Source organism: Hesperophylax consimilis, chromosome 12 (assembly GCF_061612785.1).
Source record: "Hesperophylax consimilis isolate HC1 chromosome 12, BYU_Hcon_1.0, whole genome shotgun sequence".
NCBI lineage: Eukaryota > Metazoa > Arthropoda > Insecta > Trichoptera > Limnephilidae > Hesperophylax > Hesperophylax consimilis.
This window is the reverse complement of record NC_142847.1, coordinates 12274986-12331859: the sequence shown is the minus strand read 5'-3', so window position 1 is coordinate 12331859 and position 56874 is coordinate 12274986. Positions and strand designations below refer to the sequence as shown.

At 35.3% G+C, this 56874-nt stretch overlaps 1 protein-coding gene across 1 annotated transcript; it reads left to right on the top strand.

Annotated features, from left to right (window-relative positions):
• Positions 1 to 7588: 7588 nt before the first annotated feature.
• Positions 7589 to 55725, top strand: LOC149419161 (ionotropic receptor 84a-like). Its single transcript, XM_089637940.1, has 8 exons — positions 7589 to 7668; positions 12270 to 12445; positions 12930 to 13250; positions 14064 to 14251; positions 22298 to 22405; positions 23404 to 23570; positions 24067 to 24264; positions 55554 to 55725. Exons 1-8 carry the CDS (start codon positions 7589 to 7591, stop codon positions 55723 to 55725), a joined length of 1410 nt encoding a protein of 469 aa, XP_089494066.1.
• Positions 55726 to 56874: the final 1149 nt, after the last annotated feature.

The window sequence follows — 56874 nt, the reverse complement described above, 5'->3', positions numbered from 1 at the left end:
TATCTATAACGAGGTTAAATTTAATTGTTGCTTCTTCTAAATCTGGAGCCAAGCAAATGTGACCCAGTTGAAACAAAGTTTGTTAGATTTCGAGTCCGTCTCCAGAAGCTGATGGTGACTGGTGGCTGGTGGTGGGAATTGAATGTTGTATATTGATTTAACTAACAATTGCCTAATTATTTTGATTGTACACTTCCCCATTATGTTTTAGAAGACGCTGTATTCCTGTCTCGTGGTCTTTTCGATGGCAGAGGGGTGCCAGTTCGTCTGACCCCAGTAGCCTCCCGTCCGCCCTCTCCCTCCCCTACGGAGGCCCATCACACAGTGTTCCTACTTGACCTGCGCTGCGAGGGAGCAAGGGACCTCCTCACAATGGCAAGTTAACTAATCTAATTTTATCCAACCAGGAACTACTGTATCCAGTTGCCTAATAAAAAGCACCCCACTGACGAGAACCGTGAACTGGAATAATTGTTATGCCAAAAATTTGTTAATGCTATTTTCTAATTGAAATTATTAAACGTTTATACATAACGTTCCGAAAACCCTTCTAGAAGGAAGGAGAGAGGCTTCTCTGATTACCTCTAACTCCAGAAGATTTAGAGAAACTTGGCAAATGGCCGACGTGGGAAATGCACATCTCGTACACGACCCCACTAAGAGACAGCCTCTCATAGGACAGACAGACATCAATAGGATAAGATGCTCTAATAGCCACCGTGCCCACATGATAGACAGGTTTAAAGAGTCGGCGATGTGTGAATGCGGTGCGGTACAGATTACCAAACATGTGGTCAACGAATTACCGCTCCATCCACTCCTTGGCGGGATTGATGAGGTCCACAGGGCGAGACTAGACTGAGGCCCTAAGCCCTCTGAACCCCCCCACTATACGAAAGAAGAAGAAAAACATTAATTATGTCACATAAAAAAATTCTAAGACTATTATGGGCCGATAAACTTACCTCTAAAATTGACACTGCACTACATAATATAAAGAAGATTTTGGGAATACGAATAATCTATGGATTATTACTTCCTAGATTTGGACGCCTGAAAAGTTATCCATATCAACCTTCACTTTTACTCCTGATGTTTTTGGTTTAAAAAAAATTGATTGTGGTCTGCTTTTAACTAACAATGTAATATAAAATATGTAAGTACTTAATATGTTTACCTGTAATCCAAGTTAATTTTTTTTATAACTTAATGAGTAAAAAAACGTAATATTTAATCCTTGACGATAGTATTTATTAGAAAATTTGAAACATAAAAATTAGAATAACTTTCGATCGCATCTAGGAAACTTTTTCTTCTTATTTTTTTGTTTCAAATATTCGTTTTGAGAGTCGCCAATATTGTCTTCGATGATTAAATGTTACAGTTCGAGGTTTTACTCACTGTATTTTCCAAAAAAAAAAAATTCATCCCAGACTATTAAAATGGATAATTGTCATCTATTCATGATCCATTCAATTTAAATTATACTCTCGTGTAGATCATATTGCCGACAGCTTTCAGCAACCTATTTACCTTCTAATTGCCTAATAAGATATTAGTTTCTTCCTGTATCGTTTTTTTATACATCAAATCCACAAAGGAGGCTCTGAGAAAAATAATTAACCTCAGGGAAAATATCATCTTTGGGGATGCTGTGTTGAGGAGAAGAAGGAGTGAGGGGAAATACAGAGGCCGGCAAATCGTTAAAAAGCCGAGATGCTGAACTCAACGACCTGTTCTCATGAGACAAATGTCAACAAATGCTTAGCATGTGGCAAGATAAATGATGCTAGTTCCTCGGAGCATCTTCCATTGTAATACCGACAGAATAGGGACAGCATACCCATCTGACGCCTGTGCTCTAAAGATCAGTTTGTTTACATAGGGAAATCCAACAAACAGACCGCCCGTTTCTGCACAGAGTCAAGGGTTTTTTCAAGTATTATGGGGCTCTAGACCAGAGATACTAGATACCAGAGTACGCCCAGCTTCTGAGAGGCTATCTCGACTCTGGCTTCGATGGAACCTTCGTCCAGGGGCAGGTCATTTAGAGTTATACCAAGCATATCAATGGAAGGCTTGTTGGAAAGATTGCTTCTGTTGAAGGATACTAGATTGTCATTTCGATTGTCATTAGACGTAATTAGAAATGATTGGGTTTTTGAAAAAATAAATTCGATTGGGTATTTTTAATTTAATTGTTTTATTATTGTACGACAGATTACTCATCCAATAATAGTAAATCTTCTCATTCTGATACTCTTGACATCTGGGAATTAAAATTATATCAAATTACACAAAAAAGTCTAAAGGTTATTTAACCTTTCCCTTACTGTGCTAAAATCCACGCGTTCCGGTGCTGTGTAGTCAATACACATCTCAAAATAAGCGATTTAATATCGGAAAAATATGAATATTCATAGCAAATCGCTTATGTTTATTATACTTTATATCAAAAGTGATAATAATTGTAATTGAATTGCTGAAAACATGAAAAAACCTGCTAAAAAAACGAGCGAAGGGTCCACATCTAACGACGGTCCGCTTCCGACTGGCTGGCGGCTGGCACACACAGAGCTGTTCGGTCGTAGGTATCGATGGTCTAAATCAAAATACAACTGCGGACGTGTGGATTTCTCATGTTCCCGCGTAGCGAACTAAAGCGGGACATCAATAGCGTGTCATTTGTAGCAGTATCACACGTTTGATTGTATTGGTGTATTTGTTTCCGATTTTTAACAAAAATCTCTGATTTTTAATTGAATTTGAAAACCATTTAAAATATTATTTTTTAATTCAGTGCATAAATGTAAAACCGAGGAATACCTAAAATCTGAACCCAGAATTTATTATATTTATAGAGTTATTAAAGTTATTAGAAGCAATGTGTAGTAAATACACACCACAGATAAGGAAAGGTTCGAGGAATTAAACACATCCACTGTTTTGGCACGATTCCTCGTCGTATGCTATTATTATTTCCTCAAGAGGAAACCTTAAAAAGGAAACCTTCTCGATGTAACCGTCCATTATTTGTTTCAAAGCACTCGAAGCTGTTGGAGTTTGTGCATCCTTTGAGGGCTTGACTTACATCATACATAATACGCAACATTACGCGTAAATTATTTTTACGAAAATATAATTTAAGTTGAAAAAAAGTGTTATTTCAATAATACGTATAAATAATGAGTCTGAGTAGTCAAACTTTACCATCTTTTCTGCTTACACAAGGTTAGTTTAAGCTGACACCCATTAGTCGAGCAGTAAAGAAGCCCGCTTGATATGCTCAACGTACACGTTGGCCCAACGCATTGGGCCAAAGTGTTTTGGCCAATTAACGAATAAAAACGATCATGTCGTTTAGGCAGTAATTCGAAAATAGCACATTTTAAATCGGTTTACAAAATTTATTCGTCAACATAAACATAAAATATATCTTCATTATCGTATTTTTAAAATAATTTTTTCGGGGGTTAAAAAAAATTAAAGTACCCTATTCTGCGATGGCCATTTGATCTATTTTTTGTGTGAATTCCGCACAAGAGTATTAACTGCTCCCAACCGTCTAGAGCCAGTGAGATTACGGCATTGGGGTATGTTGTGAGGCTGATGGTAGTGGAGAGGGGAAGGAGATGGGAAGAGGAAGGCGACAGAGGCATACAACCGTATGGAGAGAATAATCCACACCACTGTCCGCATTCCGCGTTTTGTGAACTGAAGACGGGGGTCAATGTGTGAACACTGTTGGCGGATTGGCACCAAGATCCATTGATGTATGCACGAAAACCGACAATAATCAGGTTGACCGGCCAATGTTGGCGGCCAACGCGTGTTACGGCCAAGTGCTCCTATAATTGGCCCCATGCATTGGGCCAACATGTACAAGGCGCATTATAGAAATATTTTACTGTTAAATTTAAACAAGTTGAATCGGAACATATTATTTGTATGATTTCTGAATAGTCCAGTCAGTGGGGAGTTTTACCTTGCAAAAGGTTAGGTAGTAGCGATTTTGATATATGTTGTTATGATTGGGACTCTAAAGAAAAAAAAAAGTTTTCGACCTTGGGAGGGTCGAGCTCGATCCGCCATCTTGGATTGAAGGTGCCAAAATTTGTTTTTTTTTAAAATAATTGTGAAGTGGTCGTTTTTACAACCAAATTGTTCAACGCAAACTTAAAGACAACTAAATTACCTACATTTTTTGTAGAAATTTTTTTTTTGTAAGTCTAATAGGTAACGAGTTACAGTGGCGGAAATGTGAATATTTTTCAAAAAAGTGATGAAATTCCCAACTTTGTAATTTTTGCGGGTTATTCATTACATAATTATAATAATTTTGTTAACTCATTTCCACACCACCATGAGGTAGAGAACATTGCGCATTTTTTTTATTGTGGTATCCCCAGTAGGTCAACTCCACAGATATACTAGCGTTATGCTACAGTAAATTATGTTACATTACTGTGAATTATGTTACTATAAATTATGTTACTTAATAACAGTCTTCGTCATCAATGTCATCATCTAGCTCATTGCCTGTGATATTTGGGCTTCCATTGACAAAATCTCTTCTTCTTCGTCCTCAACATCGATGTGAACCTCTGGCGAATTTCGGCATGTTTGACCATTACAGCACCCACATACAATAGAACACTTCAATCCAGCTTTCCTGCAGCCACATGCAACGCCGCATCCTTTTTTACAATTGCATGAAATAAATTTTAATAAAGTCTCGGGTGCTGGTTTCTTTGTCATTCTTACTGGAACAAGCCCGTTGATGTCACGTTTCCAGGCCCAGTTTTCTAGATTTTTTTGGATTCCATACCATTTTTGGACTTGATGGTACGTTCTAAATGCATGGTACCGTGTAGCGTCGTTCGTTAGTGGCAAAGAGGCAAGATTGAATTTGCTTTTTGTTGTCGACTTTGCGAAACGTTTGTAGAGGACTTCTTCCAAGGTTTCCTTATCCATGTCACCCCCGTATAAAGCAACAAGAAAGCGTGTTCCTGCAACTGCTATGTCTTCTGGTGTTGCATCATGTTGTTGGAAGATTCTTATCATGGCATTGAGTCTTGTGTCGTTTTGCACAAGCGAACAAAATTTATTTTTTCCTTGGTTGAAGAAGGACGATGTTGTATCGCAGCCGCTAAAGGCATGAAGAAACAGAATATTCTCAGCCGCCTCTTTGTATTTCACACTATTCGCGGAATACAATCTTTCAAAAGTTTTGCCTCTACCGGGTTTGCGAAGATATATACTATTTTTTTGTGGTGCTAATGCTGTCATGCTGTCAGCAGAACTAGGAGATCAACGTCTTCGCCAATAATGAAAACAGCCTCATATGATGATCACAAGGAAATCGCAGTATTGACAATCAACTCATCAGCATCTTCTTCAGCCTGCTTAACTGTAAAATCATCCTGTATAAATTGCTTTGTAAGCATCGAAATCAGACGGACTTTGTTATTTTCATTGGCTAAAAATCGTTCTTGTGAAACTTGAACTGGCATTGTTTCATCGAAAAGAACATCTGCAGACATGTGCTTCTTCGATCAGCGAAGTCTTTCTGCGGTTTTCGTATTTTTTTCACCATCATCAAGCGGATATCCATCGAAAACAATGACTGCATATGATCCATAGCGATTTCTTACATAGTGAACGTACTTCTCGCAAATTGACCCAAAATAATCATTCCGATTCCATACAACTTTATGTAAAAGATATCCTCCATCTACAACATTAATTTTGCTACCTTCAAGTTGCACGCCTTCTGGAAGTTGTTCGAAAACACCATAAAATGATGATTTCGTACCTTTGCGCACGAGCACACTGAGTGACCGAGCATCCAGGCAACGTCCTGTAACCACCCCGACTCAATCAGTGTTGCCAAGTCAGCTGTAGACTAGGATCCCACTATAACAAATCAACGTCATCGAGCACACGGATGATGCTATATAAGTAAATTGTAACGTAGAAATACGTTAAAATGATATTGTGTAATATGTTCGTACAAAATTTATCAAGAAAACTGGAGTTTTACAATTTTTTGTCAAAATTTTCTTCTTTCAACCGCTGTAACTCGTTACCTATTAGACTTACAAAAAAAAACTTTCTACAAAAAATGTAGGTAATTTAGTTGTCTTTAAGTTTGCCCTCAACAATTTGGTTGTAAAAACGACCACTTCACAATTATTTTGAAAAAAACAAATTTTGGCACCTTCAATCCAAGATGGCGGATCGAGCTCGACCCTCCCAAGGTCGAAAACTTTTTTTTTTCTTTAGAGTCCCAATCTTAACAACATATGTGAAAATCGCTACTACCTAACCTTTTGCAAGGTGGAGCCCTTTTTTATCCCCCACTGACTGGACTAGAAGTGGTTGCCGTGTTTCAGGCTGAAGAAAAACTGTTGCTAAAGGCCCCTTACACCTGGCTGCTGCTGGAGAACACCCCCAACACTAGTGGCGGCAGTGCACGCCACCAGTTCCCAAACTGGAAGAATCGAACAGCCACCTCGGAGATTTCCACTGAAAACAATTTTTCAGTTCCCGTTGAGCTCGAGGAACTCAGTATTTTGCCCGACAGCAACGTGCTGGTGGTTTCTTACCTAGATACTATGGGGGCTAGCAGTGTCTACTCAGGTTGGTGTAACCAAATACCCTAGAATAGTTATGAATACATCCTACTTCTGATGCGAGGATCTGCTTCGTCTATTTCACTGTTAACAACAATATTCACCATCTCTCCGATAAGTCAGATACCTTAACCTCCCTGACCGCTCCAGTGTACAGGGCTTGCGAAGGAGGCGCTTGGCTGCGGGGGGCGGAGATTCGGGGGCCAGCGGCGCCACGCAGAATGGACGTGCGGGGGGCGTCCATCCGTGTCTGCTTCGTCGTCACTGATAACGATACTATTCACCATCTCACCGACTACAAGTCAGATAGCTTAACCTCCCTAATCCCTCCAGTGTACAGGGCTTGCGAAGGGGGTGCGTGGCTGTGGGGGGCGGAGATTCGGGGGCCAGCGGCGCCGCGCAGGATGGACGTGCGGGGGGCGCCCATCCGTGTCTGCTTCGTCGTCACTGATAACGACACTATTCACCATCTCTCCGACTACAAGTCAGATAGCTTAACCTCCCTAATCCCTCCAGTGTACAGGGCTTGCGAAGGGGGTGCGTGGCTGTGGGGGGCGGAGATTCGGGGGCCAGCGGCGCCGCGCAGGATGGACGTGCGGGGGGCGCCCATCCGTGTCTGCTTCGTCGTCACTGATAACGACACTATTCACCATCTCTCTGACTACAAGTCAGATAGCTTAACCTCCCTAATCCCTCCAGTGTACAGGGCTTGCGAAGGGGGTGCGTGGCTGTGGGGGGCGGATATTCGGGGACCAGCGGCGCCGCGCAGGATGGACGTGCGGGGGGCGCCCATCCGTGTCTGCTTCGTCGTCACTGATAACGACACTATTCACCATCTCTCCGACTACAAGTCAGATAGCTTAACCTCCCTAATCCCTCCAGTGTACAGGGCTTGCGAAGGGGGTGCGTGGCTGTGGGGGGCGGAGATTCGGGGGCCAGCGACGCCGCGCAGGATGGACGTGCGGGGGGCGCCCATCCGTGTCTGCTTCGTCGTCACTGATAACGACACTATTCAACATCTCTCCGACTACAAGTCAGATAGCTTAACCTCCCTAATCCCTCCAGTGTACAGAGCTTGCGAAGGGGGTGCGTGGCTGTGGGGGGCGGAGATTCGGGGGCCAGCGGCGCCGCGCAGGAAGGACGTGCGGGGGGCGCCCATCCGTGTCTGCTTCGTCGTCACTGATAACGACACTATTCACCATCTCTCTGACTACAAGTCAGATAGCTTAACCTCCCTAATCCCTCCAGTGTACAGGGCTTGCGAAGGGGGTGCGTGGCTGTGGGGGGCGGAGATTCGGGGGCCAGCGGCGCCGCGCAGGATGGACGTGCGGGGGGCGCCCATCCGTGTCTGCTTCGTCGTCACTGATAACGACACTATTCACCATCTCTCCGACTACAAGTCAGATAGCTTAACCTCCTTAATCCCTCCAGTGTACAGGGCTTGCGAAGGGGGTGCGTGGCTGTGGGGGGCGGAGATTCGGGGGCCAGCGGCGCCGCGCAGGATGGACGTGCGGGGGGCGCCCATCCGTGTCTGCTTCGTCGTCACTGATAACGACACTATTCACCATCTCTCCGACTACAAGTCAGATAGCTTAACCTTCTTAATCCCTCCAGTGTACAGGGCTTGCGAAGGGGGTGCGTGGCTGTGGGGGGCGGAGATTCGGGGGCCAGCGGCGCCGCGCAGGATGGACGTGCGGGGGGCGCCCATCCGTGTCTGCTTCGTCGTCACTGATAACGACACTATTCAATATCTCTCTGACTACAAGTCAGATAGCTTAACCTCCCTAATCCCTCCAGTGTACAGGGCTTGCGAAGGGGGTGCGTGGCTGTGGGGGGCGGAGATTCGGGGGCCAGCGGCGCCGCGCAGGATGGACGTGCGGGGGGCGCCCATCCGTGTCTGCTTCGTCGTCACTGATAACGACACTATTCACCATCTCTCCGACTACAAGTCAGATAGCTTAACCTTCTTAATCCCTCCAGTGTACAGGGCTTGCGAAGGGGGTGCGTGGCTGTGGGGGGCGGAGATTCGGGGGCCAGCGGCGCCGCGCAGGATGGACGTGCGGGGGGCGCCCATCCGTGTCTGCTTCGTCGTCACTGATAACGACACTATTCAATATCTCTCTGACTACAAGTCAGATAGCTTAACCTCCCTAATCCCTCCAGTGTACAGGGCTTGCGAAGGGGGTGCGTGGCTGTGGGGGGCGGAGATTCGGGGGCCAGCGGCGCCGCGCAGGATGGACGTGCGGGGGGCGCCCATCCGTGTCTGCTTCGTCGTCACTGATAACGACACTATTCACCATCTCACCGACTACAAGTTAGAATGTTTCAAATATTTAAATACTCCATTTTTATGTCGGATTTATAAACATTGAAAACTCTGTAATAATTTTTAGCGTTATTTAATATTTTTTATTGACCCCAACAATATTCAATCCTATGGATAAATAGCGACAAAGTGCTGAATCGACGTGTTTCCCATATATGTTTTCACTCTCTGTTGGGATGTGTCACATTTTGGAATAAATAAATGATAATTTTTATTATTAAACTAGATTTAACATAGGGGAGACCCAGGAAAGCAAATGTACCAGGTAAAGCGTTTAAAGGATTTTATTTATTTATTTTTTTTTTATTTAGGAGAAAAAACAGATACAGATATCAATTGACAAAAATATACAAAACATCAACTAGAGAATTCACCTGTATCCAAACTATTTCTCACGAATTTACTTAAACAGCAGTTTTTTTATTTTATTTTTTATTTTTATTTTATTTGGAAAACCAACAGTTATAATAATTACAAAGTATGGTGTATTAATGTGTTAATTATTTAACCAATAATAGGTTTTCACTTAATTATTTTAATTATTTAGTGAATATATAATGTTTATGTAATAAAAAAAAGTTACATTAGCCTATAGGGATGGGATGGGGAAGGGAGGGGTATGGGATGGATCTAGTCTGTATAATGTGTAGCATGTACGTAATAAAAAATAAAAATGATAATATAATTATTTATTGATTTTAGGTTTGAAATTGTGGGGTGCTGAGTTAAATAAGTCTAATTCACTGTATGAAGTATTAAAATTGTATGAAGCACGGTGAATAAAAGCATTTTGTTTTGAGTTCGTGTTACATTGAGGGATGTTGAATGTGTGATTTTGTCTGGTTTGTCTGATGGGTACTCTTAATTGAATTCTTTCAAGTAATTCCGGGCAATCTATCACAGAGGTGGCAATTTTTTGTAAAAATAGTACGTCTGCGGAGTTTCTACGACTTTCCAGTGACGAAATCCTGAAAAACGCTGCTGACTCCTCGTGACTCAGATGAGGACGATAGGCCCGAAAATCAAGGTATCGTAGAAAACGATATTGCACTTTCTCAATCCTTTCTATGTGTGACTTATACATGGGATTCCAGACTTGAGAGGCGTACTCCAGAGAACTGCGTACATACGCAAAGTACAGCATTTTCATGGTATTTACTTTTTTTAAATTTTTGCAGGTTCTGAGTACAAAGCCAAGTACCTTGGAAGCTTTTGCAACCGTGGATTCGATATGGCGCTCAAAAAGTAATTTCGGATCTAACACTACTCCCAAATCCTTAGCCTCTGTCATTTTGCTCAGTATTGTGCCGTTAAGGGAGTAATTAAAAGAAATGGGATTTTTATTTCGGGTGAAGCTGATGGTGCCACATTTTTTTACATTTATTTGCAGGTTGTGTTCTGCACAGTAAATATTTAGGCGATTTAGATCTTCTTGCACGCGGTTACACTCATTGATACACGTGACAGGGGAGAATATTTTCATGTCATCTGCGTATAATAAAGTTCTGGAGTGGTGAAAACATTTCCCAATGTCATTAATATATATATTAAAGAGTAATGGTCCCAATAATGACCCCTGGGGTACTCCCGACGGCACGGTTTCCCAGTTCGATTTATAGCCACCGATGACTACTGCTTGGCTACAAAAACATTTACAAATATTTTGACTTATAAATAGGGGAAAAATATATACATAAGAATATTATTTTACAAATAGAGATATGAAAGAAATGCGCAATATCCTTATAAGAATTTACAAATTATTTTTGAAAAAATTTAGAGGGTAAAACGTATATATATATATATATATATATATAAATAGATAAACAATGTTAAATGAATGAATTGAATATTTCCGAAAATTACCACTAGAATGTGCTAATAGTCTCACAATCGGTGTACCGCATCGCCACCAACGCCATGATAGTGAATATTTTGTTGTTTGGCAAGAACGCACGCTCCTTTTGATAAAAAAATCGTTTTTTAGAATTTTCATACGATAAACGAAGGTAAGGTATTTGTGACTATTATTATTTGGTTATATTTCATGTGAGATTAGTTTATTTCATCCAATGTTTATTTGTTTCCTATCTAAAAACTAACTTTAGTTAAGAAATACAGAAACCACATTGTATTTTTTAACAAAACGTTATTTGATAGGTACTGCCTTGGGCAAAGCGGATGGACCATTCGCTTTGACGGGTGAATGAACTTTTTGATTGATTATGTGTAATTGCGTATTACATATCCCATAAAAAACATACAAAAAGACAAAAATGAAGCCAACATTCGAAAAAAAAAATCATAAAGAGAAAAAAAAACTTGGCCCATCTACCAGCGGAATAAAAGTTTGAAAAAATTTAATTTGCCTTAATTGTGACTAAAATTATGTTGAACCATTAAAAGTTGGGCTCACGAATCATGCACCTCATATAGTGGATATGGTACTTCTTCTGTTACGATTGTGATTCCTAATTCTCTTTGCCCGGAGCCCAAGTTCACTATGCCCGGGTACCCGGGCAAAGTGAACAAAACGAAGTTTTTTTTTAAATTTACATTATATTTACAATTCTAATAAATATTACCTTTTCATTTATTTTACTTTTGTAGACAAACATTTTTTTTAACATAACACTTGATAAAGTTTTTATGTTATACAAACATTGTGTGTTTTATTTAGTATCTCCCTTAACACATTCGCTTTGCCTGGGTCTCCTACCCCAATTGAAAACGCTATAGTCTCACTGGCTCTGGATAGAGTTGGGACTATTGTACGGTATTAACATAATACATAAATTTGGTTAAATTCTGTAATCGACATCATATTATAGGTATCTTTTTAAGTATATCTATTTAAATTTCACTTTTGTTTTCGGCAATGAATGAATGCAAATCTTAGAAGCGGAAATGTATCCACTCCCCGACTTCCGATCGAGCTGTAACTCGATATTTAGATCTTTGGTCGATGACAATGCATTGCATCATTTGGTGGCAATAACGTTCACACACGCGGACATACATGCATTTCCCTGAAATCGTCAAATCGAAATAAATATCAGTCCTACCCGATCGCCTTTTGTCCAAGTTGATAAAGTTGTCGATTCCAGTTCCTGGATAGGAAGATTGAATCCTGAGTAAAACGAAAAAAAAATTAAAAGATATTTTAAAAATATTGACTTATATTTTTTAAAACTTTATTTTTTCGTTTAAATTTTTAAAAAAATTAACGAAGTTAACTTTTTATGTAAATATCGCACAATATTCATATTATGGAAAGATCTAAAATTTTAATATGTCATTATTTTCAGGGACAAGCACATTGACACCATCACGAAAGTGAATTTCGTACTGACAAACCACGTGATTGACATCATCAATGGCAATCGAGACATCAGCTTCGAGAACTCTTGGGGCTACCGAGACGATACCGGCTCCTGGAGCGGTATGCTCGGTCAGCTCACCACCAACAGGGCGGACATCGGAGGTGAGCCGTCTATCCAAATCCATATACTCAGTATTCTTTCAGTAATCACTATCAGTGGCGTCTAGCGCTAAGGAGCGCAGGAGCTACGTAATCCCCAAATTTTAGTCTATCGAGAATTAATAATTATCAACCAGGATTGGTACCACCAAAAACCAAAAATCAAAGCAAATGCATAACAGTAATAAAAGTAATAGTATAAAAATATTAAGTTCAATTCAACCGGCTCGATTTTTCGTTCTTTGTAATACGCTTCATCAGTCACGTGGAGCGAGCGGATTCCACATCGCTCACGGAGAAATTTTGCCTGGGAACATCAATCATCTATACGCGCAGATTGTTAATGTTGCCCATTGTATTGAAATTTCTCCGAAACATGAGCGGCGCTCATTAATGCGTTGGAACTCTTCGGCCACGATACATTTATTTGTTGCGCCGAGATGGCATCACTTTAGTTCACAGTATAGAGGCACCACCCATTTTTCAGGATCTCCCCTGTTCGTGACCGCGGACCGCGTGGCAGTGATAGATTACATCGCAATGCCCACGCCCACCCGCTCCAAGTTCGTGTTCCGCCAGCCGAAGCTGTCCTACATGAGCAATGTGTTCTTGCTGCCTTTCCGCGGGCCCGTGTGGGCGTGCAGTTTGGCGCTGTTGTTGACGCTGGCGGCCATGCTGCACGGTGCCACGCGCTGGGAGCGCCGCCACGCGCCCGCCGAGCCCGACTTGCTCACCGCCTCGTGGAGCGACGTGGCTGTCATGACCATCGGGGCGCTCTGCCAGCAGGGCAGCAGCGTGCAGCTCAAGGGTGATTCCTTGTCATATCATAATTGAGTTAAATAGAACACTTGACTGCATTTATAAAAATCGCGTGGACAGATGTCTCTGCTTTAAATAATAAAATAAACAAATCAATTTTTTCTAGCTCATGACGTCATTATATATAAAAAATATCGGATTATGATTTTCTTTGTATTTTTTTATAAAATTCCACACATCGGTTTTTTTAATATAGCGTCACTGACTTCCATTGAAATTTGACGTTTTTAATTTTGACAGATCGGCATAGATCGACCGACCGACATAATGATGAAGGTGAACATACAAAATGAAACTACATAATACTATAGAGTATGATTATAATTTACATCTCAAAAATTGGATAGTATCAAACATCAAACAAATTGTAAAATATTTGAAGTAAAACAGTTATGTCTATAATGACATTGAACATTATAATGATCAATTAAATAGATCAAGGGATAAAATATTTTACGAGATGTAATATATTTTAGGTACGACGCGATATTCCCCTCTGTGTGGAATTTATATTTTTTTAAACAATTTTTTGGCAATTTAATTAATTTTTTTCGCATTCTTCAATTAACATTTCTGTTTGTAAAAAAATGGACGGATTCGCGGATTGAAATCTTCCAAAAATCGCAGTGGTTTTTTAAAATACTATAATTATTTTTTTTGGTTATGCAGAATGTTTTAGAATTTTTGCCTAAACCGAAAAAAATTTAATAATCTAACGCAAGTGGCCTTTTATTTTTTGTAGTACTCGTACTATGTAGAGCTATATTGATACTAGTATAGAGCTACCGTGGTTCTTCCGCAGGAGTAGTTGGCCGCCTGGTAATCCTGCTGATGTTCCTTTCGCTGATGTTTTTGTACACCAGCTACTCGGCCAACATTGTCGCTCTCCTGCAGTCCTCTTCCTCGAGGATTCACTCACTCCCGGACCTCCTCAACTCCCGCCTTAAGTTTGCCGTTCACGATACAGTCTTCAACAGGTACTACTTCTCGGTAAGACTCAATAACTTACTAACTCCTGGTTGTTGAGATTATGGTATTTTAACCATTTTTTTCTTATTAAAAATTAAGAAAAAAAAAAAACGAAATGATGGTATTTTTATTTTATTCTTACCCTGACGAATAAATTTTCTATGACGTTTTAAAATGTGGCATTTTTGATTTGTTGCCAAATGTGAATAATTATTCAACCAATAGGGTTTCCACTGACGATCTTAATTTAGTGAAAATAAAAGAGAAAAGAGTTATAATTAGCCTACGTGATGGGATCAGGGCCGGTCCTGTGCAGTCGTAATTAGAGCAGTCCGCTCCGGCGCCGATTTGCAAAGAAGCCAAGGAGTTAAGGTGCACCAGCACCAATATATCAAAACTAACAACTAACACACGCCCTTCAGATTTTTACAGCGCCGGCCCTGTGTGAGATGGCGGTTGGGAAGAGAAAGAGATGGATCTAGACTATTTGTAGGCGTTTTCTATCTCATAACGACGTTGTAGCCAGTTGGATTTGTTTAGATTGATTTTTAAAACAATAATTATTAATTAAGCTTTGGGGATCTGGTAAGGAGGCGAATGAACTAGAAGGTCTTATGTATCCTTTGACATTGACAACAGATTCATTGACAACAATAACAATCACGACGTAATCTGTCAAAACTCCTGTTTAAAATATCTAAAAAAACAACAAAAAACGCAAATTAACAAGTGAAAAGTGATACTATTGGATAAATCGTCCACGATTTATTCTGTGAAAGTGTTATTTCAGTTTGAAATTGATGTTTTTAGACTCAGTTGTTTAGTTTAATAATTTAAAATCTTTGTTTTTATTCCCAACACTAAAGTTTTACTAATAAACTGTCGTAACCTCGATTAGTCAAAGAAATTAGTGGATGTGAAGAATACAGTGAAAGTGAATATCATATAAAACAAACAAAAAACAATAGTTAATTGTTTATGAAAAACAGTTGAACAGTGAAAACTAAAAATCTAAAATAACATTGTCATCTTCCAAAGGCGATTTACAATATATAAAGAACTATACTGTCGCTAACTCTTAACTCGGGAGTAGTCCTGTGGATAAATCGGTCACACCAGTTGAAATTAATATCGACTGGGAAATTAATATCGACTTGAAATTAATATCGACTAATCGACTGGGAGGGCGGACGTTCGCAACCCAACCAAACCAACAGGATTTTTATTTTTATTTTATTTATAATCAAAAGCACTACTACAAAGTCTTGGCCACAGATGTCACTACAAGTTAATAAATAATCAACAAAAGCATAAATTATTCAAATAAAAATTATAAATAACCTATTCCAATAAATAACTCACTTAAAATTTAAATCAACTTCACATTACCTAATATAACAATGACAACTAGAGGTAAAAGTGCGCTTGAACTCGATGAAATAAAAATTGAAAAAATAACCCAACACATCGATAAAAAAATGGATAACATTAAAAAAGAAATCTTAACACAAATCGAATTATTCAAAGGAGAAACGCAAAAAAGTATTGATTTCATCAGCAAACAATACGATGACCTAATAAAAAAAATCGATCTAACCATAATCCAAAACCAAAAAATTGAAACTGAATTCGAAACATTCAAAAAAGAACAACAAGACCTCAAAAAAACAGTGGAGTACCTGGAGAATAAAATTGATAATCTGGAATACGAGTCTCAGTCGAACAACCTAGAATTGCGCAACTTCCCGGAAAATCCACATGAAAATCTAGTTACTATATTTCACAACCTATCCACAAACGTCATAAAATCGGTAGTACAGCCCGAAGACGCGACCTCTGTGGTGCGGGTGGGAGGCAGAAACCGCTCCGATGATTCTCGTTCAAAACCAAGAGATATAATAATCACCCTCAGCTCTAAACTAATGCGAGATTTATTCCTGGCTAAACTAAAAGAACACATTAAAACCAAAGGCCGAATTACTGCTTCATCCATAGGACTACCACATACTCAAATGGGTCACAGTACACCCATCTATATATCCGACCACCTAACTTCAAGAAAAAAATTCCTCCTGGCTCAAACAAAACAACAGGCAAAAATAAAAAACTATAAATTCACATGGACAAAAAATGGTCAGGTGTATGTTCGTAAGTCTGAGGACTCTAAAATCCTTAGAATCTCGTATGAATCGGACATTAAAAAATGTGACTGGAAGTCAACAAAAAAAATCCATTAACTAATCTGCTTATCTGTAATAATTCAATAATTTTTATTTATTTTATTTTCTCAGTCAACTTTGCTCACATCACAAATCTATCTATAATTATTAATAATCTTACTAAACTTATCAACTTGCTTCAAATATTTATCGTAACTTGCTCCATAATTCCCCTTTATCTGATCATTTTAAATCACTCAAATATTCTTTTCTATATAATATATTCTATGTTCTATTCTATATTCTATTCCACAATTATTCCAATTCATCCATTTATTTCCACTGTGCTAATTTATCGAATTATTATACCAAACTTAATTTATTTAAATATTTTTAATTTCTCAATTACTTTATGTCGTATGATACATGTGATACTTTCAATTGTTTTAAATTATAAAATAATTTCAACTAAATTAACTCCTTATATTTCCATGATAATCCTAATCCTATCATATCATCAAATAAAATTATCTTACTTAAATCAATTACCTCACTTAACTTCTCTTAATAATGCTATTCAAAAATTGGATACAACTATTCTAATTAATTTCATAATTTCAAACCACTTGATTCCGTCTATCCTAGTGATTGTTTTTATTCTTGCACTTTTTTCACTTTTCTTAATAATTTTAATTTTGCTAATTCTCTTAAATGTGGTATATTTATTAATTTTTTTACATCCCTTGGTAATTATTAAACTATTAATTTTAAAAACTCTACTTCTCCAAATAACTAAAGTCTTCTATAATTCTCTTAACTGTCGCATGAACTATAATTATAACAATTGTTTCAAACATTTCCTATGCATTATTATTTTAAATCGTGATATCTGTTTTAACTATTTTGATTATTGTGTCACTTATTTTTCTTATTTTTCTATGAATTTAAATTGTTTCATTTTTAATTTTATACACATCTGTTTTAATTATTTTGTTTATCTCAATGTCTCTTATTTTTCGTTGAATTTAAATTGTTCCATTTCTATTTTTATAAATATCTGTTTTAATTTTTTCGATTATCTCAATGTCTCTTATTTGTCGATGAACTTAAATTATTCCATCTTAATTTGTATATACATCTCTTTTAACTATTCTGATTATCTCAATGTCTCATATTTTTTGATGAATTTAAATTTTCCCATTTTTATTTTTACAAATATCTGTTTTAACAATTTAGATTATCTATTTGTCTCTTATTTTACAATGAATTTAAATTGTTCCATTTTTATCTTTATAAATATCTGTTTTAACTATTTTCATTATCTCATTGTCTTTTATTTTACGATGAATTTTAATTGTTCCATTTTTATTTTTATATACATCTGTTTTAACCATTTTGATTATCTCAATGCCTCATATTTTTTTTTGATGAATTTAAATTGTGCCATTTTTATTTTTATAAATACCTGTTTTAACTTTTTTGATTATCTCAGTGTCTCTTACTTTTCGATGAACTTAAATTATTCCATTTTTATTTTTATATATATCTGTTTTAACACTCTTCCTATTGCTCTAATTCCGTTAATTCATATAATTCTACTAAGCACTAGAGAAACTAAACATCTGCAAAAACACATCTTAATTATCAATTTCTATGGTTTTCCTTTTCCTTTATCTTTATACATCCACTTAACTCACAATGTTACTGATGAATTCGAGCCCCCACCATACACAGACGCTTATAATGGACCCAAATAACCCTATCGATAACCTACTAAACATCACGGTTCAAACGACAAATGATATAAATGAATATAAAAAAACTATCTCCACACCTAAAGCACTAAAAATATTTGCCATGAATATCCGCAGCCTCAATAAAAACTTTGACAATTTACTTGTACTCCTAACTGAATTAGGGAATGAATTTGATATAATTGTGCTGTCAGAGTGCTGGATAAATGCAAATTATATCCCGAAAATAATCAACAACTACTCCGTGTTCAACACAACTCGGCACATGTCCCAATCCGATGGGGTCATAGTTTATGTCAAATCTTACTTAAACCCTATAGTGTCTGAAATTTCAGTTGACCATGCAAATTGCCTCAAAGTTACTATTGACAACTTAAATGTCTTCGCCATATATCGCTCCCCTAAGCTCAATAATGTCTCCCCTTTTCTCTATTCACTCGAAAAAAAAATCGAAGACTCAACTAAAGATCTCATCATAATAGGTGATATCAACATAGACATACTAAACGAAGCCAGCCCTCATACAACAAAATACCTAAACCTAATGGGCCTACATGGCCTTATACCATACATCAACATACCTACCCGAGTCACACTCACTACTAAGACATGCATAGATCACATCATGGTTAGAACAAAGCGATCTGCTAAATCAATTGTATTCGAATCTACTGTAACAGACCACTACTCAACCATCCTAGAATTACATAATTCAAAATCTCCTCCCCCTAAGCCCAGTAATCCTACTCATAAAATTGTAAATATGGATCATCTGATAAAGGCAGTAGAACTAGAAAAATGGGAGTCTACCCTGCTTTCTGAAAATGTCAACACAGCTCTTGAAACGTTTTCTGCATCACTAACTGCCCACATTAATTACGCGTCTTTCCCCACCAAAACAGCCTCCAACAAAAACAAGAAGTTGAAACCTTGGATTACGAACGGCCTTATCTTCTGCATACGTAAAAGAGACAGACTCCATAAACAAGCACTAAATAACCCTGACCCCCAATTCTCACGATTCTATAAAAAGTATCGTAACATTTGCAATAACCTGATAATAATTACCAAACAAAAATATTATAAGAAAAAAATTGAAGAATCAGGATATGACAGCAAAGTAATTTGGAACGTAGTCAACGACATATCAGAAAATAAAAAAACCTCACTCAACATTCAATCACTAGTTATAAATGGGAAAAATATCCAAGTTCACGAAGACCCAGAAACCTTAGCTGATCACGCCAACCATTATTTTAGTAATATCGGCACAAACTTAGCCAACAAAATTTTGAAAGCCACAAATAAAACCCAAAATTTTCTAGCTTCAAGGGTAAGACAACAGAACTTTCTACATCCCACACTTATCCTAGCCCCCACATCCACCAAAGAAATTGTTGACACTATACTCTCTATAAAAACAAATAGTGCTGCAGGTAATGACAAAATTTCACCTTACATACTAAAACACATAGCTCACTTCATTACCACACCGTTAAAACACATTGTTAATCTAAGTTTCAAAAGTGGCACCTTCCCCAACCAACTAAAACATGCTACGGTTATCCCAATCTATAAGAGTGGCGACAAAACAAATATCGAAAACTACAGACCCTTACAGACTCTTTGCTAAGTGTCCTATCAAAAATCATCGAAAAAATTGTCAAAAGTAGACTTATCTCCCATTTGGAAACCCAGAAGATTCTCTCGCCCAATCAGTTTGGCTTCCAAAAAAAAATTAGTACAGAATCTGCAATCTTAGATTTGACTGAGAACATCTCTAATAGCCTGGATGAAGGCGATTCCTGTCTAGCCATATTCTTAGACTTAGCCAAAGCATTCGACACGGTTTCCCATCCCATACTCCTAGAAAGGCTATCTCAAATAGGCATCCGGGACTCAACTCTTAACTGGTTCTCCTCATACCTAACTGGTAGATCACAAACTGTAAAAATTAATAACACAGCTGAAAGTAACCCTCTACCAATTCAATTCGGAGTCCCACAAGGGAGTGTCCTAGGCCCTATTTTGTTCCTCATTTACATCAACAAACTCTGTAACCTACCCATAACCGGAAAACTAATATCCTTTGCAGATGACACTGTGCTCATAGCTCGTCATAAAAACTGGAAAGGAGCATTTGACATAGCTCAACACGACATAGGCCTTGTAAAGAATTGGTTAGATGACAATCTCCTGACACTCAACGCTGGTAAAACAAAATTCCTAACCTTCAGTCTATCTGTTGCAACCCAACCTACTAACAATAAGAAAATAACAATTCACTCTTGTCCAAGACCTTATTCTTCCTGTACTTGCCCAAACTTAGAAAAAGTATCCCATATAAAATACCTAGGGGTCCTAATTGATCATCATCTTCGTTGGGATCAGCACTTAGCCAGCCTAACTCCCCGAATTCGCAAGCTCTGTTATGTTTTTCGAACATTAAGAAATATCCTTACTCCTACAATAATGAAAACAGTCTACTATGCTCTCTGCCAATCCCAATTAGCATATGGCATCATAATTTGGGGCGGTTGTGCACATTATCTTATTGATCCATTACAAAAAGCCCAAAAAACGATAATACGTACTATCAACAAGCGACCGACAAGATACTCCTCCACTCGACTCTTCACTGAATACAATGTCTTAAACATACAGCAACTCCACATAAAATTTACTCTAATGCATTTTTTGTACAAATATAAGAAAAAAACCCTCGTACACCACAATTACACCACCAGAACAATAACCAACCGACACTACAACGTCCCTACACTACATACCACGTCAGCTCGAAGACATTTCATGTACCTAGCTCCCAAAATATTTAACCTTCTCCCTGAAAACTTAAAAACCGAAACCCAACCCCATAAATTTAAAAAACTAATATCAAAATGGATAAGTTCACTTGGAGACCACAATATATAAAAATTGGTACATAAATTAAATTATATTATAATTTTATCAACTAATTATCAATTATTATTAATATTTAATACCATTTTTATTACTATAAATACATTTAGAAACCATGATTTTAATATTTGTAATGCAATTAAATTTGTATAATTTAAAAACTTTTAATTTAATTTAATTTGTATATTTTTATTACTTACTTATTATTTAATTGTATAATCTAATTGTATAATCTAATTAACTTATATTTCAATCTAAATTGCATAACTTTATAACTTATAATTAACTTATTTTATAAATCCAATCTGTAAATATCACCCGCCATAACACAGGGACATCCCTAGCATGGCGGTTGAATTATCAAAAATATGTATAAATGTTCAACAAGTTCTTATAATAAATAAAATTAAAAAAAATAAATAAAATCCTAGTAGCGTCTTTACTAAGGTAGTCGAATTACCAATTCCAAATATAGTAGTGGAAGTAGTCACAGTTGTTACTAACGTAGTTGTTGCTGACGTAGTTGTTGCTTTAGTTGATGTGCACCACGATGGGATGCATATAGGTCACCACTTTGGGGATGGTGAGGAGACGAATGAAAGGTGTGTGTTGTATCCTAACAGCGTTTATTGAGTCAGTGAAGTTGATGTTGCGATGACTCGGTGGCCTGATCGGTGGCGAATTCCCCACGCCAAAGATCGACACCGCGTCGGTGGATGTCACAGTGAATCCTCCAGATCGATGGTCAACACCATGTAAAGAGGAGATGAATGGTGGTGGAGTGGTCGTGGCGATGGAGTCGGTGACTATACACTGCTTTGGCGGAGATTGGACTTGCCGGTGGTGTTCATCACTGGCGAAGAGGTTGAGTATTCCTGGTGCTCCAGAAGTAAGCCAAAGGTACGGTGGACTTGGTTGACTGATGATGGGCTCAAACCGCTCTAACATTCGTTCGAGAACAAACGGGCGATCGCGTGTAGGTAGGCGCATTGTACATTCGCCGTCTTACTCGTAAGTTCCAATGTGATGCGCATTGCATGTATTAATGTTCCAAAACCTACTAGTAGCTGCTGCTACAAAAATTAACAAAGTAGACATTTTTGGTACGACGATCAGAATCAAACAAATGAACTTTATATCTTCAGCACATTTCTAACTTATTCAAAGTTTCTGAAACCCATTGATTTGTAGATAGTATATAAATATATGTACTTATTATCTATTTTCTTTAGACCGCCACTGAGCCAGTAAGGAAAGCCATTTACGAGAAGAAGATTGCCCCACCTGGAGTCAGCCCACGGTTTATTTCATTGGATGAAGGGGTCAAAAAACTAAGACAAGTAACAACCACGGTTTTATAATATTACCTAATGTTATTCTAAGGTGCGTTTCAGCTTTCTATCAAATTGTAATAAGCTGACAAGTTGTCCTATTCTGCTGATCAAAATATGTACAAATGCTGAAACGGTCTTAGAAGGCGAGAATCGACATTTAACGTAAACCTTTCAGTTGTGAAAAAAAAACAACAAAATGGCGCTTTGATGACAATGTTACATTTGAATTTCTGTGAAAAAACTGTACCTTAGAGAAACTTTCACATAGTTTGCATGAAGTTTAATAATGATTTATTTTTGGGGTGTTATGGCGTGTTGCGCTACCTCCTTATTTTGCCAACGTGTTGCGACACCTCATCCTTATTTTACTAATGTTTCGGACAGCATTACAGTATCCATCATCAGAAGATGTGTATTTCCACACAACTGCCCTGATGATGGACTCTGTTATGATGTCCGAAACATTGGCTAAAGAAGGAGGTGGCGCAATACTGCACAATATCCCAAAAACATGTGCATATAATATTTAATTCAGGAAAGTAATGCAACAATATAAATATATTTATTTAAGGTACCTTTAAATACAGAATAAAACATGTTTTACGAGAGAAGGATTACAAATCAATTATACAGCGTAAACATCCTAACATGATTCAAAGTAATTAAAGTTTAGTATCAGACCACATGAAACAAAATAAAGGCTGTTAAAAATATGTGAAATGCTCTTTAAAAGTCCTTTCGGGGCTATTAAAAATTTCTGTTACTTCTGCATATTGGTTACCTAAGCTATGTATTCGTGGTACAAGGGAGTTTATCAACGAATTAGGAATTTCCATTGAGAAGAAAATAGAATTCTCTACTAGGACTCTATTAGGAACATGAAATGAAATCAATAATAATAAATGAAATAATGATAATAATAATTCGGAACGTAGATAAATTTTAAATCACTAGACAATTTGTTATGACAAAAACATATGTTATAAAGTTTTTCAACTGTTTAGGGACTTTTCGCATTCCACATGGAAATCGGTGTGGGCTACCAGGTGGTGGAAGAAATCTTCCTGGAAAATGAGAAGTGCGGGCTGCAGGAAGTACAGTTTCTTCAGGTTGTTGATCCTTGGCTCGCCGTGCAGAAGAATTCTTCCTACAAAGAGATGTTCAAAATTGGGTAATATTATATGCACATGCTGCGATTTTTTCCGATTGGTTATTGCCTTTTCCGATTAGTTATTGACTTTTATTTAAATAGCTTTTTCGTTTAATTTTTGTTTGTTTAGTTTTGGTTTCAACGAGTATTCTTATACTATGCAACACGCAATTTTCAGAAAACAATTCCATCTTCATAAGCGTGCGACTGGTGGACTGTTTTTTGAGTTTCACTATCCTTTCCCTATCTTTACTCCTGTCTATCCATCACCAGCACTATATGTCATGCCTTACACTGAAAACAAGTTCTGGAGACTGCAGGAGTCGGGCTTTCAATTCCGGGAGAACTGGCTGATGTACACGAGGAAGTCACGCTGCTCCGGGAGTGACACCAACTTCGTGAGCGTCGGACTGGTGGACTGCCTACCCGCGCTGCTCGTCCTGGCTTACGTGTTGCTCTCTGTCGTCCTTCGAACATTACCATCACCCACCACCTTACATACCATCTTTGTACGCAGGTTCCGGAGACTGCAGGAGTCGGGCTTGCAGTTCCGGGAGAACTGGCTGATGTACACGAGGAAGCCACGCTGCTCCGGGAGTAACACCAACTTCGTGAGCGTGGGACTGGTGGACTGCCTGCCCGCGCTGCTCGTCTTGGCTTACGGGGTGCTTGCGGCTACCCTTCTACTCATCTTAGAAAACGCCATATTTTACAGGTCTATAATATTATATTTTCCATTCATGTGGCTGAAATAATATTAATTTAATTTAATACGTTGGTCCTTTGAATTTTTTCAGTGACTTAAAAGATATTTTTATCATTATTTACAGAAAGGAGTTTTCTAAAAGGGCTTTTCAAGAATTCCGTCGCTCTAAACCCGATTCTGTGAATCATTAGTTTGTACATTTTTATATATTTTTTCTTATTTATAACTTTTTGTTATTTTATTTGTTTATAATATGTAACTTATTTAAATACCAGCGTAATTCTTACAAATCTCTCACTACTTAGAAAGATCACATTTATAGAATTGAAGCAAATTAGAAAAGATGTAAGCTTATTTTATATAGATGTAATAATAAATAAATAATTTTTTTTCCCGGATTATAAACTTCATTTTATGTGCCCCTCTTACATTGTTATTTTATTGGCACTTTTACTTTTAATTAGTATTTTTATTAGTACTTACATAAGTCATTAATACTATTACTCAATGTACAAAAATAATTGTTTATTTTTATTGATTCATTTCATTTATTATATTTTTTACCAGTTTCCAGTCTCTAATAATTAGTGTTGCGCTACCAACCAAGTATGCTGTATTATTGTTGGGTTTGAAATCCACGACACTCCTATTCTCATTCTACACGGGACTGTAGTCATACAGCTACTAACGAACTAAAGTTTTTGTCAGTTTCTTATTTCTGCTCAGAAGAGTTATCTTAAAACATCTTTTACCAATACTTTTCGCGTGTGAAAAACTAGTTACTTATTCCTTTTGAAATATTTTTTGAAACTCTGAACTAATTTATTTTTGAAGGAAATTGAATCATCGAACGCCCGTAGGGCTTTTACAAACAAAATACAAGTCGAAAGTTTACATAATTCAAAAACATATTCTATTACAGTAGGTACAATAAATACTTATCATGTTACAAACATAGTACAGAAAAGTAGTTACAGTGTCTTTCGCAATTAATTATATTATGTTTGCTTTGACGCAGGACGAAGAGGTTTTGAATATACCGTAAAGGTTTTTATATGTATTGACAATTCTGTGAATTCGCGCCAGTGGTGAGTGATCTGAATAGTTAGTGCTATGTTTGCATAGTGAAAAGTATGTTGCAGTCGAGTAGATTTAACAGGGACACACACACACATACGCATTTATTAAATTAAATTAAAGAAATATGGTAAGTACATATAAAATAGCATTTACATTGTGTTTGTATAAATTTGGAGATTAGAATACTACTCTTCCATGAAAGCGTTAGATTGTGCTTGAAAGAGCAGTGTAGAGTACATTATTGTAGTTATTTTGTACATAGTATTATTTGTACGTAGTATTTGTTATTTGATGTAGTTGTAGTAGTATTGTAGTGAGAAATAAAATATAATGATGTAAAATATTTGTTAAATGTGATGTAAGTTTATATTATTGTGTAATTTATATATTATAATAAATGAAAAAACCGACTTTGTAATACATCACTTTTTATTTGAATTAATAATGACAGCCAACCGGGTTTCGATTATCTTAAGCTTCGTCAGGGCTTATTATATTAGTTAATGACATACAGAGACATATATAAAAGACAATAAAACAATGAGTGAAAGAGATACAAATAGATTGTTTGTTTATTGTGATGTAAATTTAGGTAGATAAAAAGTATTTAATAAAATATAAAAATCACTTGTCACTGTGTTCGTACACGCTAATCTCCGAAACCGCCCAACCGATTTCAATGAAATTTTGTCAATGTGTATGTTGATTCCAGCTTGAAATATAGGATAGACCCGATAGGTGGCGATGTTGTCGAGGACTAAAAATTTTTTTTTTTAAACATTTATCAATACATTTATATTCTATTTACTAGTATAATATAAATAGTAAAAAATACATGATATTATGGATATATGAGGAAGAATTGTCACTTATGGGAAATTAATTAGATTTAGGTTATTTTCAAGATCACTTCATGTGGAAACAGTTTTCTTTGATAAGATTGTCTTTAAAATATTTTTTCACAGTTTTCAAAGTTTGGATTCTGTCATTCATGCTTCCAATTTATTTTGGTAGTCTATAATTAACTTTTTATTTTAAATTTAAACTTGTTATTTAACATTTAAGGACAGTCGATAGTGGTATTCAGTAATTTAAAAATATGAGAATATCATCAATCGTTCTCCGGATAGAATGTGGTGGTAGTTTTAGATAAGACATTAATGTTTGTGACAGATATATCTATCACATGTAAACATATTTACAAAAAAAATTTTGTACTTTCTCCAAACGATATAATGTAACGTGTTCTATTACGCGTAAATTAACAGTAAATCAAATCCACAATAAATACGACGGTAAAAGCTCATTCAATTCAACCTTAAAATTAGAATCCATAATACAACTTGCAATCAAGAAATGTGCTTCCTGTGCAACGAACTCGCTAATGTCAAAAATATAAAATATTTAGGAGTATCAATAGATATTAATCTGAATTGGAAATCACATATTAATCAAACCACTTCTAAACTAAGATATCTTTTATATTTTATAGACTCAAGGAAATTTTAAACGCTGAAAAATTGAAAATGATCTACTTCTCCCTGGTGCAATCTGCAATCACTTATGGCATAATAGGATGGGGTGGTGCACCTGATACATTTATTAAGCCCCTACAAGTAATACAAAAACACATAATTAAAGTCATATATAACAAAAATAAAACATTCTCGACCGACCTATTATACAAAGAATCTAAATTATTTAACATTCGTAAATTATTTATATTACAAACTATGAAATATTTATTTAAAAACAAAAATAATTTCAAATTAAATGAAAACAGAATGAGCAAAAGGTAAAATTTCGATCGCGCTGGCCTCGCTTATTATGAATATTTTTTAGATAAAACCTTTAGATTCACCTTAATTACTGTACGACACAACTTTTAACCTTCGGGGAGGTGGAAAATATTGCAATAAAAATTTCAATTACGTAAAATTAAAATTAGCTTTCGTTTTGTGAAACGAGACCGTCCATTTTCAAACTTTACTGTCAAATGTCATTTTGTTTTGTTGGTATTTCTGTTACTATAGGACGAAACGAACGGCTAGAAGTGGCTAGAAACATAATCGCGCGGGCGTTTTTTTTAATGTTAAAAAATTCCGTCAAATTAGTATTTACCTAATATGCATGCATTGTGTGCGTTGTGATTGAATTTTATTAGCTGGATTTTATTTTTTTACGTTCAAATTTTATTTAAGTAAACTATTTCTGCGATGTTGAGCGGCTACGCTAAGTTTTTGTAGCATGGTTTATGATGAAAAAGAAAATGCCCCCTTTATACCGCCTGCTCGCGTCAATGCAAGAAAAACATCCCAGTTTTCAATTAGTTTAGCGGCTACGCTAGTTTTGTGTAACATGGTTTGTGATTCAAAAGAAAGTGTCCCTTTTATACCGCCTGCTCGCGTCAAGGCAAGAAAAACATCCCAGTTTTCAATTAGTTTAGCGGCTACGCTAGGTTTGTGTAACATGGTTTGTGATTAAAAAAAAAGTGTCCCTTTTATACCGCCTGCTCGCATCAAGGCAAGAAAAACATCCCAGTTTTAAAATAGTTTAGCGGCTACGCTAGGTTTGTGTAACATAGTTTTTGAGATATATATATATATATATATATATATATATATATATATATATCTATATATATATATCTATTATATATATATATATATATATCTATATAAAATATATATATATATATATAGGTCCCACAACATTTATTGCGTCCGTGCGTAAATCCGTCTTTGGGCGTCCAGCACTTCTAGTTCTTTTTTTTAGATTTTTTTTGTGAATATTGCACTATGTTTTACTCACAATAATCGCAAATATCATATTTTTTTAATATTCATTATAATGCAAGTTTTGATGTTTATTACACTTTCATACATTTCTAGCGTCACGTACATACTCACGTCCGGGTGTATATTTTTTATATATTGAAGGTTCCTTTTAATATAGGTTTCACGTCCGTTCACTCTAATTTAATTGTTACGTCTTCCGTATATTGCTTACTATTCTAATAAAGTTTTCACGTCCATACTGAATAATTTATTCTGGCGTCCGAGTGTATATTATTTGTTTGTTACATGGCGTTTTGAAGGTCGATTTAATTTTTACGTCTTCCGTATATAATGCCCTTAAGACTCTTGGATTTGTTTTGAGAGTTTCAAAAGGTACATTTAGGCCGTTGTTACGCCCCTTATATTATAAAACCCCTTAGGATTACATGACTTGTTCTGATATGGGAGATATATTTCACCCTAAAAATAATCAATATAAATATTGTTTATTTTAATTCTTTTATATATCGAGACAAATAGACATCCATAATTTTTGCAATCTTTTGTTTATTTTGAATATCTACTTATGTGAGACTTCTTATCATTTTGACCAATGTATCTTATTTTATTATACGCTTTTACTGTAACATTTTATTTTTTTTCATTGTATTTTGTTTTCTCTATTGTTTTAATTTTGAAGAATTTATAATAACTGCGATACTCAACTATTAAACTAGAAAGTAAACGTCTTTTAGGTGTAATAAATAAATTAACAAATAAATAAACAACACAAAATATTTCTTACTTTTCTAGTGAAGTTTTCACGTTCATAGTGAATTAATTACAGCATCTGTGGTTGAGAGGTAAGACTCTCGACTCGCAATCCGAAGCCCGTTAATCTGACGGTCAAACCCGGCGTGCGCAAATAAATTTTTATTTGTTTGTGTTATTTCACAATTAATACATTAAACATAATATAAAGTGTGTTTGCAGCACGTTCCATAGTGAAATATACTCTCAGTATCGCCCTGGTGTGAGACCACCATTCCGAATGGAAACGTTATTTCTAAGCTTTTGCCGTTATGGTGACCAGATATAAATAGCCAGGTACTTTTCTACATTTCTCTTCCCCATCTTCTTCCCCCCCCAATACCTTCACCCTAGTACTCAGATTGGGGATGCCACAGTCTCGCTGTTCCAGACGGGAGCGGTTGAGAATCTTGTGCGGTATATAAAAAAATATATGTATAAATATGTTTTATTTTTTTGACATCCAGAAACACACCAGACCTGACAAAAAACTGTCTATTGATAGTGAGAATTTTGAATGAATATCTTGTTGCATCTTGTATACAAAAGTAGGTACCTACTGGGCGCAGGCGTGCGACAATCATTTTTACAACGATATCCTGAATAAAAATGTATCATTTCATAACGCGCCAGTTCGCTCCATTGCAGAAGGCGGTCGGACCTTTTTAGGTCGGGACATCAATTTACCGTCTACTGTAAACCATCTTACAAAAATGTCCACCCGCGCAGGGTGATTTTTAATTCTGAGTGCTACGTGGCATCGTTGTAAATGAACTGAATGTTGCCAAATCTACCGTTTTGCTTCACCAAAGGCTCAAACAATACATAACAATGTATATATTCGCAAACTGACACGAGGACGCAATACTATCGACGTAATGCGTGGACGCAGCACGGCCGTCGTTATGTATACAAAATAATATCTACTCGTGATCGGTCACGAGGATACAATACCATCGACGAAGCACTTCCGTCGTTACGTATTCAATATAATAATATCTGTTTTTATATCTAACTTGATTAGTTCAACCTCAAATTGTAATATTTTAATTAATGAGTTAAACTTATTACTATCATTAAGTTAAAAACAAAAAAAAATATTTATTTATTTCTTAACATCTTTAGCGTTACAATATTTACTACATAATATTATGTAATATTTCAATCACTTTTCTGATAAATCAGATGCTTGTGCTTAGGAGAGGACAACTATATATTTTTACATATATTTATATTGCAAATATTATTACAAAAACTCTTAATAACCTTACAAGAAAATACAATAAAAGTAATAAAAACAGGTAAGATATAAATAATACCAAGAAATGATAAGCAAAAACATAATATGTGGAGTTTATTAAGCAGAATTGATTTGAAAGTACCTACACGGCACACACGCTCATGTAATCTATTTAAAGAAAAACACTGTAAAACCAATTCAAATAAAAATGCTTGTCTTATAAGAATATGTTTAACATATGTTTAATAACATTCTCTCTGATTCTATCTTCAATGTAACCAAAATAAATTTAAAAACTCAATTTAAAATGTATTAAACGTGTACCAAACTGCAAAAAATGTAATTATATTATGTAATGACTAATGACATATATTATGTTATAATAACCTCATGTTATAATAAGCTCCCTCTTGAATAACGTTTTATTTTTTTACAAAATAAACCCGTACTTTATTTTAAAAGACTTTATATTTATTTATCACAATATTTGTGTTCAATCCAAACCGGTCAACGAAATATAAATTGAAATAAAGTCTTTTTAAATAAAGTATTTGTTTCATTTTGTATAATGTCAAGCTACAAAGTGTTTGTTTTCTTCGATAAATTTAGTATTTTTTAGTTCTTGTATGTATAGTGTTTAAATTTTTAGATACATAATAGAATAGTATATTGAGGAAATCTGTAATTGGTTTCTTAGTTAGGTAAATTACACATGTATTAATGTACCATATTGTAAACTGTTTATTTCCCTGAAATAAAATAAATAATATCAAACAATAAGAAAAGTTATGAGGTGGTATTAGAGAATTTTAAATCGATTTTCTTTGCAATTAAATAATAATTTAACAATAACTTTGTAAACACCACTTTTATTTTTTATATTTTGTTTCGACCGGGTTTCGCTACCACCGAATGTTCTTCAAAAAACAATATTGTTTCGTTCTTCGTTCGATAATGATTTCAATGTAAAATAGTGTGTTTGTGTAAACTCCGCTCATACGAGTTTTGAAAACATAGTGTAGAGATATAATATAAAATAATAATCATCCTAGACATGAAGAAAAGTCAATAGGTGTTGCATATTAAGTAAAAATTGATAAATGTATCCAAGACACTATCCAGATAGCATTTAGTTCGAGTTGAATCCTGCAATGATACATAAAGATAGCAGCCAATAAAAATATGCGTTAAGAAAATTAAGACTAAGTATGTTTTATTTTTATAGTAAATATCTCACAAGAGTCCCAACTGCTCCCGTCTGGAGCTAGTGAGACTATGGCATCCCCAATTGGGGTATATGGAAGGGGAAGAGATGGGGAAGAGAAAGGTGGGGAAGTACCTGGCTATTCAGATCTAGTTACTAAACACGGCTAAAGCCACTTGGAGCAACGTTTCAATTCTGAATGGTGGTCTTACACCAGGGCGATACTGGGAGTAACTTCCACTCTATTGGTAATTCTTAGTCGAAGTACATTACAGTAAATATGACCGAATCAGATAGGGACACATTATCTCAGTTGGTAGGGTCACGGCTCGGAAACCCAAAGGTCCTGGGTTTGAGTCCCAAATGTGACAGTGTCTTTTTCAGATTTTTCCGTTTCAGATGTTCGATTGAGTTTCGCTAATATTGTCTTCATTAATTAAAAATAATACCTAATCTAGATCGGCCACGGGTACGCAATACTATCGATGTAATGCGTGGATATAGCACTACCATCGATATGTATTAAAAATAATATCTATTCGTGAACGGACGCAATACTACCAACGTAATGCGTAGACGCAGCACGATCGTCGCTATGCATTAAAAACCACGCAGGATGCTTCTTAGTTCTGAGCATCAAGCGGCATCGTTGTAAATTAACCCAATGTTGCCAAATCTGATGATTTACCCAACCAAACGCTCAAATAATATACAACAATGTACTCGCGAATGGCCACGGGGACGCAGTACTATCGAAGTAATGCGTGGACGCAGCACGATCGTCGTTATGCATTAAAAACCACGCAGGACGCTTCTTAGTTCTGAATGTCAAGCGGCATCGTTGTAAATGAACCCAATGTTGCCAAATCTGATGATTTACTCAACCAAACGCTCAAATAATAAATAACAATGCACTCGTGAATGGCCACGGGACGCAGTACTATCGAAATAATGGGTGGACGCAGCAAAACCGCCGTTATATATTCATAATAATATTTCAGCGTGATCGGCCATGGGGACGCAATACTATCAAAGTAATGCGTGGATGCAGCACGACCTTCGTTATGTATATTAAATAATATCTACTCGTAATCGGTCTCGAGGACGCAATACTATCGACGTAATGCGTAGACGCAGTACAATCGTCGTTATGTATTGAAAATTATTTCGACCGTCGTCGTATATTCAAAATAATATCTACTCGTGATCGTTCACTGGGACGCAATACTATCGACGTGATGCATGGAAGCAGCACGATTGTCATTATGTGTTAAAAATAGTATATTCTCATGAGCGGCTACGGGGACGTAGTACTATCGACGTAATGCGTGGACGCAGCAAGACTGTCGTAATGTATTCAAAATAATATCTACTCGCGAACAGCCATGGGGACGTAATACTATCGACGTAATGTGTGGATGCAGTACGACCGTCGATATGTATATAAAATAATATCGGACGCAATACTATCGACGTAATGCGTAGACGCAGCAAGATCGTCGTTGTGTATCGAAAATTATATTACTTCGTGGACGCGGCAAGATCGTAGAAATGAATAAAAACATACACTGCTCGATATATAAATTGTGTAGCGAACCTGTCGGCAAAATGTCAAACGTTCAATATTCGTTTCCAGACATTCCGAGAGATTTTTTGCTTCCACAAAAATTTTTGCCATACGATTCTACATGGGGTAAGCATCGTTCTGGCCAATTTTGACGTCAAAACATTGCAGCGTCCGTATATCGGACGCTGTAAGTCGGTGGACGCTACAATGCTATGGAGTTTTTAGGGGTCGGACGCAACAAATGTAGCGGGATATATATATATCAATATTACTTATATATATATATATATATAAAACTACAACAAACTTAGCGTAGCCGCTAAACTATTTGAAAACTGGGATGTTTTTCTTGCCCTGACGCGAGCAGGCGGTATTAAGGGGACACTTTCTTTTGAATCACAAACCATGTTACACAAACCTAGCGTAGCCGCTAAACTAATTGAAAACTGGGATGTTTTTCTTGCCCTGACGCGAGCAGGCGGTATTAAGGGGACACTTTCTTTTGAATCACAAACCATGTTACACAAACCTAGCGTAGCCGCTAAACTAATTGAAAACTGTAATGTTTTTCTTGCCCTGACGCGAGCAGGCGGTATTAAGGGGACACTTTCTTTTGAATCACAAACCATGTTACACAAACCTAGCGTAGCCGCTAAACTAATTGAAAACTGGGATGTTTTTCTTGCCCTGACGCGAGCAGGCGGTATTAAGGGGACACTTTCTTTTGAATCACAAACCATGTTACACAAACCTAGCGTAGCCGCTAAACTAATTGAAAACTGTAATGTTTTTCTTGCCCTGACGCGAGCAGGCGGTATTAAGGGGACACTTTCTTTTGAATCACAAACCATGTTACACAAACCTAGCGTAGCCGCTAAACTAATTGAAAACTGGGATGTTTTTCTTGCCCTGACGCGAGCAGGCAGTATTAAGGGGACACTTTCTTTTGAATCACAAACCATGTTACACAAACCTAGCGTAGCCGCTAAACTAATTGAAAACTGGGATGTTTTTCTTGCCCTGACGCGAGCAGGCGGTATTAAGGGGACACTTTCTTTTGAATCACAAACCATGTTACACAAACCTAGCGTAGCCGCTAAACTAATTGAAAACTGTAATGTTTTTCTTGCCCTGACGCGAGCAGGCGGTATTAAGGGGACACTTTCTTTTGAATCACAAACCATGTTACACAAACCTAGCGTAGCCGCTAAACTAATTGAAAACTGGGATGTTTTTCTTGCCCTGACGCGAGCAGGCGGTATTAAGGGGACACTTTCTTTTGAATCACAAACCATGTTACACAAACCTAGCGTAGCCGCTAAACTAATTGAAAACTGGGATGTTTTTCTTGCCTTGACGCGAGCAGGCGCTATAAAAGGGGCACTTTCTTTTGTATTACAAACTTAGCGTAGCCGCTCAACATCGCAGATATAGTTTACTTAAATAAAATTTGAACGTAAAAAAAATAAAATCCAGCTAATAAATTTCAATCACAACGCACATAATGCATGCATATTAGGTAAATACTAATTTGACGGAATTTTTTAACATTAAAAAAAACGCCCGCGCGATTGTCTCTAGCTATTTCTAGCCGTTCGTTTTGTCCTATAGTAACAGAAATACCAACAAAACAAAATGACATTTGACAATAAACAAATAAAAGTTTGAAAATGGAGGGTCTCGTTTCACAAAACAAAAGCTAATTTTAGTTTTACGTAATTGAAATTTTTATTGCAATATTTTCCACCTCCCCCAAGGTTAAAAGTTGTGTCGTACAGTAATTAAGGTGAATCTAAAGGTTTTATCTAAAAAATATTCATAATAAGCGAGGCCAGCGCGATCGAAATTTTACCGAGCAAAAAAACAAATTAGTATATTAAAGTATAAGTGGATAAACAGGTCTTTAAAACACGCGCGATTTTTGCAAGTGTAAGCAAGATTTTAAGCAAGTGTTTTAAAGACCAGTTATCCACGAATACTTTACGCTATTTTTTTTATTGGTACACTTTGAAAACATAAATATTGATATTATTATTAAAAATTTGGAAATAAGAACTATTAATGAATTCGTGATGTGACATCACAATATCTTGTTGTCATGGAAATGAAAAACACAAACATTAATTTGCAATCTGCCACATAAGATTAATAGTTGACATCACAGTTTTTACTAGTTATTGTGTGTTGTAAAATGAGTTCTAATATTCATAATTTAAATACCAAAGCAGAATCGCGGTTAATACCTGAAAAATCCAAAGACGTTTATAAAAAAGAATATGAAAGGTTCAAAACATGGATGGAGGAGCAAAACGTAGTAGATGTAGATGAACGAGTTGTGCTTGCTTACCTTCAGAAAATGTCGGAACAGTACAAAGCATCGACTATGTGGGCCATACATTCGAAATTGCAATGTCTGTTGAGGATAAATAAAGGGGTTGATTTAAAATCATTTGTGAAAGTGCATGCATTCATGAAGGCAATTAGCAAGGATGACGTTGCTAAGAAGGCGTATGTATTCAAAGAAGATGATTTGCGGAAGTTTTTCACGGAAGCACCGGACATTACGTACTTATTTTTGAAGGTGGTAACCATTTGCGGAATCTTTGGCTCTTGCAGAAGATGTGAATTGTGCGATTTACGCTTATATGATATCAAAGAAGAAGGAAGTGTATTGCTTATTACCATCCGACCATCTAAAACAGGGAAGGCTCGACGTTTGACTGTTGCCGACAGTGGTGCAATTAATTATGTGCGTTTGATGAAGCAATATTTATCATTGCGACCCCAAAGTGTAAGTACAGACAGGGTTTTCTTACGGTATGATAAGGGTAAGTGCACCAATCAAGTGGTTGGTATTAACACATTTGGATCATGCCCCTTACAAATCGCACGCTATCTTAAATTAAACGATCCTGAGACATATACAGGACATGCGTTTCGACGTACATCCGCTACCATTATGGCAAATAGTGGCATGACAATTGATCAAATCCAAAGACAAGTAGGATGGAAATCGGCAGCTGTGGCGACTGGTTACGTGGAAGAGAGCATTAGCAATAAGAAGAATGTTTCAAACATTATTGGAACTGCCATTAATGGAAGTGCAGCCTCATTGACTTCCGAGAATACTATTAATTTGAACAGCATTTCCTCCGATTTAAAAAACGAAGGTATTAATATTTCAAATAATACAAACTGCTCTTTTCCATTTAAATAATTAGAATGTAAACGATGTAAAAAAGAATGTAAACTTTGAATAAAATTTTTGAAACATTTGTAATGTTTAAAATATTTAATATTTAAAATATTTGACGTTTAAAATATTCCTGTCAGATTTATAGTTAAAAGTTGACATTTTAGACTTCACATTTTGTTGATTTGTTGATGTTGCCATGGTAACTTTAAAAAACGCGCGTTCCATAAAGTGCGATTTAAACACGCTAGAGCGTACTTTAAATGAGTACAAAAGGGCACCAATAAAAAAAGATATATTTTACACCCCCCAAACAAATACTAAATTAATGCAGACACATAGCAGTTTCATTGGTCCTCGTACATTTAACCTTCTACCACTACAAACTCAAATGATAAATAAAACAATAGAATATGTTAAGGAGGTAAAATTATGGATGAATGACGCAGATATTGAAACGCTTTTTATATAAATTTATTTATCCTTTCTACAACTCACTTGCTGAAACTTTATAAACTATTGTACATAATGTTTTCTCTTTACTTTTATAATAACTATAAACAAACAAAAAAAAAACTTTTTCTACTTATATATATTATACTTAGGTACTTGAAATATAGTAATGGTTTTATATTACCCACACTCAGGCAGTGCCTTAGTGGGTTTTCATTTCTTGTGTATACAATTTGGTAATGTATATTATGTTTTTATTTACTGTCTATTAATATGTATAATATATGTAAATAAATGAAAATAAATAAAGTAAAAAAAAAAAATTGGTTTTGAATAAATCACGGGAAAAAGTGGAATGAAGGAACAGCCTACCTTGATTCCCAAGAATCCCGGCAATAGGGCTCTCGACGAACTTGCACTGTTCACGGGGTGAAATTTCCTCCGAAACGAGATAATCTTTAATATGATTTTGATATTTAGCACAAAGTATGTGAATAATACAACGAGGACACTACGATTGCACCTTCTTGCTACACGACACGAATTCGAATGCTGTACTTGTGACAATTTACAATGCAACAAAATCTTCTTATTTTCAAGTGTTGGTAAGGCTGTTTTTAAAGAAGGAAATGGATAGTAGGTATGACAGTAGGTATATGATGGGAAAAATGGTAGATATTATCCAAAACTGTTTCAATACTAAACAGTATAAATTAAAAGTATAAATAGGTGACCACACAGAAGATTCATACTCCAGCAGCGATCTCACAAGGGAAGCAGTAAATAGGTACATATTTTAATAACTTTTGTGAAATATTTCGAAGAAATGTGTTTTTTTTAATAATAATAATGATTTATTTCACAACTTATCCTTGAAGAATTCTTGCACCTCTGGAATAAAAATGTATAAAATAACTCAATTTAAAAGATTAACCGGTTCGAGGGGTTGCCGATAAGCAGCTCGTGTGGGTTACGAAATTACTCGAGACGTATTCAATCATGTAAATATACACGAGGAGAAAGCAACCGGTGCGCGGTGGGGAAAATGTTTATTGCCTCCTGCTTCTGCCTTGGATTTGCGGAGATGATGTCAGCACAGGGATGCGATATTTTATTTAAGGTTAAAAAAAAACAGAATGATCCGCTGAATAAATATCGATGCAGTGATTTGATACACTTTTAATGTAATGACCCAGGTAAACGTGATGGCGCAATAAAACATTGCGAACAAGAAAGGTAAGAACACACCTGGCCCACGTACGCAACGTGTGCAATGAGAATTACTACGTTAATGCAATGCAAATTTTAATCGTAGTGTAATGATATGTAGGGTATTTTATTGAATACAATACACTTTCTTGTTGATTATAAATTGATATCAGAATGACGCGAAAACTACGACACTGAATGGAGGATGTTGACCGGAGCGGTGATTGGTAACAAACGTTAATATCTCGGGTCTGCAACGAATGAGCAGGCTGTATCAGTCTGGCTCGGTGATACAAGCGCGGGACATTCAAGATGAAATATGAACCGCCACAGTAGTATTGCAATATTCAATGAATTTTATGTTATATATCAGTTCGTAACATCTTAATATATCTATTTGTTGTTCATCTCTTATTTCAACAACAAAACGAGCAAAATATGTCAGTTAACACCAAACGCCAAAACAAATATAACCTTAACCATCAAATCTACTCTTTGGAACGCCATCTTTCTTTCACATACCCCTTACTGATCTGGACAGCGCAGATCGGCGTTGTGTGGGAGTTTAATGTAACTAGTGTGTTTCTGAAGCATCTAATTTCATAAAAAAATGTATGGATTGTAAGTTGTTGAGATTATAATATCTAGGCGTTACGTAGATTGCGTATGTGGGCCCAGTGTGTTCTTACCTTAATCATTTGTATATTGCTCTGAATATACGCGATACGACACGGTGCAACTAAAGAAACTTACTGATAACCAAACTTAATTCGGTATTGTGAGAACCTACTGATTTTCGAGGTAGTAAGTCGTGTTGAGCTATCTCCTCCTACAGCCAACATTTTGAACAACTTTCCACTGTCCATTATCAGGGAACGTGACTGTCTTTTTACTCCATTATTCAGTAAACATAATACTTTTGGTCGTTAGAATCAAGCACTCAATCAAGTTGATAATTTGATAACAACTAGCTATTGGAACTCTACTGAAGTGCGGAGCACGGAGCAGTCCTGTGCCACCCTGGTCTCGGGTAGGTATGGTATGTAGGTGGGTGGGTGAGATAGGTAAGGTGAGTAAGGTAAGAAAAGCGTATGTAAGGGGTAAGTGGCAGGCAGTGGTTGGAAGGCCGTGCAGGGCCGCGAGCGCATCGCGGAGATGGCTAATTTATTCAGCCAAGCGCATAGAGTTGCTTGCTGACGCGTATAGCCAATCGATTGCCTCCCCGAGGCGCTCCCAATATTACCACATTTCTAATGACAACACATTTATTGATGTCAACTGAAATGTGTGTAAATTGTGCCTGTACTAAAAAATATGTTTTTATCCAATTTATTATTATTAAAACTTTTAAAGAATGTTAACAATTATTACATTAATGAAATTTTCATTGGGATGTTCATAGATATTAAAACTCACATTCAAAAACGTTCACAGCATGCGTAAACAAGGCTAAATTGCAAATAGGTGGAGATGCTACTAGTCAAATAACAAAAACGAAAATGAGCAAAATAAAATTTAAAAATATAGTATAAAGTAGAGAGAAAGAAAAGAAAGGAAAAATAATAAAGCAATTACATAGTTTTCAGTTCTTTAAAGATAATATTTCTTTTAAAGCCGCCTGTCATTCATGAGAAGAACATATTTTTGGCGTATAATTGTATGATAGCTGTAAAAATAGTGGAGTATATAATATAAAATAAAAGTTTGACAAAAGTTGAACAATTCATCATATTTCAAAGTTAAAATTCAAGTTCTGTGAAAGTTTTATTCAAGTTGTGTTAACTTTAAAGAAAGAAGAGAAAATAATAAAATTATTGTTCATACAAAGACACGTAGAAAGTAACATTTCAACGTAGATACGACTATAAATAATAATGATCATGTAATATACCGCTCGTTTGCTGTAATATTGACACAATACAAAACAACATTTTTTCCGGAAACTGACTGACAATTGCTGCTGTCTCGCGTCAACTTTTGGTAGTTCAGATATGTCGTCCAAATAGGACAAAGGAAAGTGGGAAATTGTTAGTTTTGACCTAATAAGTCGTTTTACGTGACTAAGCAAGTCGTTGTACAGCTGTTCTTTAAATGTTTTTTTTTATGTCGTTATTGCAGCAAATGAGCAACTTGGTTTGCAAACCGAATCTATAATACATTTGATTATCACCCGGTAGGTAATTCTATCTATCCATTTAGTTAAATATATGTTTTTTAAATTTGTTTCCTTTTCATTTTTAATTATGAATAGTCGATGTTAATTATGAAGTTTATTTTCAAAGGTTGGCAATTAGTATATTTTGCCTTACTTTTTAATTCTGGCAAAAAAAACATTAATTCACCAAGTATTTTTGGTCCATTAAGTAGGTACTCGTTTCAAATTGACTGCTTCACTTTTTTTCAATGCGCTAAATATCTGATTTAAAAATAATATTCTACTTGAACTGTCAAACAAAAGCAAAAAAAAACATACGTTAAATGTTATGTGACGTTTACAGAAGTGTAAACACGCGAAACAACTACAGCCAAAAACTATTAAGATGAGTCTTACTAATTAAATTCTTACACACACATTCAACGTCGGTGTGGTAAAGTTGGCCTTGAGCCCAGCTTAAGAGCGTTTTAACCAAACGAACGCCATTGTAATAAGTGAACTTTTTAACTGTTTTGACCTTACGCGCCGCGTAATATTTACACCACGTTTTTAAGTAAGGCTGTGTGTGTATTTTGCCAGTTAATATAACGTAAATTATTTCAAAATACTGCATTATTAGGTAAGTCACAATGTCAAATTTCGCAAAGAGTTTTTTTGACAGAATGCCCACAATATAATAATATTGCGCATTCTACTAATTAGTTAAGCGAATGCAAATTGAACAGCAAGCACTGATTCCATCCCTCCCGTAACATGTATTGTAACCTGAATAACTATAACTAAACTAGCTCACAAATAATACACATTCTATACTAGTTACCAAATACCTGCTGTTCTACTTGAGATAATGCACCGGTGAACTTTGGACTAAATTAGATAAAGTACCGGAGAAGTTTGCCTGCTCTAATAAACCCAATGAATTAGATTCAATGCTTTATATTATTATTATTATTGGCTTTGTTGGGATATTATTCAAATTATAATTCATATGTCATTATTTCGTCTACATGTAGCAATAATATTTATGTGAAACATTCCTTTGTTTCGTAACACTTCATTGGTCATTATTTTGTCTACGAATTAAAAAAATAATAACAATAATATTTGTATGACACAAAACCTTTGTTTCTCAACACTTCATTGGTCTTTATTTCGTCGACGTACAATAAAAATAATAACAATAATATTTATACAATGTAACACTTCATTTGTCTTTATTTCTCCATCACGGGAGATCCTAGTGAGGATATCATTATATCTATTTGATACAAAAAATAAGATTATAAAAAAATTATTATTATTATTATCTTTGTAGAAAATATACAAAAAATGCATATTAAAGTCCAGATTAAATGTATATTACAGTTCAGATTAAATGCATATTACAGTCCACATTTAATGCATATAACAGCCTAGAGTAAATGCATATTCCAGTCCAGATTAAATGCATATTACAGTTTAGATTAAATGCATATTACAGCCAGATTAAATGCATATAACAATCTAGGTTAAATGCATATTACAGTCCAGATTAAAAAATAAACAATAAAGAATAAATTTTAAGCCGAGAGATCGCTTATTAAAAGGTTTTCTTAAATCTAGTATTCAATACCTTTCGTGTGCAGGATGCTTTTAGCTGCAAATCTAACCTATTATATATGAAGGAACCAAGGAAAGTATGGGATCTCTGTATGAAAGCGGTACGAGCTGGGGGTACTTGCAAAAGACCCGTTGTCGCGCTTCTAGCACTGCATTCGTAGGACATCAATTTGCTTGTTTCAGGACGGTCTCTACAGTAGTATTTGATTAAAAAAATCATAAATAATTGCCGGACTGAGAGTAGTTGACATTCTTCATACAGTGATACAGTGGGATGTTTGTAAGATGTGTTTATCATAACCTTTAGTGCTGCTCGTTGTGCTCTTTTGAGAGGCAATAGGATTGAGAAATCTGCACCTCCTCAGATAAATAAATATTTAATATGAAAATATGGATTCACTGAGAGAATAGCAAACAGCTTTTACGAATTTGTTACAAAAGAAATATCTTCAAATTTTCAAAAAATATACAAATTTACCTACCCTCAGTACTATAAAGTAATGATAAGTCTTTTTTCAAATCGGGCAAATCTTCTAATGATGCTATTATTTGTTCAGCTTAAGGTCATCGGCAAACAGAAAATATTTTGAAATTTTTCCTGTTTATTTATCAATCTACATCTACATCGTTTATAAAAATTAAAAACAGCAAGTGTCCAAGTTGCGAGCCCTGCGGGATCCCCGACGTTGCAGTTAAAAGAACCGCGGTAACTCTCAAACCGTTTCAGAGAAGTTCTATATATTATTTATTTCCAATTACTAGGTGGAAATGCTACAAGTGAAATAACATAAATAATAATAAGCAAAATAAAATATAAAACGTAGTAAGTATATGGTACAGAAAAAGAGAAGAAAAAAACCCTAGCCCTAAAATTCTAATACTAAAGTACCCTAGGCGTAATTTTTCTATATGAGTTCTTCGGCACAGACGGTCTGATAAGTATTTTTTTGGTTTCACAATTTATATTTTCTGGCAGGATCATGGGAAAGAGCCTGGAGCGCAATTGTGTACGTGTATCGAAAATTTGGAGTCCGGTTATCCATTTCTGTTGCTGGAAAACACATGTGTTTTGTTTTTAGATGTTCAAAGTCAACCGATTATTTTTAATTAACTAATTTCCAAAAAAAAACACAAATATACTCGTAATATCTGTTTCATCAACATATGTAACAAATTATTGCTTATAATAATTTGTTATGCTTTGTGCTGTGCTTAAAAAACCTTGTCTTATAAACATTAGTTTATCATTAAAGAAATAATCAACATATGTGACTATTTGACCACCTTGAAGTTTTAAATTACCAAGATAATTTATGTAAATATATTTTTATTTATTTATTAGATACATAAAAATTAAGCTTTGACCGTCCAACTGAAAAGGTTTTCCGTTTCAGGACAGACAAATCGATAGGTTTAGTTAATATTAATTATAAATACATAACAATAAATTCATACCATTGGAGAAATTACTACATTGTGGAAATTACTTTCATGTTTACAATATAAGAGTGGCAACATAAGTTAGGTAAGCAACATCATTTTTTTCACAGTTTCTATGATGTGTAAGAATTATTTTTTATCTGAGTTAAAACGTGTTTTTAGTACATATTATTTGAGTTTGTGAAGTGTGGTGGAAATTTTAGGTCTAGACCTAAAAACATTAAATAATCATACAAACGTACTAAGCATTTGTTGTTTATCTGTAAGTAAGCATATGTTCGCTCTCGACTCTCCCGAAGTCCGGAAGCCAATATATTAGGAAGAGTATCCGGCCCAATCAATGACTAAAGAAAATACCTCCTATTCGATGGGCCCAATATACTTTCCTGCAGGCACTCCATAATCAACATTAGTAGACTCACTCAATTCGAAGTCAGCTCAGTTAATGCGGTTTCCTTGTGAGCATGAGGATAGGTAGCTTCGGAACCATTCTAGTGGAAGACCTCTGATACCAATACATTCTAGTTTTTGTTGAAACAGTGTCGAAATCTTTGGCTAGATCTTTAAAGACTCTGATACATCGACTGTTATCATCAAGATATTTTGAGATATATTCAGTGAGAGTGGAAACTGTTCCCGTGGATCTGCCGCTTATAAAGCCAAAGTGGTTAGGAGAGTTGATATGTTTGGTTTCTAGGTAGCTTTCTAGTCTACGCCCAATTAGTTTCTCCGAAATCTTTCACGTACTAGCAAAGAGGGATACTAGCCTATAGTTGGAAATACGCTTTGATCACTTCCTTTATAATTTGGTGTGACCACTGAAACTTTGAGTTTTTGGGAGAACGATCCTGTCGACATGCTGAGGTTGCAGATATGGGTGATGGGCTTTAGCAAAGAAGTTTTACAATCCTGGTGCAGTCTGGTAGGAATCGTATCTATGCCAGCGACATAGGTTTTTCTGAGGCCTACGATTATTTTTTTGATTTCTTTCTCGTATGTTGGGTGCAATCAAAGTTAAGACTCCGTATTCGTTTGCATTTTAACACGCCTAGTTCATGAAGAGTTTTGCTTTAATATTTTGATCCCACTGATCCAAAGAATTCATTAATTTTATTGGATTGTTGTTGTCCACGTCCGTATTCTTCAGGCGATGAGAATCATTGCTGTTTTTCTGCATTTGGTCTATTTCTTAATTATATTCCATGTTTTTTGAGGGTCAGATTTATTACCACTGAATAGATAAAACACACTAGAAATGCCTTCCATGTAGGTTTGAATGGAAAACAATATCACCACTTATCTAATAGCTTTTCTCACCATAGAATAAAGAAGAACTCCATATAGAATTTGAATGTAAACCAATATAGCCACTGACTATTAGAACCTTTTTGTTCTGGCCTATTTACATCCGTTGAATCGACGTCCTAGCAGGTATTATACCAAGGGACCGCTGAAGGGGAAAAGTCACACATATTAGGAAAAAACCTTAATATCAGAATAATGACTGCTTTGAGTGCACGTTAGATTAATCATGGTGTTTACTTGTCAGATATTGAAATGTAAGGAAATTAAATAAGTATGTGATATTTATGTGTGATTTAGTAGCGGATATTAACCAATGGCTTACCAGAGAAACCTTAATGCGACTTGGAGAATTAGTCTCTTAAAAAGCTTTTATTTTTATTTTTTTGTTTACGATATTGCTGACGAAAATGTTTATAATACAATAATCTGATACATTTCGCCGGGCTTGCAATTATTAGAAGTAAGTCAGAGCACCCCTTCTCTCTATAAGAGGGGTTTTTAAACGGTTTTAAAGTAGGTAGCGGTCATTTTTAATATGAGTTTATTTTTAAAAAATTATAAAAAGGGCGAAAATAGATTTTTTTATTTGAGCTTTCGTTTTTGAACAAATCGAGCAAGAAGTTGAAATTTTTTAGGTCGAATTTGGAAATAATCGGTCTGTGGAGTTTACTATGATCGCACTTTTCGTGTAACAGGCCCGCTATTCTGGAATAGACTTTCCTCATCTCTTACTTTATATCCAGAATTTGGCTGAATTTAAACGGGCTTTAAAAACAAAATTATTTAAAAAAAGCTTACCATTCAAAAATCATAAATTCTTTTCAATATTTTATAATAAGCCATATTCTCAAACTTTCGTTAATTGTTTGGTTTTTGGTTGCCTCCTTATTGTACCTTTTTTAAATTTCTGCTCAAAAGATTCTCATTTCTGAGCACAAACTTAAGTTTTAGTTTTAATGTTCTTGTTTTGTCCTATCCTGCTGTTATTGTTATTCTAAGTTTTGTCATCACTTTGTAAAAACAGTATATTTAGTGTTATAATATTAAATCAGTTGTATTGGGTAAGGCACACTGTAGGAATAATTTTAAGAACATGACCACTAATACTAAATTACCGTTTTTAAGTTTGTTATACTAAAGCGCCCTTGAAGTGAAATGACACTGAACTGCGCTATATAAATGCCATGTTATTATTATTATTATTAGAATCAGCAGTTTAATGTATATTAAAATGCGTTGAATTACAGACACAGCGCCAAAAGATTTTAAAACTGTTTTTTGGATTTTGGGTTCTCCATACTATGATGTAGATCAGAGGTTCCCAAACTTTTTGCCCCGTAGACCACTTGCACAAATATTTTTTTTCCGTAGACCCCCTGCCTGCCGAATATTGAATTTTCCTAAAAATATTAACGTCCCATGTGATAATAATTTATTTATTTTGTAAAAAGATTCCCTTCCCCTGCCTGCCCCACAACCGGGTGGCGATATAGTTCCTCTGTTTTTGCATTGTGCAGACAGGGGCGCCCTTGTGAGGTATTACACCAAATGAAAATGGAACAGAATAAACAACGGGAATTTCTTTCTCTAGCAGGCCCTACAGAACTACCCCTTAAGTTCTTTGTTGGCGCTTATTCCGATCAGTTCTTCTTATCATATGATATCCGATTCTTGAAAATTCCATTACCACAGTCAAAATTTCGTCAAACTTAGTTTTGAAGTATGTGTGAAGTACATCTAAATTTTGAACGTCATTATTACTCTGGAAGTTTTTCAAAAACAAGTTGGGAAACTAGGAAAATTCGCGGCTTTCAATGTGCCATGTTTTGGTTCAATATATTAATTCTGACAAGAAAAGGAACATAGATTCTATTTATATACCTCAATAAACAACTTAAACAACGATATATAAACATACAAATTTCAAATAAGTAATTTCTCAGTCTATTATTAGTATTTCTTAAACTGTATTATTTGTGTTAGGTGTATTGTGTCATTTACGGAACTCCTAAATATTGAGTTGAGGTAAATGGGGGTCCGCTCGTATGTACCCCCATTTAAATCTCGTGGACCCCGAATTTTTTTTCCCGCTCACATAGACCCCCATCAAGCCGATATCGACCCCTGGGGGTCCATATAGACCACTTTGGGAACCTCTGATGTAGATTCACCCGTGTTTATTATTATGTTTAAGGTTTTATATTTCCATTTACCTACCGTTTATCTTAACCTTATACTACCTCATGTTCGTATTTTCTTTGTTAGAAGAGAGTACGCTAGAATGTATATTTGCACACCGATGGGGGTTCGAATTGAATCAAAACAGTTTGGAAAACCTTATCCGTAGTCCGGTCATTCCCCGCAGCATTCTTACGATACTATATAAGAATTTCTTTGCAATGATTTTTTTTTACGATTTTATTCTAGATAAAAGATAATTACATTTTCACTTATTTAACTAGAAATAACTAATATATTACACATAAATACATTACGAAACAATATTATTCACTTTCAGTGTATGATTTGATTGAGCATAAAGTGAAATTTTTTTTTAATATGTACTTACCTAAACTTTTTTCATTAAACCAATTTACTGATAAAATAATTGTAACAATAGAATTCATATTCTGTGGGGGTATTTTGAAGTCTGTTTCCCCACATTAATGTTATCTTAATTGTTTAATAATGATGAAAATTAAACGGAGTTCTACGAATTAAACACACAAACAATAGGTGTTTAAATGTAAAATGTTTCGTGTTGCCGTGTAAAGTGTGTCTGTATTTGGGACGGTTGTTTTTACTGTCTCTTAAAGTAAAAAAAATCACACAAAACACTTATTTTTAAAATATGCCTATGAAATACAAAAATCCGCGTGGGTCAAGCATTTATTAATAATTCAAATGTACACAGATCTGAAAAATTGAATTACATAAAGATTTTTCTGTTTATAGTTCCTAGTCTCCGTATTTTGTAAAGAAGACAAAATAAACACGGCGTCCGGGATCTCGTAGTACAAGCGGAAAGCTGGTTAATCTTTTTTCCTGCAACCAAATAAAAAAAGTAAATAGGTCTATGCGTAGATGCATTTTAAAATAGATAAAACAGCGAACAATAACTGTTTTTTTTCAAATTTGAATTAAAAAATTCCGAATTTGTACTCGCTTTACTCGAGAACGGAAGCTCAAATAAAATTTACAAAATCAATTTCATCAGTTTTTCGCTTGTACTACGAGTTTCCGGACACCGTGTATATTGTTTATGTTTTAAGACTAACGTCTGGAGAGACGATTAAGAATATGGTTCTCCTGCCGTACATCTAATCCAGTACAAATTGTGCTGGATGGTGTTTAAATCCAACAATGAAATGGCCCCACCCTACATCTCTGAACTATGCGTCCCGGAAAACACTGGTCTGAGGCAGTCAACTCTTAGATCAACAACATCATCAGCTGTAGGCAGACTGATGGAACCCTAGCGCAAGTTTGGTATTGGGCTTTCGGAGTATCTGGGCCGAAGGCTTGCAATAAACTACCTCCAGAACTAAGATCCATAACAAGTCCAACAGAATTCAGGTCTAAACTAAAAACTTACCTTTTTAAGCTATAATTAAATTAAATATACCATTCCTGAGAGAAAGCCCAGTTATATCCAATTATGTTCCAAATCCTATATCTAAATTTTGCTAATAAACAATTAGTTAATGTTAATTAAGTGTTAATCTCAAGTGACCTACCAGGTAAGTATTGTACTGTATATTATCTCCATATATAGTTAGTAATAACATAGTAGAAATGTATTATATACTTGTCCAGCGCCCTTGAGGTGATTTTGCACAAAAAACAGCGATAAAAAATCATCCAAATATTATTATTATTAAAAATACATATAAGAACAAATGAGAACCAGTTCTATTTAGAAAGCTTTCGAGAGACTCGAACAAAATGAATTATTTTACTGAAACGATGCGTTATGTTCATTTATAAGGAGAAATTTAACTCATTTTTAATCTAGAAATCAATTGAAAAATTAATTTATCAGAGAATTCAGTACTTAAAGTGGAAACCTACGTTTTTCGATCAAAAATAAAGTATCTTCCTTTACAGCGGTGTTAACGTGCGCATAATATGTAATTGCAAACAATGACCGTGTTTTTTTTTTATCTCACGAATCTGCAACTAATCCACGGCTGATCTCAAGCTGTCAGGCACCACGTGGCCCGGGGGGAGGATTGGGGATGACTCGGGACCCTCCCCCGGGGGAGGGAGTACTCCCAGTCCCGTGTACCCTCAACCCTCCAGTAGTGATGGCGGCTCGCTCTTGCCGAGAGGAGGCCTGTGCCAGTTCCGCGGCGCGCCTCTCCCACCAAAGCGGGAAACTTTTATACAATCGCAGTTATAATGATTCAGATCTCAACAAACTTTTCAACTAAAAGATATCGCTTTCAATTTTGAAATACAAAGTATCAAGTGACTTTTAAAACTAAATTGTAGTTGAAAAATAATACCTATTGATTTTTTCAAACTTTTTTGTACAATTTTTCTTATGTTGCCTGTATAAAATTAGCACCTACAAGGTTGTCATCATTTTTTTTAAAAACACAAAATATAAAATTTTGATTTCTCGAAAGTTGTAATTTTTCACGTGACCAAAGTTGGATGGTCATCATTTTGCACCGATATCTCACAAAAGTGAGTCCGAAGTTTGTCAGTGTGTTTGTTGGTTTGATACAAGTGCGTGATGGGACTACCTGACCGACCGACTGTCTGACTGACGAATTGACTGACTGACTGACTGATGGCTAGCAGGATGTACCTCAGGCCCGCACGCCTTGGCCTGGCTCTGCTGGCGACCCTTGTATGGGGTAAGTTCAGACAATCTTCATTCCAACCAATTCAAAGTGCACTTCAGATGATTTAATTACTTAACCTAGATTCATAATACATAAATATGACCATTTATTATGATATATTGAAACAATTTTCAACTTTTTTCCACTAATTTTATTTTTTACCCGCCATCTTCAGACTGGTACAATAATTATTTCTTAACCCCTTGGGAAATTTTGTAAGTAATTCTTCGCAGACACTATATTAGTATAATATTATTATATAAATATTCTTCAGAGATATATATCCCAGCCTGACACGGTCTAATAAAGGTAATTCTTTCTTATTTTGTATTACGGTGAGATATATGATTTAAATATTATTAGTAAGAGAGAATACCGCGCTTTAATTAAATTTTAAAAATTATCGTAAACACTAACCATTTTAATGTTGTACGGAAAAAACTGAAGTCCCGATAACTTTATAACCTTTGATAAAACGATCGACAAGCCACTTTAAAAATTTGATTAATCTTTTTTTGTGATAAAAATATAATTATTTATAATTGTATACCTCGATTTCTAATATAAAAATCTGAAAGAATCTTTTATCTGGTTTTAAGAACATTATTTTTAAATGAAAAACGTTCATAAACAGCGAATTTCTCTCAAAGCGATTGCAATGTGAAAATATTTTTCACCAAATTTGTATATTGATAATTTCCTACTCCCATTTAAAATATGTATCCTTTTAAAGTCTAACATAATACAAACATCAATCAAAAATCACATAATACAAAGAATATAATAATAATAACAATAGACACGCCTGACAATTTAAAATGGGTGAAAACATTTCTAGTAAGTTATTCCCTAAATAAATAGTAAATTAATCTATAAAACCGAGATAACTATGCCTTCTGGTAGTAACTAAATAATTTGAAAATCAACTGTGAAACACGACATAGCAATGATGTTGGGAAAATCCATAAAATTGTGATAAAATTATTGTATATCACTACTGTTAGCACCTACTCTCTCGACCAAATGTTGTTTATTTAGCGTAGCTTAATGCTAAATTACTATTTTTATTAATCTTTATAACGAATTGGATAAATTGAAGGTTTTTTTATCGTTTTTCTTGAGCAGAATACAAATAAAAAATAAATTACTCAATAAAAAATATAAATGTAAACTACTAAAAAATATATTTTTTCAATATAAATGTATGAACGCGTAAAGGAAACAACTTAAAAAGAATACAGTATTATAGCTAAGATTATATGTGACAGTTTCACTTGATTAACTCTTTTGCTTTCTTATAAAATTATTTACAAAATAAATAAAACCAGTTTTGTGCATGAAATCGAACGTTTATAGACTCCGTTTGTCAAGCAATTTTAATGTATATTACCTACAATATAAGGTATACCAAGAATGTACACATGTTTGGCTTGTAGCTTCCTCTTAAGCCATAGTTTAAAGAATAATTTCACCAGTCTATAAGATGACTATAATAAGTGGAAAAAGTTTAAAATCGTTTCAACATATCATTATAATTGAATTCCACCACGAATTTTCAGTATCAAAAATTAATATATTTGACTATTTATTATTTATTATAACACTCTGTTAAAGACACTACATTGTCATAATACGCTGCGCCGATGATGATCCCTCGGAAGTCACACATGTTGTGTATAAGAATATATTACAATATTTGGATCAAATGTAATTTTCAGATTGAAAAGTACTAATGGCCTTGTATGGTATAGAGGGTGGAATACAAGACAATTAGGGTTTTTCCAACACCAAAAACTAATTTCAAGTTGGTATTCATAATGTTCATGTTTCGGAAATCTTCAGACTTGGGTGGGACAAATAATAATAGGTTGTTTCGCTTGTATTATTTTCCAAGTCTCAACATCTCTAAACGCGCGCCGGCTGCTTTCAACAGTCACACCAAGAAAGGTTTTTACAAAGCATAGATCTTATAATTATAATATAGTATGCGCTGGTTATGACATAATTTATTATAATTACTGTATTTATTTTCTAGACTATTTTCTTAAAAGGAACATACAGAATAATCAATTAACATACTTACAAGAATTAAAAAAAAAACATCAGGCTTTCAGCACAATTACAAACATGAGAGGAGGATAAGAAATCAAATTAGACTTCCATTTACATCTTTGGCGAATTACCAGAAGAAATTTCATTAGATGGAAATATAAAAAATAATTTTGATTAAATTATATGATTAATTTATACTAAAAAAATACTTAGCAAAAGAAATGTATTAAAACATAAGTATGTATTATTTTAAAACAATAAATAAAATCAACACGTCAAAAAGTTTTTACAACAGGTGCAAATAAATTATTTTCTTGCAAATAAGTTAACAATATTACATAGTTAACATTACACAGTTATTACAATATTACATTATTAAATAGTTAGTACTGAAGATGCAATATAATTTCGAACTGACCAAAATATGTACACATCCATCGATAAAAAAATAAATGTTTAGCTATATTCGTAAACGGTAAATCTAAAATTACTGTTTTAAAAAGTAACTAGATTTTAAAAAAGACACTAAGCATATTCACTGTATTACTACACTTATAAAACACGAATGCGTTATCGCGTCCTCAGAACACGACAAAATGTTGTGACAAATGCAGGCGCGTGATATATTATTAACAACCTTTAAAATCAGAAGCATAGATAAAAAATAGAGTACCACAGGGATCTATATTTTGGCCCGATTTTATTTTTTATTTATATAAATGATTTATGATATTTTGTAAATAATACATTTTCTTACACAGAAGACGCACTGTGGTCGCAATGACCCATCCGACTGTACTTTATTATCTGCTTTACTTATAATCTTTTTTATTAGGTATTTTGTATATTATTTATAAACAATTTTAAAATTATTTTAATTGAGTTTAAAATAATTTGTTATCTTTTGCGCCCTTCATAAAAACCTTGTCTAGTAAACATTAGTTAGTAATCAAAATAATAATTATCTTAATTGTTTTCAAGCGCGACATATTATGCTCTATATTATGTAAACATGAATTAATAATCAAAATAATAATTATCTTAAGTGTTATCAATCGCGACACATTATGTTCCATGTTATGCGGAGCTAAAGGGGTTTTTTCATTTGTTTGGTACCACAAACATGGCAATTCTGTGCTGTTTGTTCTGCCAAGGCACTACAATTTTTGTAATCAATCATAGAGAGGACTCCACTGAAACTTGTCGCCAATTCACAATGTCAGCGCTAAACGAAATAATAACGGCAATAACAGAATATGTAAATGATTGGATTGGAACATTTACTAAGGCAACAAATTATATTGCACTTGTTTCAACACGGATAATGCAGAAAAAATTTTTAGCATTTAAGCATTTTTTTAAAATCTCACGATGACCTTAACACTCGCGCACCGAACAGGGGGAACACTGGTACACAAAAGAGTGTTTTATGTTTTATCTCAGTTGTTTTTTACACCACATACTCTTTAATTTAGGTAATCCTAGAAAAACTATTCAGTTATCGATCTACATTTGAAAAAAACATATCGCATTTATATTTCTTAAGATATTAAATAATTTACAACAAATTCTGGAAATTTACTCCCCCTTCCGTCTCACTTCAGCTCAGTAACATTGCTGTAGTTGCCCCGCTCGTATCCCTTCCATTAAAAATATTCGCCTAGCTATGCAGGTGGCGAGATCCCGCGAGATACGAACTCGACCGTAAAAGTTGCATTTTAATAGAAAGGGCGGTGTCGTAATATTTGAGTCACGTTTGCTTTCCTACCATTACTTTTTACCTTTTCGCAACACTTAAATGATTGACCACTAGTTGAAATATGGGCGTCGGCATAAATGGACAATACTAACTGTAGCTACTAATTTCGAAGTTATACAGAAAGGGCTAAATTCCGGTCGCTTACACTGCATATTTCGTATGTCCTTTTGCTATACTAAGATGTTCTTTTGCCGGGCCAAGATGTCGGCCTGTCTGGAATACATCCGGTGTGTGTCACAAATTTTATGAACAAGATTAAAATTATATCTGTCTCTATTTCTCACATGAAAAACACATGGACCAGACAAAGACATTTATTTTATATTCAAATTTTGAAGGAAAGTGTAAACAAGGAGTTTGAAAAAAGTACAGTATGGTTTTAAAAAGTTTATCGCAAACGTGTGTTAGCAATAATTGTGTTTTAGTTTATGATTCCTAACTTTATCGTAAATAATTATAATCTGTGAGACCGAACCAGTTTCTCTCTGTTACATCTTCAGACTGGTAAGTACATTTTAAACTTTGGCAATGGTGTTTTTTAAATACTCTTAAAGGGGTGTAAAACATTTATTCTATACGATATTAAATTTGAATGAGGAATGTGGAGATCCGTAAAGAGTGCAAGGCTGATGTAAGCGTAATGAGTAAGATTAAGAAAGGGACGCTTAGATGGTTTGGGCATGTAGAGCGAATGAGTGAAGATCGAAGTGTAAGGAGGATATTTGATGCAAATGCGAATGGTACCAGAAGTCGGGGACGCTCGAGGAAGACATGGTATGATCAAGTGAATCAGATACTCGAGTCGGGACATGTCAAGAGTCAAAATAATAGAAGAGTATGTATGAGATGATGTATGAATGTGAATGAGGCAAGAAGTGTGTACCAAGACCGAGTTTTTTTGGCGATCCGTCCTCTCTGCCTACCCCTGCGGGGAAACGGCGTGATTAGTTAGATATTAAATTTTGCAATTTAGTCGTTTGATTTTATTAATGAAATAAGGGTCGGAATTTCCATCTCGGTATCTAACTGCATATTTTCGCAGCTTATTATGGCATCTTTACATAAGTTGTAAATTTGGTTCGAGATTCATATTTATTTCATGAAATGATTAGATATAGATTATGATTTCCTTTATTCATATCAATAAAGTACATTTACTTTTTTAAGGCATTTTTATTTGGTGTGCCGCGGAACAAATCACATTCATGGTTAGGAGCAGTTGGGACTCTTGTGGGATATTCACAGAAAAAAACACCAAAAACAGGTATTTCTGAGGTTACAATAAAATATAACTATAACAGTTTTAAAATACCTTGTTTTTTCACTGTTTTAATCCGTTTTATTTCGAACCTTGACAGAAGGACGCGTTCCCAGATGATCGCGTTGATTTGGTGTCATCTGCGGTTCAAAACCGTTCACCGTTAAAAATATAAGTGTCCTTAAATGAAAAACTTTTAACTGAATATATAAATATGTATATATATATTTTTTTAATTGTCAATTTTACGCCCGTAATATACCTTCAAACGAACCCATCATTTATCGTAAGGTAAACACTACGATTTGATCCTAAATGTAAATATAATATATCAAATCATAAATTAGGAGAATAAAGAATTTAATACCTTCATTAATATCTAAATATGCTATAATATTCGCAATAACATCCGTAACCAGTTTAGTAGTGGTAGATTTGTTTAAAAAATATATAATAAAAAAATATATTCATCATTTACAGACCATCCTATGCAAGAAACTAGCCACCCACGTCGACGCTTAATCGCCAATCGGCAGTCGAGATTCGGAAACGAGGCGCGATGCTTGCTACGTACCCGCCTTCTCTGTTTTCTTTGAAAACATATGCGTTATGGTCTAAATTCATTAGAACATTAATTATGACTTTATTTATGAAACGATTTTGATAATGACTACTGAAATATGTAATATATACTTCCCTCTAATTATAACCAAAACAAATTTCATCGAATTATGTCATTAACACCTTTTAATAAGCAAAACAAATTGGGGGACTGAGTGACCCCGCTTCGGATCCAATGTGATTTTTTTCTTTCCGGGACGAAAGGGTTAAAATGAGAATCCACACTACAAAGTATTACAATCAAGTAACATGTCCACTGTGCAACAAATTCGCTAAAGTTTAAAATATTAAATAATATCTATTGACACCAATTTTTTTTTTTAAAGTAAAACAAATATTTCCGGGTTACGAATAACTTGTAATTATTTGAAAATCTCCTATTACTACCACAGTAAGGGAACACGTTGCTTGTGTTGTGATGGAGGACTTAGCCAACCGAAGAATTGAACACACTACATCTAGGTAGGACCCAAACGCGATGTCAACTCAGCCACCGACCGGTGGCGACTAAATTCTAAACTGCAAATTAATAAAACACCTCACGTAAGTACATATTTTACAGACTTGAGGAAGTACTGAATATTGACAAATTGAAAAAGGTTTTTTTTCCTATTGCAATCTTCACTCATTTACGGTGTATACCTAAGTGGGGTGGTACGCTTGATGCATTTATTAAGCCTTTACAAAAAATTTAAAAGCATATTATTAAAGTTATATATTTAGAGATGAAGGGGAAGCGGACTCCTCCGTCGTGGGGCCTTCAGGGAACCACGGAGAGGTGGAGAGGAGAAACGAGACCCTCTTCCATTGTGTGTTCTTCAGGGAACTAAGGGGGAGTGGAATCTTCCGTCGTAGGGCCTTCATGGAACCAAAGAGAAGTGGAAAGGAGAGATGAGGCTACTCCGTGAACTCTTCCCTTGTGGGGCCTTCAGTGAACCAAAGAGAAGTGGAAAGGAGAGATGAGGCTACTCCGTGAACTCTTCCCTTGTGGGCCTTCAGTGAACCAAGGAGAAGTGGAAAGGAGAGATGAGGCTACTCCGTGAACTCTTCCCTTGTGGGGCCTTCAGTGAACCAAAGAGAAGTGGAAAGGAGAGATGAGGCTACTCCGTGAACTCTTCCCTTGTGGGCCTTCAGTGAACCAAGGAGAAGTAGAGAGGAGAGATGAGGCAACTCCGTGAATCAAGTGGGATTGGAGAGGAGAGATGAGACCTTAGAAGACGCATTGTGGAACCAGAAGACATAGCTACATATCCAATGACAACCCTTATGAACTTTATAAAAGGGACCGGGTGATTGTTGAAGGAATGAGGTAAAATGGGGGATAGCACTATGCCTATGGTAGGGCCTATGTCCTAAGTGCTCACGGGAACTATATGTAAACCGTTTCCGCTCTATAAATAATATAGATGAACATTCTAGACTGAAATTATTCTGTAAAGAATATAAAATATTTAATGTTCATAAATTATTTAGAATGAAAACTACACGGAGAAAAAGATTCCGTTAAAAAATGATAGAATGCCAACTTCATGATACAATACTAGTCGTTCAGAATATATCAAGAATACGTGTTTTTTTCCTGATATCATGATGAAATAAAAAAATACAAACGTAACGACCACGCAACACGTGTTCAAATACAAATATGAACACGTGTTCCGCCGTCCTCATAAAACATTCGCTTTTGACTGATACTTTGTTAGGAACTTTCTGCAGTGTCATTTTTAACAGGAAAACAAATAATTTGACCAGATTTTTAATAAATTAACAGTAAATTTTCTCTTTGTACAAAAAATATAATTTTTTAGACACATTTGGAAGAAAATTAATGCAGGATTAGCAAAAGGGCTGATAATATTTTTACACGCCCCAAACCAAAACCAAGTTAAGGAAAACACATAGCAGTCCCATTGGTCCTAGTGCATTTAATCTTCTACAAAACCAATGCAAGTGACGAATAAAGGACACACTTTCTAAAAAAAATAAAATTATGGTTAAACGATTCAGATGTTGAAACACTATTCCTATATATTCTTTATAAGCT

Excerpts from the sequence above, each read along its gene's own strand:
- LOC149419161 (XM_089637940.1), top strand. The coding sequence starts at position 7,589 with ATGGACGTGCGGGGGGCGCCCATCCGTGTCTGCTTCGTCGTCACTGAT. Across the intron at positions 12,446-12,929 it reads CAACAGGGCGGACATCGGAG|GATCTCCCCTGTTCGTGACC; the intron begins GTGAGCCGTCTA and ends CCCATTTTTCAG. Across the intron at positions 22,406-23,403 it reads GGGTCAAAAAACTAAGACAA|GGACTTTTCGCATTCCACAT; the intron begins GTAACAACCACG and ends TCAACTGTTTAG.